General features: G+C 41.6%; 3 pseudogenes; 2 read left to right on the forward strand and 1 right to left on the reverse strand.

Moving 5' to 3' along the window:
* Nucleotides 1–16,043: 16,043 nt before the first annotated feature.
* Nucleotides 16,044–18,884, reverse strand: LOC138096588 (metallothionein-1C-like; annotated as a pseudogene).
* Nucleotides 18,868–19,701, forward strand: LOC138074290 (ELL-associated factor 1 pseudogene; annotated as a pseudogene).
* Nucleotides 19,702–54,391: 34,690 nt separating this feature from the next.
* On the forward strand, nucleotides 54,392–55,329 carry LOC138072967 (olfactory receptor 4F3/4F16/4F29-like; annotated as a pseudogene).
* The last annotated feature ends 9,351 nt before the right edge of the window (nucleotides 55,330–64,680 follow it).

The following is a 64,680-nucleotide window of genomic DNA, read 5'->3' on the forward strand; positions in this document are numbered from 1 at the left end:
TTCCATGGACAGAGGAGCCTGGTTGGCTACCATCCCTGGGATCGCAAAGAGTTGGACATGACTGAGTGACTTCACTTCACGCCATTACATAGAAGAATATCTTTGGCATTTATGCAGATACCATTGCTATCTGAGCAACCAGCCTTGGTGTTATATGTGCATTAATCCTTCCTTAAACTAATGTTATAAATTTGAATTGCTGGAGTGAGACTGGTTCAGAATAAAGTAAACAGTCTTAAATTTGGCATCACCAATAGTTACTGCTGTCCAGTCACTCCTTTGCTTGAGGCACAATACCCCCACTGTTCCTCATGTCCCCCTGTTTACTGTTAGCTGCTCCTGCAGCCACTCCCTTCTATTAATACCATCCTAAGCTTGCCAGTTTTCTGGTGATAACCAAAAAGTTCTGTTTCCTGGCTTCTTTTTCACTTAGAAATACCATTTAAATTTTGATGAAATATCTAAGAACTAGCAACGATTAATGGGAGAGAATTAGGTTAGGTACTATATGAGGCAGTAGTGGAATGTGTGAAGAGGCAAAGCAAAGCAAAGCATGCATTCAATATTATCATATCCATTAGGCCTAGCACAGTGTCTGATGGAAAGTACTTTGTAATTATTACTGTTGGCTAAATGCATAGTAGTATTTATTGCTTTTTCGTGCCAGAGTTTGAAAAATTCTCTTGTGGCTTACAATCAGAAGACATAAAATATAATATAAATTACCAAAGAATTAGAGGTGTAGGAATCAAGATGGCAGAATAGGAGGACATGGAACTCGCCTCCCCCCACAAACACGTAAAAAATCCATCTGTATGGGGAACAGTTCTCACTGAAAACTAACTGGGGACTAGCAGAAAGCTTGCTTGCTTCCATAGCAGAGTGGGGGAATCCCTTGGTGGTCCAGCGGTTAGAACTGTCTGTTTTCACTGCCGAGGTCTGGGTTCAATCTTTGGTCCGGAAACTAAGACCCACAAGCCACACAATGCAGCCAAAACAAAAATAAACAATACCAACAAAGCAGGGGGGAAAAGGCAGATCGAAAACCATGTGGCTGGCCGACTGGTTTCAATGACCACCCTGGCACATCCTGCAACCTGAACCAAGTGAACGCTCCAGCACCGTTTGCCTTGCATTGCAGCTCTACACTGGAGTGAGGGTTCGCATAACCAAGGAAAAACCCTGGCCATGAGGTGCCGTGGTGGCTCAAATCCTAAGCAGAGTCTGAACAGGGAGGGCCAGCCAGAGTTGGTAACTGCACGGCAGCCCATCAGAAGCAGACCATGTCTCTGATGGTGGCTAGACCGTCACTGCCTTGTCCCACTCTCCATGAACACCCACACTGGCCCCTCTTACTCCAACACTGCTCCCCTCTGAGGCTGAGGGTGCTGTCGTTGGGAGGAAGCAGAACAGACACTTAAATAGAACAGAGCCAGGTGGGACCAGACCCTCAGGATTTCAGCTCCAGAAACTTGGGAGCTGACCCCGCCCCGATAGGGTAGTGACAGCCACTGAACAGAGGGGCAGAACCACTTCCCACCTGGCTCAGACCCTAGCCCTTCCATCGCCAGCCCCACCTTCTACCAAGGTGATAGCTGCCAGCATACCCTGAGGAAAGATGTGACCTCAAGTCCAGCTCCCTCACCAAAGCCACTGGGCACAGACTGTATAGAGAAGCTCCTGTATAAGGACCCCCTTCAAGACGAACAGTTAACTGTTTCACCTAATTTCATAGAGTCAGAGAAAGATAAAAAAAAGATGAGAATAGGGAGGGCAAGGGAATGAATGATGGAGTTCAAAGGATTTTTCGGGCAATGAAACTACTCTGTATGATACTAAGATGGTAGATACATGTTATTATAAAAAGATTAAAAAAAGGTACATGCTCAAAAAAAAAAAAAGAGAAAACAAGAAATTTTTTTTGATTGAAAGAGCAAGAGAAAAGCCTTGAAAAAATAAACTAATTAAACAAATGAATGATTTACTAACTAAAGAATTCAAAGCATTAATGATAAGAATTCTAACTGAATCGGAGAAAAGAATAAATAAGCACAGCAAGAATTTTAATAAGGATCTAGAAAATGTTAAAAAGAACCAGTGAGAGCTGAATATGAAAACTGAACTGAACTGAAACACACTAGAAGGAATAAATAGGAGACTAGGTGATACAGAAGAATACATAAGTGATTTGGAAGATAGAATAATGGAAACCAGAATAGCAGAAAGAAACACAAAAAACAGGGAAGAATTTAAATGACCCTTGGAAACACGTCAAGGATATCAATATCTGTATGGGACCCAGAAGGAGAAAAGAGAGACAGAATGGGGTCGAAAATTTATTCAATGACATTAGGACTGAAAACTTCCCAAGCCTAAGGAAGAAAACAGATATGCAGGTATAGGAAGCACAGTAGTAGCAGTAGTAGTTAAGCCACCGACTCTTCGTGACCCCATGGACTGCAGCCTACCAGGCTCCTCCTTCCTCCATGGGATTTTCCAGGCAGGAGTACTGGAGTGGGTCGCCATTTCCTTCTCCAGAGGATCTTCCCAACCTAGGAACTGAACCCGGGTCTCTTTCATAGCAGGCAGATTCTTTATCGACTGAGCTATAGGGGAAACACTATAGGAAGCACGGCTGCTGCTGCTGCTGCTAAGTCGCTGCAGTCGTGTTGGACTCTGTGTGACCCCATAGACGGCAGCCCTGGGATCCAGTCCCTGGGATTCAAGTGAAAAGTGAAAGTGAAGTCGCTCAGTCGTGGTGACTCTTCGTGACCCCATGGACTGCAGCCTACCAGACTCCTCCTATCGGTTGCATTCTCCGAAAGGAAGCTCAGAGGGTCGCAAACAAAATGAAAACAAACAGACGCATCCCAAGACATATCATAATCAAAATGGCAAAAGTTAAAGACAGAGAATCCTAAAGGCAGCAAGAGAAAAACCAAAGAGTCATACATAAGGGAATCCCATAAGACTAAGCAGAACCTTTGCAGAGCAAGAGGGTCACCTCATATACCTGCCAGAATGGCCACCATCAAAAAATCTACAAATAAATTCTGGAGTGGGTGTAGAGAAAAGGGAACCCTAGTATACTGTTGGTGGTATTGTAAAATGGTGCAGCCACTATGGAAAACAATCTGGAGCTTCCTCAAAAAACGAACAGTAGAACTACCATGCTGCTGCTGCTGCTAAGTCACTTCAGTCGCATCAGACTCTGTGTGACCCCATAGACGGCAGCCCACCAGGCTCCCCCATCCCTGGGATTCTCCAGGCAAGAGTACTGGAGTGGGTTGCCATTGCCTTCTCCGAGAACTACCATACGATAGAGCAATTCCACTGCTGGGTATACATCGGAAGACAATGAAAACTCAAATCTTTTTGCTTTCATTTTTAAAACTAATTTATTTTTCATTGAAGCATAGTTGATTTACAATGTTTATTAGTTTCTGATGTACAGCAAAATGATTCAGTTACATATGTTCTTCATTCTCTACTGAGGGACATTTTAGCTACTTCCAGGTTTTGGTTTTATAAATAAAGTTATTATGAACATTCACATACATGTTTTTGTGTTGACATAAATTTTCACTCCTCTGGGATAGATGCCTAGGAGTGTGATTGCTGGTGGGGTTGTATATTTAGCTTTATAAGAAGCTGCCTAACTGTGGCTGTCCATTTTACATTTGCACAAGCAATGTGCAAGAGATCCAGTTGTTCCACATGTCCTCATTAGCCTTTGGTCTTGTCCCTATATTTTATTTTAGCTCTTCTAGTAGATGTGTGGTCATATCTTATTTTGGTCTAAATTTGCATTTCTCTAATGACTAGTCATGGTGAACATCTTTTCTGTTGTTGGTTTTTAATCTTTCATCAAAGACTTCTTTCTTCTGAACCATGATAACTGATTGAGACCACATGTTCATTTTTAAGCTTGGTCCTAATGAAAATCCCTCCTCTCTTTACTCTCCGTGGGAGGTGGTTATTTTTCATAAAAGTCTTTGTACCCCTCTTTGCTCCAACACTGCCTGGGGTGAACACTAATAAGGCTATTAACGACAAATTATTTTCTGAATAGAAGCCCTGTGTTTGGAGACATTGCCTCCAGGTGACAAACATTGTTACAGTGAAGGCATTAGTTGGTACATGTTCTGAATACATTATCTCTAGATGTTTTTGATTCTAACTAGATTTCATTTTTTGTTGTTTTGTTCAGTTGCCAAGTCGTGTCCAACTCTTCGAGACCCCATGGACTGTGGCATGCCAGGTTTCTCTGCTCCCCATCATCTCCTGGGGTCTGCCCAAGTTCATGTCCAGAGGTTATTTTATGCTGTAGGGCACAAATCGGCCTCAGTAAGAAGCTCTGTGATAGTACTTGGGAGTTAATCTTTAGAATGAGACCAGTATACATTTAATTCCTGGTTTTGCCATTTCTGAACTTGGTGATTTTGGGCAAGTTATTTAAACTCTCTAAGCATTAGTTTTCTCATACAGAAGAGGTGGATAATAATGGCAATTACCTCATAGGATTTTTCTGAAGATTATCTGTTTTACTCATCTATGGTTGTATTACATGTCATCCCAAAGCTTAGTCCAACAGGAATTATTTATTTTTCATGACTCTGTGGCTTGACTGGTGCTATAGATTGAATGTTTGTGTTCCTTCCTGTGTTGCAGCCCCAGCCTTCAGTGTGCCAGTATTAGGCAGTGGGGAATTTGGGAGGTGATAATGGCACCCACTCCAGTACTTTTGCCTGGGAAATTCCATGAACAGAGGAGCCTCGTAGGCTACAGTCCATGGGGTTGCTAAAAGTCGGACACGACTGAGCGACTTCACTTTCACTTTTCACTTTCATGTGTTGGAGAAGGAAATGGCAACCCACTCCAGTGTTCTTGCCTGGAGAATCCCAGGGACGGGGGAGCCTGGTGGGCTGCCGTCTATGGGGTCGCAGAGTCGGACATGACTGATGCAACTTAGCAGCAGCAGCAGTAGTTTATAAGGGTAAAGCCTTCATGAATGGGATTAGCATCCTTAGAAAAGAGACCCTGGTGAGCTCTCTTGCCCCTTGCATTATGTGAGGACACAATGAGAAGAATGCTGAATATGATCCAGGTTCAGGCTTTTACTAGACGTCAAATCTCGATCTTGGGCTTTCAGTTCAGTTCAGTTCAGTCGCTCAGTTGTGTCGGACTCTTTGAGACCCCATGAATCGCAGCACGCCAGGCCTCCCTGTCCATCACCAACTCCGGGAGTTCACTCAGACTCACGTCCATCGAGTCGGTGATGCCATCCAGCCATCTCATCCTCTGTCGTCCCCTTCTCCTGCCCCCGATCCCTCCCAGCATCAGAGTCTTTTCCAATGAGTCAACTCTTTGCATGAGGTGGCCAAAGTACTGGAGTTTCAGCTTTAGCATCATTCCTTCCAAAGAAATCCCAGAGCTGATCTCCTTCAGAATGGACTGGTTGGATCTCCTTGCAGGCCAAGAGACTCTCAAAAGTCTTCTCCAACACCACAGTTCAAAAGCATCAATTCTTCAGTGCTCAGCTTTCTTCACAGTCCAACTCTAACATCCATACATGACCACTGAAAAACCATAGCCTTGACTAGATGGACGTTTGTTGGTAAAGTGTGTCTCTGCTTTTGAATATACTGCCTAGGTTGGTCATAACTTTTTTCCCAAGGAGTAAGCATCTTTTAATTTCATGGCTGCAGTCACCATCTGCAGTGATTTTGGAGCCCAAAAAAATAAAGTCTGACACTGTTTCCCCATCTATTTCCCATGAAGTGATGGGACCAGATGCCATGATCTTCGTTTTCTGAATGTTGAGCTTTAAGCCAACTTTTTCACTCTCCTCTTTCACTTTCATCAAGAGGCTTTTTAGTTCCTCTTCACTTTCTGCCATAAGGGTGGTGTCATCTGCATATGTGAGGTTAGTGATATTTCTCCCAGCAATCTTGATTCCAGCTTGTGTTTCTTCCAGCCCAGCGTTTCTCATGATGTACTCTGCATAGAAGTTAAATAAGCAGGGTGACAATATACAGCCTCGATGTACTCCTTTTCCTATTTGGAACCAGTCTGTTGTTCCATGTCCAATAGTAACTGTTGCTTTCTGACCTGCATACAGGTTTCTCAAGAGGCAGGTCAGGTGGCCTGGTATTCCCATGTCTTTCAGAATTTTCCACAGTTTATTGTGATCCACACAGTCAAAGGCTTTGGCATAGTCAATAAAGCAGAAATAGATGTTTTTCTGGAACTCTCTTGCTTTTTCCATGATCCAGCGGATGTTGGCAATTTGATCTCTGGTTCCTCTGCCTTTTCTAAAACCAGCTTGAACATCTGAGAGTTCACGGTTCATGTATTGCTGAAGCCTGGCTTGGAGAATTTTGAGCATTATTTTACTAGTGTGTGAGATGAGTGCAATTGTGCGGTAGTTTGAGCATTCTCTGGCATTGCCTTTCTTCGGGACTGGAAGGAAAACTGACCTTTTCCAGTCCTGTGATCACTGCTGAGTTTTCCAAATTTGCTGGCATCTTGAGCGCAGCACTTTCACAGCATCATCTTCCAGGATTTGAAAGAGCTCCACTGGAATGCCATCACCTCCACTAGCTTTGTTCGTAGCGATGCTTTCTAAGTCCCACTTGACTTCACATTCCAGAATGTCTGGCTCTAGGTGAGTGATCATATCATCATGATTATCTTGGTCATGAAGATCTTTTTTGTAGAGTTCTTCTGTGTATTCTTGCCACCTCTTCTTAATATCTTCTGCTTCTGTGAGGTCCATACCATTTCTGTCCTTTATCGAGCCCATTTTTGCATGAAATGTTCCCTTGGTAACTCTAATTTTCTTGAAGAGATCTCTAGTCTTTCCCATTCTGTTGTTTTCCTCTATTTCTTTGCACTGATCACTGAGGAAGTCTTTCTTATCTGTCCTTGCTATTCTTTGGAACTCTGCATTCAGATGCTTATATCTTTCCTTTTCTCCTTTGCTTTTCACAGCTATTTGTAAGACCTCCCCAGACAGCCATTTTGCTTTTTTGCCTTTCTTTCCCATGGGGAGGGTCTTGATCCCTGTCTCCTGTACAATGTCATGAACCTCATTCCATAGTTCATCAGGCACTCTATCTATCAGATCTAGGACCTTAAATCTATTTCTCACTTCCACTGTATAAGCATAAGGGATTTGATTTAGGTCATACCTGAATGGTCTAGTGGTTTTCCCTACTTTCTTCAACTTAAGCCTAAATTTGGCAATAAGGAGTTCATGATCTGAGCCACAGTCAGCTTCTGGTCTTGTTTTTGTTGACTGTATAGAGCTTCTCCATCTTTGGCTGCAAAGAATATAATCAACCTGATTTTGGTGTTGACCATCTGGTGATGTCCATGTGTAGAGTCTTCTCTTGTGTTGTTGGAAGAGGCTGTTTGCTATGACCAGTGCATTTTCTTGGCAAAACTCTATTAGTCTTTGCCTTGCTTTATTCTGTATTCCAAGGCCAAATTGGCCTGTTACTCCAGGTGTTTCTTGACTTCCTACTTTTGCATTCCAGTCCCCTCTAATGAAAAGGACATCTTTTTTGGGTGTTAGTTCTAAAAGGTCTTGTAGGTCTTCATAGGACCATTCACTTCAGCTTCTTCAGCATTACTGGTTGGGGCATAGACTTGGATTACTGTGATATTGAGTGGTTTGCCTTGGAAATGAACAGAGATCATTCTGTCGTTTTTGAGATTGCATCCAAGTACTGCATTTCAGACTCTTCTGTTGACCATGATGGCTACTCCATTTCTTCTGAGAGATTCCTGCCTGCAGTAGTAGATACAATGGTCATCTGAGTTAAATTCACCCATTCCAGTCCATTTTAGTTCACGGATTCCCAGAATGTTGATGTTCACTCTTGCCATCTCCTATTTGACTACTTCCAATATGCCTTGATTCATGGACCTGGCATTCCAGGTTCCTATGCAATATTGCTCTTTATAGCATCGAATCTTACTTCTATCACCATTCACATCCAAAACTGGGTGTTGTTTTTGCTTTGGCTCCATCCCTTCATTCTTTCTGGAGTTATTTCTCCACTAATCTCCAGTAGCATATTGGGCACCTACTGACCTGGGGAGTTCCTCTTTCAGTGTCCTATCATTTTGCCTTTCATATTGTTCATGGGGTTCACAAGGCAAGAATACTGAAGTGGTTTGCCATTCCCTTCTCCAGTGGACCACATTCTGTCAGACCTCTCCACCATGACCCGCCCGTCTTGAGTGGCCTCACAGGGCATGGCTTAGTTTCATTGAGTTAGACAAGGCTGTGGTCCTAGTGTGATTAGACTGACTAGTTTTCTATGAGTATGGTTTCAGTGTGTCTGCCCTCTGATGCCCTCTTGCAACACCTACCATCTTACTTGGGTTTCTCTTACTTTAAGTGTGGGGTATCTCTTCATGGCTGCTCCAGCAAAGTGCAGCCGCTGCTCCTTACCTTGGACGAGGGTTATCTCCTCACCGCCGCCCCTCCTGACCTTTAACGTGGAATGGTTCCTCTAGGCCCTCCTGCACCCACGCAGCCACCACTCTTTGGGCTTACCAGTCCCACAAACTGTTGTGTCTCTTTAGACATTATTTCTATGACACATTTTTCCTTTTTAAAGGTCTAGGCCAAGCATTTTGTAAAATTCTCAGGTTCTTGATTTGTTCATTTCTTCATGATGCCACATCATTTGTTTTTCTCTCCCCTGTATTTCTTATACACTTCGTTGGGAGGTTTAGAGGCTTGGTTATATTCATTTTAACAGTTTTGACAAGAATATATTATAGTTAATATTGTGTATTTGATATTGCGTCACCTAAGGAAACAGTAATGTCAGGTTGTTCCAGTGATAGTGAGAGTTAAGACGGTGAATACCAGATCACATATTTTCATCTTTATAATCAGTAACTAATCAGTAGTTTTAGACCAGTTAGTTATTGCTGCATAACAAACCATTTCAAAATTTAGTGGCCTAAAACAAGCGATTATTTAGCTCATGATTCTGGGGATTCGAAATTTGAGTTTGGAAAGCAGTTCTCCTGGTTTCAGTTGGACTTCTTCGTTTATCTGTGGTCAGCTGTGGTTTGGCCAGGTGGCCCTGCTCCTGGGTGTTGATGCTCTGTTGCCAGTGGCACCTTAAGTCTCTCAGTAGGCTAGGCTGGATTATTCTCATGGCACTGGTAGGGATCCAACAAAGCAAGTGGATATATGTGAGGACTAGGCTAGGAACTGACATACTGTCACTTCCTCCACAATCCGTAGATCAAAACAAATCACAAGTCCAGCTGAGATGCATGAAAGTGAAAATGTTAGTCGTTCAGTTGTGAGCAACTCTTTGCAACCCCATGGACTGTATATAGTCCACCAGGCTCCTCTGTCCATGGAATTCTCCAGGCAAGAATACTGGAGTGGGTAGCCATTCCCTTCTCCAGGGGATGTTCCCAGCTCAGGGATGGAACCTGTGTCTCCAGCATTTCAGGCAGATTCTTTATTGTCTAAGCCATCAGGACTCAGTTGAGATGTATAGGATAGGGAAAATAGATTCCATCTCTTTTTAGGAGACCATCAAAGTCACATTGCAAGAGGTTTGGTTACAGAAGAACTGGGACCATTTTTTAACATCCACTGATGATTCCCACCTGTATCAGTTAACAAATTGTGACAAAAGAGTGATTTCTTAATAATTTCTTCTGTATTTTCTCTCTAGCATTCATCTTTAAAAAGTCTTCCTTTATTTTCCTTTTCTGTCACTTTTGAGCATTATTATAGATAACATTTAAATCATTATGTAAAAAACATATATTCATAAAAATTCAAGCAATGCAGAAACACCTAAAGTAGGAAGTGAAAACCTTCTGTAGTCCTACTTTCTAGAGGAACCCATTGTTACAATTTTGTACACATTCTTTCATATGTATATATAAATTTGTATATGTATGAGAAACAACGGAGAAGGCAATGGCAACCCACTCCAGTACTCTTGCCTGGAAAATCCCATGGACAGAGGAGCCTGGTAGGCTGCAGTCCATGGGGTCGCTAGGAGTCGGACATGACTGAGCGAATTCACTTTCAATTTTCACTTTCATGCATTGGAGAAGGAAATGGCAACCCACTCCAGTGTTCTTGCCTGAAGAATCCCAGGGACGGGGGAGCCTGGTGGGCTGCCGTCTATGGGGTCGCACAGAGTCGGACACGAGTGAAGCGACTTAGCAGCAGCAGCAGCAGCATGAGAAACAAAAATGAGATCTTTACACAAAACTCAAGATTTCAGATATTTTTGAAATATCAAAATAAGCATATTAAATTAATTAAACTACTAATTAAAAACAACAAAGTGGCAAAACACTTTCCTCAAAACTTTTTTTTCTTCCTACATTCTTTGTTTTTCTTAGGAAGGTGGATTGTAAATCCACCAATCACCCCTTCTACATCCAATTAGCCACTTAAGTCCTATTTGAATCCTGTTAACTGTCCTTGGATTACATCTTCAACTTGGCCCCCTAGCTACTCCTCAATTTGCTGACTCTTGTCATCCCCAACTTCACCTCCTGCTGCTCGATCTTTCTTCCTCAGTCATGTCAGATTTCTTTCAGTTTCTTGAACTCACCACACTCTTAATGCCTCCTAGACTTTGAACATGTGGTTCCATCTCCTGAAACACCCCCTGCTTACCTTCCCTGCAGCCCATCCATGCCTGACTACATCTTATTCATTTTTAGTTTAGATACTACTTTTTCAGGGAGACCTTCTTTCACTCACAAACTGATTTATATTTTCCTGTTTTGTTTCCTACAGTACTTGAAATTAATGTTTTCATGCATGGTCAGATTATAAGCATCAAAGGGTACAGTAACTGTGTCTCCACTGTCCACTGTGGTATCCTCAGGGCTGGCACAGCATTTGGCACATCATAAGTGCTGAATAGGCTTCAGTGGTAAAGAATCCGCTTGCAATGCAAGAGTCGTAGGAAAAGCAGGTTCAATCCCTGGGTCCAGAAGATCTCCTGGAGGAGGTCGTGGCAACCCACTCCAGTATTCTTGCCTGAAGAGGCCCAAGGACAGATAAGCCTGGTGGGCTACTGTCCACAGGGTTACAAAGAGTTGGATATGATCAAAGCAACTTCATATGCATGCAGGTACTGAAAATATGCTTATTTAATGAAAGAAAATAGAATGGTATTCTGAAATATTAGGAACTGATACTGAGTAGCGCCCTATGGAGCTCCTGGACACAAAAGCCTTTTTTCTGTGTCCCCCAATTCTTTGTTTATAGGAAACTGCCTACATTCAGCCTCCATGACATTTGCTGAGTTCAACTGGCAGATTCAAACAGTTGTTAATTCGAGACGGAAGAGGATGCAAGATCAGGGAGAAACAAACTGTTAAGAGGAGTAATAGTGCAACCCTGGGGCAAGGTCATAGTTCCCTATCAAGGGATGCACACAACAGTCTTTGAGCTGTTTTGTAAATACAAAACCTCCACCACTTGGGAGGAGTTACTGGCTAACTACAGTATGTTCCCCAAGCATGGTGACCTCAGATTGGTTGGAACCAGAAGGTTGATGATGCTGACTCCTACTTAACCTCATCACCAATCAATCAGAGGAATGTCTATGAACTGATCACACCCTCTTTGAACCATTACTATAAAATTTCTAACTACCCTCTTCAAATGGGGACACAGTTGTGAGAGCATTGGGCCACTGTGTTCCCCTTGCCTGGCAAAGCAATAAAGCTATTCTTTTGTACTTTTCTCAAAACTCTGTCTCTGAGATTTAATTTGATTTTGGGGTGCAGAGGCTGGATTTTGCTTCATAATCAGTGTCACAATCCTATTTCCAACCGTTTCCCTCCTCCCTAACCTTTCAGTTTCTGCACCTGTCAGTGCTCTGCCTAGATCCTCTTGGATCCTTGATAAAACTGTGCTTTTTATTAGCCAACACCTGCACCTCTCTTAGGAGTACTATCCTTGGGTGATTAGAATTGCTTTTTTTGAGGTATAACTGACAAAAATCCTACATACTTAGGATATACAAATGGTAATTTTTAATTTTAATTTAAACAACAGTTCAGAAATACATAGAAATTATTCTTTTTGTTGTTGTTGTTCACAATTAAACAACATGATTTTGATAGGGACAGAGTGGGATAATCAAATAGTTAGCTCAGAAATCCCATTAGAGGATTATAGATAAGAGAGGGAATTTTAGGGGGCCTTGGGGAACCACAGTAAGTTAATAATCACTTAAGAAAGCAAGTTTTTTAAACGACGAAACCAAGCAGACTTGCTTAGCAACAAACCATGAAGCACAAGCATGAGACATGCTCCCAACCATAAAACAATGGAGGCATGAGACCCTCATCCCACCCGATGGGCTCAGTAAGTTAATGACCCTAGGACATGCTCTCTGCTCACATAAAAAATAATTTACGGAAAGATGACATTTCAAAGTAAAGACCTTCATTGTACCGAGATTTGAAATAATTTTTCCATAGGCCATGACAGTCCTGGCTTAATAATGTAGGAATAAGAAAACTCCCCTGCCCAACCTGGTGGAGGAGCTGATGGCGGAAGTATGATATCTACTCAAGAATGAGGAAGAAGATGGTCTTTCTCCCTTCTCTACTCTTCCTTTGATTATAAAAATGTAACCCACTATGTACTCCGGACAGTGCAATGCTCACCTCCCCACCTGTAAGCCTCATAAGCGTCCTATTCTAATAAATCACTTCTTATCTATTACTTTGCATCTCACTGAATTCTTTCTGTGCTGAGACATAAAGGACTGAAGCTCCCTGAAGCCCCCCTGAAATGCCACCTGGTAGTTTCAATTTGATATGCATATATATTGTGCAATGATTACCACAATCAAGTTAATTAACATCCATAGCCTCACAAAGTTAGCCTTTTTTTTTTCATGGTGAGTTAAGATCTACTTAAGATCTCCTTTCTTAGAAAACATCAAGTACATGGTACAGTGTTATTAACTGCAGTCACCAAGATGTATGTTATATCTCTGGAATGCAATCATTTTATAAGTGAAAATCTGTACCCTTTGACCAACATCTCCCCACCTCCCCCAGCTCCCAATTTCTGGCAACCACTGTTCTATTGTCTAATTCTGTGAGTTCTGTTTTTTAGATTCCATATGTGAGACCATCAAGTATTTGTCTTTCTGTGTCTGGCTTATTTCACTTAGTATAACTTCTGGGTATATAGCCAAAGGAAATGAAATAATTATTAGAGCTGCTTTGCTTAGGGAAAGGCAAAAGGAATTGACCTGGAGTTTACATTCCTCCTACACCAACTCACCCAGTCCTCAACTGCTGCAGAAGTATGAAAACCCCACTCCTTTGACTCCAAGTTGGGATAAACTCTAAACTCTGAGCAAGAATCTACATTCCAGAGGTCTCCTGCAAATCTGGCTGAAGTCCAGACTTTGCATGGGATCTCACCCTTTTCTGTCTTTCTTCCCTCCCTTTCCAGCTGCCTTACTAGTTTCTCTTGGGAGGGTTTTACTCCTACCTTTATTTCTTTTCAAGAAATCAGGAAATATTTTTCCCATGAGCCACTTCTAAATTTAATTTTTAATAAAGCTATAATTGACACATAGCATTGTTTTCATTTTAGATGTTCAACATAATGAGTTTTTAAAATTGAGGCATAATTGACATACAACATTATATTAATTTCAGGTGTGCAACATGATTTGGTTTGTATAGGTGTGAAATCATCATTACAGTAAGTCTAGTTAACATCCTTCACCTCAGTCCAGTTCAGTCACTCAGTCATGTCTGACTCTGCGACGCTATGGACTGCAGCATGCCAGGCTTTCCTGTCCATCACCAACTCCTGGAGCTTACTCAAACTCATGTCCTTTGAGTTGGTGATGCCATCCAGCCATCTCATCCTTTGTCGTCCCCTTCTCCTCCTGCCCCCAATCCCTCCCAGCATCAGAGTCTTTTCCAATGAGTCAACTCTTCACATGAGGTGGCCAAAGTACTGGAGTTTCAGCTTTAGCATCAGCCCTTCCAATGAACACCCAGGACTGATCTCCTTTAGAATGGACTGGTTGGATCTCCTTGCAGTCCAAGGGACTCTCAAGAGTCTTCTCCAACACCACAGTTCAAAAGCATCAATTCTTTGGCGCTCAGCTTTCTTCACAGTCCAACTCTCACATCCATATATGACTACTAGAAAAACCATAGGTTTAACTAGATGGACCTTTGTTGGCAGAGTAATGTCTCTGCTTTTTACTGTGCTGTCTAGGTTGGTCATAACTTGTTTTCCAAAGAGCAAGTGTCTTTGAATTTCATGGCTGCAGTCACCATTTGCAGTGATTTTGGAGTCCAAAAAAGTAAAGTCTCTCGCTGTTTTGATATTTTTTTCTCCATCTATTTGCGATGAAGTGATGGGACCGGATGCAATGATCTTCATTTTCTGAATATTGAGTTTTAAGCCAACTTTTTCACTCTCCTCTTTCAATTTCATCAAGAAGCTCTTTAGTTCTTCTTCACTTTCTGCCATATGGGTGGTATCATCTGCATATCTGAGGTTATAGATATTTCTCCAGGCAAACTTAATTCCAGCCTGTGCTTCATCCAGCCCAGCATTTCTCATGATGTACTCTGCATGTAAGTTAAATAAGCAAGGTGACAATATACAGCCTTGACATACTCCTTTCCCGATTTGGAACCAGTCTGTTGTCCCATGTCCAATTCTAACTGTTGCTTCTTGACCTGCATGCCGGTTTCTCAGGAGGCAGGTAAGGTGGTCTGGTATTCTCATCTCTTGAAGAATTTTCCACAGTTGTGACCCACACAGTCAAAGGCTTTGGCATAGTTAATAAAGCAAAAGTAGGTATTTCTTTTTATCCATACTCTCTCTCTCTCTTTTTTTGATAATCCAATGGATGTTGGCAATTCCTTCACCTCACATAGTTATGATTTTGTGTGTGCGTGAGAAAACTTTTTTTTTTTCCTACTTTTTGGTTACTATTGGCATGTGAGATCTTAATTCCCCAACCAGGGATTGAAACTGAACCCCCTGCAATGGAAGTGTGGTGTTATTAAGAAATCATGTGGGCTGCCGGGAAAGTCCCTGATTAAAGTTTTAAGATCTACTCTCAGCAACTTGCAAATGCTAAAGATGATTAATTAATTGTTAACTCTAGCCACCATGTTGTACTTTATATCCCCAGGACCTATTTATCTTATAACTGGAAATTTGTGCATTTTGACCACCCTTATCAATTTTCCAACCCTCCTACCCCCTGCCTCTGGAAACCACCAATCTATTCTCTGTATCTATGATTATTTTTTTTTAGATTTCATATACAAGTGAAATATACAGTATATTTTTTTCTCATTCTGACAAATCACTTTGCATAATGCCCTCAGGGTCCATCCATGTTGTTGCAAATGGCAAGATTTCCTTCCTCTTAAATGATTTCATAACATTTGATTGTACACATACATATAACATTTTTGTAATTAAAATAATTTTTTTAAAATTTATTTGGTTGCACCAGGTCTTACTTGAGGCACATGGGTGGCATGCAACATCTTCAGTCGTGGCATGCAGAATCTAGTTCCCTGAGCAGGGATTGAACTCAGGCCTTCAACACTAGAGGCATGGAGTCAGCCCCTGGACCATCATAGAAGCCCCTATACCACATTTTTTAAATCCATGCACCTGTTGATAAATATTTAGGTTGTTTCTATATCTTAGATATTGTAAACAATGCTGCAATGAATATGGAATACAGACATCTTTTCAAGATAAGTAATTTCATTTCCTTCAGATAACTATCCAAAAGTGGAACTGCTGGATCATATGATAGTTTTACTTACAAAAAAAAATGTTGTTTTTGAGGTCAACAACTTTACTGGAAATCACATGTCTCATAGAAAAAGGAAATGTAGCACCAGGTCAGATTATGTGGAAACAACAACAACAACAACAACAATATATATATATATAAATTTGTCATGGTTGCTCTACTGACAACTGGGGCAGGCTCTGCCAGGTATTAGGTGCAGCAGTTGCACTTGTCCGAGGCCCCTTTGCAGATGCAGCCCTGGGCACACTCGGCACAGCCCACAGGGCAGTAGGAGCAGCAGCTCTTCTTGCAGCAGGGGCATCTGCAGACCTTGCAGGTGCAGGAGCCAGCACAGCTGCAGGAGCCGCCAGTGGCGGCAGGAGCAGTTGGGGTCCAACTGGAAGAAAGGCAAGGTCCGAGGTCCAAAGCAAGTGTAGAAGCACATCCCCTGGTCCAGTGGGAGGTGTACTTTAAAATTTTTGAGGAAACTCCACACTGCGTTTTTTTCTTTATAGTGGTTGCACCAATTTACATTCCTATCAACAGTGCACAGGGTTCTCTTTTATCCATATCCATACTCTCATCAACACTGGAGTACATTTTCTTAATAAATCATCTGAATACGAAGTTTTGTCTCAGTCTGCTGCTTCTGACTCAGGGCACTTGACCTTCCTTTGACTTCTTCCTTCCTTCCTGCTTTCATCCAGGTCTCTCTTCAGCTACCATCCTCTCTTTGAGGCTTTCCTGAACCCTAATATAAAATAGTATCCCTCTGCTCTTTCCGTCCTAATCTTGTTGCCTTCCATCTCAGTAACTTGCTCTGTTTCTCTTTCATAGCACTAAGGACTCTCTGAATTACATACTTATCTTTATGTTTTGACTATTTCCCTGGTGGCTGCTTCATGAGGGCAGGAACTTTGTCTTTTTTGTTATTGTTGCTCTGGAACACAGCCCCTAGTGGCACTCAATAAAAATCACTTAAATGAATTATTACTCTTTACTAGAGCAGGGAAATGTAATAGTAGAAATTTGGGATCAAAAGAACAAGATAAAAATTCTAGTGTTAAAATTTATATTTTCCTGAAAATTTTATATAATCTTTAGAACTTTTCATATTTCTTGGTTTTCTCTTTTTTCATTTTGCAACTATTTTTCAGAAATAAATATTTTAATTAGTGTTGTATGGCCTTCTTATAGGAACCTCAAGTTCTTCCTGAGAACTTAACACCATTTTGGATGGTACAAATGAAAATAATTTGCACCAAAAAGAAGAATGGAATGATAGTTGTAGTCCTTATTTTCTGCAAGTTAGCTCTATAATCTCGGCCATCATACCCTTTTTGTGAAATGACTGGGTTGGGCTGGACCAACTGTTCTCAAACTTTTGTATGCCAGGTAGATGAAAATTTCCTGAACCAACCTAAGAATTTTTAATTCAGGAGGTCTGGGGTGGCCCTCAGCAATCTTCTATAAACATATTGAAAAATAAAATATTGCCTGCCATATCAGTAACACTGTATAATTGTAAGGGATTTGATTTAGGTCATACCTGAATGGTCTAGCAGTTTTCCCTACTTTCTTCAATTTGAGTCTGAATTTGATAATAAGGAGTTCATGATCTGAGCCACAGTCAGCTTCTGGTCTTGTTTTTGTTGACTGTATAGAGCTTCTCCATCGTTGGCTGCAAAGAATATAATCAATCTGATTTTGGTGTTGACCATCTGGTGATGTCCATGTGTAGAGTCTTCTCTTGTGTTGTTGGAAGAGGGTGTTTGCTATGACCAGTGCATTTTCTTGGCAAAACTCTATTAGTCTTTGCTCTGCTTCATTCCGCATTCCAAGGCCAAATTTGCCTGTTACTCCAGGTGTTTCTTGACTTCCTACTTTTGCATTCCAGTTCCCTATAATGAAAAGGACATCTTTTTTTGCCTGTTAGTTCTAAAAGATCTTGTAGGTCTTCATAGGACCATTCAACTTCAGCTTCTTCAGCAATACTGGTTGAGGCATAGACTTGGATTACTGTGATATTGAGTGGTTTGCCTTGGAGATGAACAGAGATCATTCTGTCATTTTTGAGATTGCATCCAAGTACTGCATTTCAGACTCTTTTGTTGACCATGATGGCTACTCCATTTCTTCTGAGGGATTCCTGCCTGCAGTAGTAGATATAATGGTCATCTGAGTTAAATTCACCCATTCCAGTCCACTTTAGTTCGCTGATTCCTAGAATGTAGATGTTCACTCTTGCCATCTCTTGTCTCCAACATCCGCTGGATCATGGAAAAAGCAAGAGAATTCCAGAAAAACATCGATTTCTGCTTTATTGACTATGCCAAAGCCTTTGACTGTGTGCATCACAATAAACTGTGGAAAATTCTGAAAGACATGGGAATACCAGACCACCTGACTTGCCTCTTGAGAAATCTGTATGCAGGTCAGGAAGCAACAGTTAGAACTGGACATGGAACAACAGACTGATTCCAAATAGGAAAAGGAGTACGTCAAGGCTGTATATTGTCACCCTGCTTATTTAACTTCTATGCAGAGTACATCATGAGAAACGCTGGACTGGAAGAAGCACAAGCTGGAATCAAGATTGCCGGGAGAAATATCACTAACCTCACATATGCAGATGACACCACCCTTATGGCAGAAAGTGAAGAGGAACTAGAAAGCCTCTTGATGAAAGTGAAAGAGGAGAGTGAAAAAGTTGGCTTAAAGCTCAACATTCAGAAAACGAAGATCATGGCATCCGGTCCCATCACTTCATGGGTAATAGATGGGGAAACAGTGGAAACAGTGTCAGACTTTATTTTTTTGGGCTCCAAAATCACTGCAGATGGTGATTGCAGCCAAGAAATTAAAAGACGCTTACTCCTTGGAAGAAAAGTTATGGTTTCCGGCCTGCGCGGGTGGGCGCCGGCTCGGCTGCCCGCGCGCCCCCGAGCGCTGTCCCGGGAGCGCGGCTCCCCCGGACGCCGGCGCCGGCGGCTCGGGCCGGGGCCGCGCCAGGAGGGCGCCCGGGCGGGCGCGAGGCCCGTGCGGGGCCATGAACGGGACGGCCAACCCGCTGCTGGACCGCGAGGAGCACTGCCTGCGGCTCGGGGAGAGCTTCGAGAAGCGGCCGCGGGCCTCCTTCCACACCATCCGCTATGACTTTAAGCCGGCGTCTATAGACACTTCCTGTGAAGGAGAGCTCCAGGTCGGCAAAGGAGATGAAGTCACAATTACGCTGCCACATATCCCCGGATCCACACCACCGATGACTGTGTTCAAGGGGAACAAGCGGCCTTACCAGAAGGACTGTGTGCTGATCATCAATCACGACACTGGAGAGTATGTGCTGGAAAAGCTCAGCAGCAGCATCCAGGTCAAGAAGACGCGAGCTGAGGGGAGCAGTAAAATCCAAGCCCGAATGGAGCAGCAGCCCCCTCGACCCCCACAGCCGTCCCAGCCGCCGCCGCCGCCTCCGCCTCCACCTGTGCCGTTCAGAGCGCCAACGAAGCCTCCGGCTGGACCTAAAACCTCTCCCTTAAAAGATAACCCCTCACCTGAACCTCAGCTAGATGACATCAAAAGAGAACTGAGGGCCGAGGTGGACATCATTGAGCAGATGAGCAGCAGCAGCGGGAGCAGCTCCTCGGACTCGGAGAGCTCGTCGGGGAGTGACGACGACAGCTCCAGCAGCGGCGGCGAGGACAGCGGCCCTGCGTCGCCCCCGCCGCCCGCGCCCCCGCAGCCCTACGGCGGCCGGCCGGCCGTGGCCAACGGGACCGGAGCCGCGCGGCCGCCAGGAAGCACGCAGCTCATGAGCACCCTCAGAAATGACTTGCAGTTGAGCGAGTCTGGCAGTGACAGTGATGACTAGAGCCGGATCTTTTGAAATCAACTTTTTGGTGCACAGATCTGCCGCGAGAACAGGCTGCTTTAGCGTGCAGTCCACGCTGAGAGGAAAATGTGGGGATCGTGACTCTAGGAGGAATTGGAAGCTCTGAAGCACTCAGATGTGCATGTCTTTAACTTAGTGGTGATGGGTGATTTTCTCACGTAATTTTTGAACAATCTCAACGTTTCAAAGTTTTAAGTAGATCTATAGCAGAACTAACAGAATTGTATCTCTTTTTGGTTAACACTGTTAATGGAAACCAGACAAATGTGCCCTGGTCTAGGTTCCTCAAAGGCCACTTCTGGCCAGTGCTTCAGTGTCAAACCTTCGCAGCCACCAACGTGGCCAAATGGTTTGCCCCAGTGAAAGGAGGGGTAGGGGGAGAGGGCAGCCTCAAACCCCAGCCCAGACGCATGTTCCAGCCACTTCCAGCTATGGACCTGCGGTGGTGAGGAGGTTCTGCCTGACCCAGCCTGGCAGGCCTGTGTGGAAACAGACTTCAGGAAGGGGTACGAGAGCCTCCGTGGGGGGGCCTGGAGTCGTGGCTCAGCCCCATGCCTACAGATGAGGAAGGGACGTGCGTGGCTGGCGTGGGGCCAGTGTCTTGCCCCAGGCCAGGCCTTCCCACTGCTGCCCCTAAATCTCTTACTGGAACCAGAGAGTCTTGTCCGTGGGCCTGTGTAAGAGCTGTGTTGTGCATCAGAGCTTTTCCTGGATTCCAAAAGATAGAAGTGTGGACTCCTTCTGTCCAGTTTCGATCCACACAGTCCCTGAATACATCAGTCCCTTGTGAGTGGGGTGGGGAGCAGAGGGAGCCAGGAGCCATGGTCCTGATGCCCACGACTCGCTTAAACTGGGGCTTCCAGCTCCGCATGGGTCCGTAACGCGGGCTGCTTTCGGAGGCTGCCAGCGGGGACGAACAGGAGGGCTGAGGTGAGGAGGCCTCTGGGCAGATGGGCCGGCAGCTGCTCTCCAGACTGCGGTCTGGGTGGGAGGCATGCAGTGTGCAACGAGCAGGTGTTGGCAGGGCTCCCCAGTTCTTGCTTTTGCACCGCTGTTGGTGCTTGAGTCCCAAGCTGGCTCGTTTTTTATACACAGCCAGAAGAAAGTCACGGGATTGCCTTCTGCGGTGTGCCATTTCCAGATGAATCCGTTATGGGGGGAAACCGGTCACTAGGAAGCGTTCCCTACACAGTGGATGTGTGATAAGTCTTCCCACAGTCAGTGCGTTAGTGTGGAGTGGCCCGCTTCTGTCATTTGAATGATTACGTCCCGAGAAATGTCTGTTGGCTTCGATTCAGCCGTATTGAGAACGTGAAGACTGACCTTTCTCCCGCCGGTGACCTCTCCCTCCTTGGCTAGTGGAAGGAAGCAGTCTGGACCCAGGAAGAAGCTGGGTGATTGGTGGCAGGGGCTTTGAGTTGAGCCTCACGAAGTCACCTGTGTCCCCTGCACGGTGGCCCCAGTAAGCTGGAGCGGGGGCCGGGCAGCCGCCAGCTGCGCTAAGGGCTCACGCCAGCGCCTGTGCTGGGTCCTCCGCCCGTCATGCAGCTTCGTGGAGTTCATGGCAGGTAGGAACTTACTCACAATGAATTGGTGGTTCTTAATTTCTTGATGATGACAGCTCAGGGAAGCTGAAGGTCGAGGTTGTGTGTTAGTCACTCACTCATGTCCAACTCTTTGTGACCCCATGGACCGGAACCCGCCAGGCTCCTCTGTCCATAGGATTCTCCAGCAAGAACACTGGAGTGGGTTGCCATTTCCTTCTCCAGGGGATCTTCCTGAGTGAGGAATTGAAGCCAGGTCTCCTGCACTGCAGGGGGATGCCTTCCTGGCTGAGCTGCCAGGGAAGCCCGAAGGTGATGGCTGGGAGACGTGAATTGTTTCTGGATGTGGGAATTGTTTCACCGCTCTTCACTTGCTCAGGCTGGGACGGGCACCAGGAACTTGGACTAAAGATAGATCTATTTAAGTCTCTCTCCCTCTTTTCCTCCCCTCAGAGGCTTGATGTGCGTGGCCAGCCTGGGGTCTGGGCCTGTCTGGGGTCTGCTGGTGCGTCGGCAGTGCCTGCCGGTGGCCTGTCGGGGGTGGGCTCTGCATGCAGCCCCCGCCCCATCCCCGCATGCCGGCCCTACAGGCCTGTCACAGCAGCTGGCCCAGCCCCAGTTCTGTTCTCCGCACAAGTCTCTGCCGGTTGCCTCTGCACGCCCTCCAGCTTTGCCCCGCAGAGTAAGGAATCCTTTCTTTTTGGAAATGAAGCCTCCAGCCTCACAGACTCCCCCTCACAAATGCCCTCCTGCCAGCCAAGCTGGACCTGTTCTTCCTGCCTCTGTGCCTTGTCAGCCACCTGCCCTGGCCCCGCTCACGGGGCTCTGGGTGCCACCAGCCCACACGGACCTTCCCCTTGCTCAAGTGCTGGTTGGTGCAGGCCCCGGGCGGGCCCTGTGGTTCTCTTCTCTCTTCCCTGGAGCTCGCGGGAGCAGACTGGAGAGGCTCACGGCCTGGTGGGAAGAGGGCACAGAACCGCGGGGACACTCCCGGCCTCCGGAGACAGCTGGAGACTGTCCGACTGAAGCGTTAAAACGGCCTTTCCTTTGTTCTGTGTACCATCTGTCACTGGGTGCAGTGAAGTGTGAAGACTTAAGTCTGAAGCATCTGAGGAGCCATGGCAAGCAAGCCGCCGTACGGGCGTGATTCGGGGAAACAAACTAGAGATGTGTCAGGACGCCACTCATTAACTCTTTTATTTCTGTAGCAGAATCATTTTTTTAAAGTGTAGTTTTAATGTGTATGTGTTTCAGTGGTGGGAAAACTTGAAAATTCCAAGATCCTTATTACTTCCGTATTTGAGAGGCTGGTTAAGTAGGGTGTGTGGGGGGGTGTGCATGTGATGTATTTATTACACTATCTGAAAGGATAATTGTGTCTCATGTGGCTCTGCACTAGGTACAGCCACAGTGTATGTTTCCATTTGGTGAGAAAGGTAGGATCCATAAAACTCAGGCCTTAACCGGTAGGTTGGACGACAAGACCAATTGAAATGTCATGAAATGTCTTTGTTGCTCCTGTTATTTCTGTCTTGAATTCATTGTCTCGTTCTTTAATGATTATTAAAATCTTGTGCCTGAAAGTTTTATTTTGCTTAATTATGAAGTAGACATGCATGTTTATATTTATGCAAAATATTTGCTGTAAAGTTTTTTTTTGGTTTACTCTTTTTAAAAAAAATCACTATATTTAAGTAAAAAATGAAGGTCAGCAAAAAAAAAAAAAAAAAAAAAAAAAAAAAAAAAAAAAAAAGAAAAGTTATGACCAACCTAGATAGCACAATCAAAAGCAGAGACATTACTTTGCCGACTAAGGTCCATCTAGTCAAGGCTATGGTTTTTCCAGTAGTCATGTATGGATGTGAGAGTTGGACTGTGAAGAAGGCTGAGCACCGAAGAATTGATGCTTTTGAACTGTGGTGTTGGAGAAGACTCTTGAGAGTCCCTTGGACTGCAGGGAGATCCAACCAGTCCATTCTGAAGGAGGTCAGCCCTGGGATTTCCTTGGAAGGAATGATGCTAAAGCTGAAACTCCAGTACTTTGGCCACCTCATGTGAAGACTTGACTCATTGGAAAAGACTCTGATGCTGGGAGGGATTGGGTGCAGGAGGAGAAGGGGATGACAGAGGATGAGATGGCTGGATGGCATCACTGACTCAATGGACGTGAATCTGGGTGAACTCCGGGAGCTGGTGATGGACAGGGAGGCCTGGCGTGTTGCGATTCATGGGGTCTCAAAGAGTCGGACACGACTGAGCAACTGAACTGAACTGAACTGATTGTAGCCACTGATCAGTGATTGTGGCCACCAGCTGTGGTAAGCTAGCGAGCCCTGAAGGTACTCAGGCAGGAGACAAAGAACAGATTGCAGCCACTGTCCATGGCAAGCCCTGAGGAAACTCGAGATATGAAAACACAGGCCCCTGGCCCCAGAGAGCTGAGGTGCACTTCAAAGGAATGATTTCATTATCTAGACTCTTGTATCTTCCCATGCATAGAAAAGCACCAAATTCCTTAACTTGACATATTTGGTTGTCTTTAATTAACAATAATCTTTTGATGTTCAAACTTCTGCCTTTCTTGCAAAACTCCTATATATCCTGGCTTCCGCTCACCTCTTTGGAATAATTCTCTCAGGGTTATTTGAGATGCTGCCTCCTGGGCTTGAAGTCCTAAAAATTCCTGTCAAGCATAACATAACTTTCAACTTTAACGTTGCGCATAATTGTTTAGTGTACAATACCAAAGCCAGGTGACTTAGAAAGTGTCTGTAAACCACACTTTTAGAAAAAACTGGGTAAGATATTCATTTATTATGACCATCATTCCACAAACATTTATTGAGCATCTACTATGTGCTCTGCTCTGTGTTCTAGAGCCTGTGGATATAGCCATGAACAAAATAAACCAATTTATAGTCATCTGGAGCTTCATTCAAAAGTCTGTGCATGAGTGTGTGTGTGTCTGTAGACCCTAACTTTGCTCACTCTCTCCTTGATCCCTGCTCCCAGTGGCCACAAGGGCTTGCTGGGTGGGGGCAGCCACCAAAGAGGGGGAGCAAGTCTGTGAATCTAAATGTCTTGGGCCAATTGGGAAGAGGGGGAGACAGCCGGATGGTGTCCAAAGAGGAACAGTAGTGAAAAATCTCAACATGGAAAATGCCTGGGATGAGAATGAAGGAGGGGACCAGGCCTCTGTGCAGAGTAGAAAGGAATCATGTCATTTAGGAGCAGGGCCAGGCCAGAAGCCTGAAGCAGTTCAAGCTGGGGTAGGACTAGATGACTTGTCCCTGGTTTTGACAGGCCATATCCAGCAGGCATAGTGATCACAATAAAGAGGGAGAGGATGTGGACAAGTACATAGGGCAGATGAAGGAAATCAGGAAAAAGATTAGGGAGCAGCAATGGTACAGTTTTCAAGACAGTCATCATGACTTCTGCCTTCTACCTAAGAATGCTAACTTTCCCCCTCAGGTTATAATGAGGCTTCTGCTCTACAAGTTTGTAGCTCTGTGATCAACCAGACCACCTGACCTGCCTCTTGAGAAATCTGTATGCAGGTCAGGAAGCAACAATTAGAACTGGACATGAAGCAGACTGGTTCCAAATAGGAAAAGGAGTACGTCAAGGCTGTATATTGTCCCCGTGCTTATTTAACTTCTATGCAGAGTACATCATGAGAAACGCTGAGCTGGATGAAGCGCAAGCTGGAATCAAGATTGCTGGGAGAAATATAAATAACCTCAGATATGCAGATGACACCACCCGCATGGCAGAAAGTGAAGAGGAACTAAAGCGTCTCTTGATGAAAGTGAAAGAGGAGAGTGAAAAAGTTGGCTTAAAGCTCAACATTCAGAAAACAAAGATCATGGCAAAGATCTTTGCCAAAGATCACTTCATGGTAAATAGATGGGGAAACAGTGGAAATAGTGACAGACTTTGTTTTTTTGCGCTCCCAGATCACTGCAGATGGTGACTGCAGCCATGAAATTATTTTTATTTATTTATTTTTATCTTAATTGGAGGCTAATTACTTTATGATATTGTGGTGGTTTTTGCCATACGTTCACATGAATCAGCCACGGGTGTACATGTGTTCTCCATCCAGACCCTCCCTCCTACCTCCCTCCCCATCCCATCTCTCAGGGTCATCCCAGTGCACCAGCCCTGAGCACCCTGCCTCATCCATCGAATCTGGACCTGCAATCTATTTCACCTAGGATAATATACAAGTTTCAACGCTATTCTTTCAAATCATCTCAGCCTCGCCTTCTCCCACAGAGTCCAAAGTCTGTTATTTACATCTGTGTCTCTTTTGCTGTCTCGCATATAGGGTCATCGTTACCATCTTTCTAAATTCCATATATATGTACGATATTATACTGCATTGATGTTTTTCTTTCTGGCTTACTTCGCTCTGTATAAAAGGCTCCAGTTTCATCTGTCTCATTAGAACTGATTCAAATGTATTCTTTTCAATAGCTGAGCAATGTTCCATTGTGTATATGTACCATATCTTTCTTATCTATTCGTCTGCCAATGGATATCTAGGTTGCTTCCATGTCCTGGCTATTGTAAACAGTGCCACAGTGAACACTGAGGTACATGTGTCTCTTTCAATTCTGGTTTCCTCAGTGTGTATGCCCAGCAGTGGGATTGCTGGGTCGTATGGCAGTTCTATTCCAGCTTTTTAAGGAATCTCCACACTGTTCTCCACAGTGGCTGTATTAGTTTGCATTCCCACCAACAGTGTAAGAGGGTTCCTTTTTCTCTGCACCCTCTCCAGCATTTATTGTTTGTAGGCTTTTTGATAGCAGACATTCTGACCTGTGTGAGGTGGTACCTCATTGTGGTTTTGATTTGCATTTCTCTGATAATGAGTGATGTTGAGCATCTTTTCATGTGTTTGTTAGCCATCTGTATGTCTTCTTTGGATAAATGTCTGTTTAGTTCTTTGGCCCATTGTTTGATTGGGTCTCTTATTTTTCTGGAATTGAACTGCAGGAGTTGCTTGTATATTTTTGAGATTAACCCTTTGTCAGTTGCTTCATTTGCTATTACTTTCTCCCATTCTGAAGGCTGTCTTTTCACCTTGCTGATAGTTTCCTTTGTTATGCAGAAGCTTTTAAGTTTAATTAGGTCCCATTTGTTTATTTTTGCTTTTATTTCCAATATTCTGGGTGGTGAGTCATAAAGGATCCTGCTGTGATTTATGTCAGAGAGTGTTTTCCCTATGTTTTCCTCTAGGAATTTTATGGTTTCTGGTCTTACATTTGGATCTTTAATCTATTTTGAATTTATTTTTGTGTATGGTGTTAAAAAGTGTTCTAGTTTCATTCTTTTACAAGTGGTTGATCAGTTTTCCCAGCACCACTTGTGAAAGAGATTGTCTTTTCTCCACTGTATATTCTTGCCTCCTTTGTCAAAGATAAGGTAAAGAGAGGTATGTGGATTTATCTCTGGGCTTTCTGTTTTGTTCCATTGATCTACGTTTCTGTCTTTGTGCCAGTAACATACTGTCTTGATGACTATTGCTATGTAGTATAGCCTGAAGTCAGGCAGGTTGATTCCTCCAGTTCCATTCTTCTTTTTCAGGATTGTTTTGGCTATTTGAGGTTTTTTTTTTTTCTTTTTTTTGGTAATTCCATACAAATTGTGAAATTATTTGTTCTAATTCTCTGAAAAATACCGTTGGTAGCTTGATAGGGATTGCATTGAATCTATAGATTGCTTTGGTAGTACACTCATTTTCACTATATTGATTCTTCTGATCCACAAACATGATATATTTCTCCATCTGTTTGTGTCATATTTGATTTCTTTCATCAGTGTTTTATAGTTTTCTATATGTAGGTCTTCTGTTTCTTTAGGTAGCTTTATTCCCAGTATTTTATTCTTTTCATTGCAATGGTGAATGGGATTGTTTCCTTAATTTCTCTTTGGGTTTTCTCATTGTTTGTATATAGGAATGCAAGGGATTTTTCTGTGTTGATTTTATATTCTGAAACTTTACTGTATTCATTAATTAGCTCTAGTAATTTTCTGGTGGAGTCTTTAGGGTTTTCTATGTAGAGGATCATGTCATCTGCACACAGTGAGAGTTTTACTTCTTCTTTTCCAATCTGGATTCCTTTTACTTCTTTTTCTGCTCTGATTGCTATGGCCAAAACTTCCAAAACTATGCTGAATAGTAGTGGTGAGAGTGGGCATCCCTCTCTTGTTCCTGACTTTAGGGGAAATGCTTTCTATTTTTCACTATTGAGGATGTTTGCTGTGGGTTTATCATATATGATTTTTATTATGTTGAGGTATGTTCCTTCTATGCTTGCTTTCTGAAGGGTTTTTTTTTTTAAATCATAAATGGATGTTGAATTTTGTCAAAGGCTTTCTCTGCATCTATTGAGATAATCATATGATTTTAATCTTTTAATTTGTTAATGTGGTGTATCACATTGATTGATTTGCGAATATTGAAGAATCCTTGCATCTCTGGGATAAAGCCCACTTGGTCATGGTGTATGATCTTTTTAATATATTGGTGGATTCTGTTTGCTAGAATTTTGTTAAGGATTTTTGTATCTATGTTCATCATTGATATTGGCCTGTAGTTTTCTTTTTTTGTGGCATCTTTGTTTGGTTTTAGTATTAGGATTATGATAGCCTCATAGAATGAGTTTGGAAGTTTACCTTCCTCTGCAATTTTCTGGAAGAGTTTGAGTAGGATAGATGTTAGCCCTTCTCTAAATTTTTGGTAGAATTCAACTGTGAAGCCATGTGATCCTGGGCTTTTGTTTGTTGGAAGATTTCTGATTATGGTTTCAGGATCTGTGCTTGTGATGGGTCTGTTAAGATTTTCTATTTCTTCCTGGCTCAGTTTTGGAAAGTTATACTTTTCTAAGCATTTATCCATTTCTTCCAAGTTGTCCATTTTATTGGCATATAGTTGCTGATCAGTTCAGTTCAGTTCAGTTCAGTTCAGTTCAGTCGCTCAGTCGTGTCTGACTCTTTGCGACCCCATGAATCGCAGCACGCCAGGCCTCCCTGTCCATCACCAGCTCCCGGAGTTCACTCAGACTCATGTCCATTGAGTCAGTGATGCCATCCAGCCATCTCATCCTCTGTCGTCCCTTTCTCCTCCTGCGCCCAATCCCTCCCAGCATCAGAGTCTTTTCCAATGAGTCAACTCTTCTCATGAGGTGGCCAAAGTACTGGAGTTTCAGCTTTAGCATCATTCCCTCCAAAGAAATCCCAGGGCTGATCTCCTTCAGAATGGACTGGTTGGATCTCCTTGCAGTCCAAGGGACTCTCAAGAGTCTTCTCCAATACCACAGTTCAAAAGCATCAATTCTTCGGTGCTCAGCTTTCTTCATAGTCCAACTCTCACATCCATACATGGCCACAGGAAAAACTATAGCCTTGACTAGATGGACCTTTGTTGGCAAAGTAATGTCTCTGCTGACAGTAGTCTCTTATGATCCTTTGTATTTCTGTGTTGTCTGTTGTGATTTCTCCATTTTCATTTCTAATTTTGTTGATTTGATTCTTCTCCCTTTGTTTCTTGATGAGTCTGGCTAATGGTTGGTCTATTTTATTTATCTTCTTGAAGAACCAGCATTTAGCTTTGTTTATTTTTGCTATGTTCTCTTTTGCATTTACTTCTGCCCTAATTTTTGTGATTTCTTTCCTTCTACTAGCCCTGGGGTTCTTAATTTCTTTCTTTTTTAGTTGTTTTAGGTGTAGAGTTAGGTTATTGATTTCTCTCCTGTTTCTTGAGATAGGCTTGTATGAACCCCTTAGCACTGCTTTTACTGAATCTCATAGGTTTTGGGTTGTTGTTTTCATTCTCATTCATCTTTATGCATATTTTGATTTCTTCTGTGATTTGTTGGTTATTCAGAAGTGTATTGTTTAGCTTCCATATGTTTGTATTTTTCATAGTTTTTTTTTTTCCTGTAGTTGACATCTAATCTTACCACATTATCATCAGAAAAGATGCTTGAGATGATTTTGATTGTTTTGAATTTACCAAGGCTAGATTTATGGCCCAGGATGTGTTCTATCCTGGAGAAGGTTGCATGTGCAGTTGAGAAAAAGGTGAAATTCATTGCTTTAGGGTGAAATGTCCTATAGATATCAATTAGGTCTAACTGGTCCATTTTATCATTAAAATTTGTGTTTCCTTGCTAATTTTCTGTTTAGTTGATCTATCCATAGGTGTGAGTGGGGTATTAAAGTCTCCCGCTGTTATTGTGTTATGTTAATTTCCCCTTTCATATTTGTTAGCATTTGGCTTACATATTACAGTGCTCCTATGTTGGGTGCATATATATTTATAATTGCCATATCTTCTTCTCAGATTGATCCTTTGATCAGTATATAGTGTCCTTCTTTATCTCTTTTCACTGCCTTTATATCAAAGCCTATTTTATCTGATATAAGTATTGCTACTCCTGCTTTCTTATGGTCGCCAATTGTGTGAAATATCTTTTTCCATCCCTTCACTTTCAGTCTGTATGTGTCCCTAGGTTTGAGGTCGGTCTCTTGTAGACAGCATATATAGGGGTCTTGTTTTTTTATCCATTCAGCCGGTCTTTGTCTTTTGCTTGGGGAATTCAACCCATTTACATTTAAAGTAATTATTGATAAGAATAATCCCAATTGCCATTTACTTTGTTGCCATAATCCTTTTCTGTGTTTCCTGTCTAGAGAAGATCCTTTAGCATTTGTTGGAGAGCTGGTTTGGTGGTGCTGAATTCTCTCAGCTTTTGCTTATCTGTAAAGCTTTTGATTTTTCCTTCATATTTGAATGAGATCCTTGCTGGGTACAGTAATCTGGGTTGTAGGTTTTTCTCATTCATCACTTTAAGTATGACCTGCCATTCCTTTCTGGCCTAAAGGGTTTCTATTGAAAGATCAGATTTTATCCTTATGGGGATCCCCTTGTGGGTTAATTGTTGTTTTTCCCTTGCTGGTTTTAATATTTGTTCTTTGTGTTTGATCTTTGTTAATTTGATTAATATGTGTCTTGGGGTGTTTCACCTTGGGTTTATCCTGTTTGGGACTCTCTGGGTTTCTTGGATTTGGGCGGCTATTTCCTTCCTCATTTTAGGGAAGTTTTCAACTATTATCTCCTCAAGGATTTTCTCATGGTCTTTCTTTTTGTCTTCTTCTTCTGTGACTCCTATGACTTGAATGTTGGGGTGTTTGACATTGTCCCAGAGGTCTCTGAGGTTATCCTCATTTAATTCTTTTTCTCCTCTCTGTTTCATTTATTTCCACCTTTCTATCTTACACCTCACTTGTCCTATCTTCTGCCTCAGTTATTCTACTGTTGCTTCTCTCCAGAGTGCTTTTGATCTCAGCTATTGCATTATTCATTATATATTGACTCTTTTTTATTTCTTCTAGGTCCTTGTTAAACTTTTCTTGCATCTTCTCAATCCTTGTCTCCAGACTATTTATCTGTAACTCCATTTTGTTCTCAAAATTTTGGATCATTTTTACTATCATTATTCTGAATTCTTTTTCAGTTTGACTCCCTATCTCCTCCTCTTTTGCTTGGTTTAGTGGGGTTTTATCCTGTTCCTTTACCTGCTGCATATTTCTCTGCCTTTTCATCTTGTTTAGGTTACTGTGTTTGGGTGGCCTTTTTGTATGCTGGAAGTTTGTGGTTCCTCTTTATTGTGGAGGCTCCTCCCTGTGGGTGGGGTTGGACGAGTGGCTTGTCACGGTTTCCTGGTTAGGGAAGCTTGAGTTGGTGTTCTGGTGGGTGGAGCTGGATCTCTTCTCTCTGGAGTGCAGTGAAGTGTCCAGTAGTGAGTTATGAGGTGTCTCTGGGTTTGGTGTGACTTTTGGCCACCTGTATTTTTGTGCTCAGGGTTATGTTCCTGCTTTATTGGAGAATTAGGTTGGTATGTCTGGCTCTGAAACTTGTTGGCTCTTGGGTGGAGCTTGGTTTCAGTGTAGGTATGGAGGCTTTTGGATGAGCTTCTGTTGATTAATGGTCCCTGGAGTCAGATTTCTGGTGATCTCAAGTTTTGGTTTTAGGCCTCCTGCCTCTGGCTTTCAGTCTTATTCTTCTAGTAGCGTCAAGACTTCTCCTTCCATACTGCATGGATGACAAAACATCTAGGTTAAGGTGAAAAGATTCTCCACAGTGAGGGACACCCAGAGAGGTTCACAGAGTTACATGAAGAAGAGAAGAGGGAGGAGGGAGATAGAGCTGACCAGGAGGAGAAGAAGGGGAGTCAAAAGGGGAGAGAGCAGTCTAGGCAGTAATCAATTTCCTATTTGCTCTCCACAGTCCGGAACACTCAGAGAGGTTCATGGAGTTCCATAGAGAAGAGAAAAGGGAGGAAGGAGATAGAGGTGACCAGGAGAAGAGGAGGGGGAGTCAAAAGAAGAGAGACCAATCTAGCCTGTAATCAGTTCCCTAAGTTTTCTCCACAGCCTGGAACACCCAAAGACACAAAGACACAAAAACAAAGAGTTAAGTAGAGAAGAGAAGGGGGAGGGAAGAGATAGAGGTGACCTGGGGGAGAAAAATGAGAGTCAAAAGGGGAGAGAGCAATAAAATGGGTCCTGAAGATTGGATTCCTAAAAGTACAAAATTGATAACAAATACCAAAAAGCAAAGTTTAAAAATCCAGAGTAGAGGTTAGACATTCAAAAATACAATATTAAAAAAAAACAAAGTCACAAAAGTTATATAAAAAATATGAAATTTCCTTTAAAAATAGGGTCCTTTTTTTTCAAGGTAATAGTAGGTTTTAAAAATGAAAATGAAAGGATTAATAAAGAACTTAAAAATTAAAAAAATTAAAAAAATTAAAAAATGATAACTGTAAAATATATCTAGGAATTTCTCTGGAGATGTTGAGGACAGTGTGTGGTTAGTTCATTTTCAGATAGTTCCTTGTTCCACCTTTTACTTCTTCTCAAGGTCTATAGGTCCCTTCCAATGTAGTCAGTGTTAACTACAGGGTTTTAATCTGTTGCACCTGTCACTTCCAGAGCTGTTCCCTCTTCTTTGTTTATTTTGGCTTCCTCTGTTTGCAAGCCTCTTCAGTATCTAACTTCCACCCTGACACAAGGGGGCAAAGGTGGTTATTTATTTAGGCTCACTTGTTCAATTGTGCCGTGGGGAGGGAGGAACCCTGCATACAATTATCACTTGCGTATGTGCGGAGTGCTCACAGTGTCTGGGTCACACTGGATTTGCCCCCCGTCATGGCATTTGAGTTTCCTGGTCTACACTGCTTAGGCCTCAGGTTGGTCTGCAGGGAACTGTCTGAGGCGGCCCTGGGTTGCATGCGCTTCCCAGATCTATGCTGCTCAGGTTCAGGTTCTTGGGTACTCCACAAAGGGACAGACTCAGTTGGGCCTGCATTTTGTGCTCTTCCCAGGCCCGAGCAGCTCAGGCGACCAGGTGCTTGGCGAGCGCACACTCCCTAGGTGAGGTGCGTCTTATCACCTCCCGTCCCAGCCACTTGGTTTCCTGGGTGCGCAGCTGCGTCTCAGGAGTGCCGTGTGTCTCTTCTGGAGAGCTGATCTCTGACTGCGACCTTCCTGATGGATGTCAACCGTCCAGGATCCCACGAAGACTTGGTTAGCAACTGAGAGCCTGCTCTCAGTTTGGTAGGGGATGCCGTCTCTGGGGCCGAGTTTGCCCCTTTCCTTCCAGCTCTGGCTGGCACCTGCCTGCCTCCCTGCCTCTGGCGGGGGATGGCCCGGTCCGCTGCCTGATAACTCTACTCTGGTATTCGCTCAGTCCTTTGTTATGTGGTTGGGCCGGGCAGTGCCTTCAGTTCAGTTCAGTTCAATTCAGTCGCTCAGTTGTGTGAGACTATTTGCGACCGCATGAATCACAGCACGCCAGGCCTCCCTGTCCATCACCAACTCCCAGAGTTCACTCAGACTCACGTCCATCAAGTCAGTGATGCCATCCAGCCATCTCATCCTCTGTCGTCCCTTTCTCCTCCTGCCCCCAATCCCTCCCAGGATCAGAGTCTTTTCCAATGAGTCAACTCTTCGCATGAAGTGGCCAAAGTACTGGAGTTTCAGCTTTAGCATCATTCATTCCAAAGAAATCCCAGGGCTGATCTCCTTCAGAATGGACTGGTTGGATCTCCTTGCAGTCCAGCACCACAGTTCAAAAGCATCAATTCTTCGGCGCTCAGCCTCCTTCACAGTCCAACTCTAACATCCATACATGATCATAGGAAAAACCATAGCCTTGACTAGACGGACCTTAGTTGGCAAAGTAATGTCTCTGGTTTTGAATATACTGCCTAGGTTGGTCATAACTTTTCTTCCAAGGAGTAAGCGTCTTTTAACTTCATGGCTGCAGTCACCATCTGCAGTGATTTTGGAGCCCCCAAAATAAAGTCTGACACTGTTTCCACTGTTTCCCCATTATTTCCCATGAAGTGATGGGACTGGATGCCATGATCTTCGTTTTCTGAATGTTAAGGTCTAAGGCAACTTTTTCACTCTCCTCTTTCACTTTCATCAAGAGGCTTTTTAGTTCCTCTTCACTTTCTGCCATAAGGGTGGTGTCACCTGCATATCTGAGGTGATTGATATTTCTCCCGGCAATCTTGATTCCAGCTTGTGTTTCTTCCAGACCAGCGTTTCTCATGATGTACTCTGCATAGAAGTTAAATAAGCAGAGTGACAATATATAGCCTTGATGTACTCCTTTTCCTATTTGGAACCAGTCTGTTGTTCCATGTCCAGTTCTAACTGTTGCTTCCTGACCTGCATACAGATTTCTCAAGAGGCAGGTCAAGTGGTCTGGTATTCCCATCTCTCAGAATTTTCCACAGTTTATTGTGATCCACACAGTCAAAGGCTTTGGCATAGTCAATAAAGCAGAAATAGATGTTTTTCTGGAGCTCTCTTGCTTTTTCCATGACCCAGCGGATGTTGGCAATTTGATCTCTGGTTCCTCTGCCTTTTCTAAAACCAGCTTGAACATCTGAGAGTTCACGGTTCATGTATTGCTGAAGCCTGGCTTGGAGAATTTTGAGCATTACTTTACTAGCATGTGAGATGAGTGCAATTGTGTGGTAGTCTGAGCATTCTTTGGCATTGACTTTCTTTGGGATTGGAATGAAAACTGACCTTTTCCAGTCCTGTGGCCACTGCTGAGTTTTCCAAATTTGCTGGCATCTTGAGTGCAGCACTTTCACAGCATCATCTTTCAGGATTTGAAGCAGCTCAACTGGAATTCCATCACCTCCACTAGCTTGGTTCGTAGCAATGCTTTCCAAGGCCCACTTGACTTCACATTCCAGGATGTCTGACTCTAGATGAGTGATCACACCATCATGATTATCTGGTCATGAAGATCTTTTTTGTACAGTCCTTCTGTGTATTCTTGCCACCTCTTCTTAATATCTTCTGCTTCTGTTAGGTTCAGACCATTTCTGTCCTTTATTGAGCCCATCTTTGCATGAAATGGTCCCTTGGTAACTCTAATTTTCTTGAAGAGATCTCTAGTCTTTCCCATTCTGTTCTTTTTCTCTATTTCTTTGCATTGATCACTGAAGAAGGCTTTCTTATCTCTTCTTGCTATTCTCTGGAATTCTGCATTCAGATGCTTATATCTATCCTTTTCTCCTTTGCTTTTCGCCTCTCTTCTTTTCACAGCTATTTGTAAGGCCTCCCCAGACAGCCATTTTGCTTTTTTGCATTTCTTTTCCATGGGGAGGGTCTTGATCCTTGTCTTCTGTACAATGTCACGAACCTCCATCCATCGTTCATCAGGCACTCTATCTATCAGATCTAGGCCCTTAAATCTATTTCTCACTTCCACTGTATAATCATAAGGAATTTGATTTAGGTCATACCTGAATGGTCTAGCGGTTTTCCCTACTTTCTTCATTTGAGTCTGAATTTGGCAATAAGGAGTTCATGATCTGAGCCACAGTCCACTCGTGGTCTTGTTTTTGTTGACTGTATAGAGCTTCTCCATCTTTGGCTGCAAAGGATATAATCAATCTGATTTCAGTGTTGACCATCTGGTGATGTCCATGTGTAGAGTCTTCTCTTGTGTTGTTGGAAGAGGGTGTTTGCTATGGCCAGTGCATTTTCTTGGCAAAACTCTATTAGCCTTTGCCCAGCTTCATTCCGCATTTCAAGGCCAAATTTGCCTGTTACCTCACATGTTTCTTGACTTCCTACTTTTGCATTCCAGTCCCCAGTAATGAAAAGGACATCTTTTTTGGGTGTTAGTTCTAAAAGGTCTTGTAGGTCTTCATAGGACCGTTCAACTTCAGCTTCTTCAGCATTACTGGTTGGGGCATAGACTTGGATAACTGATATATTGAATGGTTTGCCTTGGAGACGAACAGAGTCATTCTGTCGTTTTTGAGATTGCATCCAAGTCCATTTTGGACTCTTTTGTTGACCATGATGGCTACTCCATTTCTTCTCAGGGATTCCTGCCCACAGTAGTAGATATAATGGTCATCTGAGTTAAATTCACCCATTCCAGTCCATTTTAGTTCGCTGATTCCTAGAATGTCGACGTTCACTCTTGCCATCTCCTGTTTGACCAGTTCCAATTTGCCTTGATTCATGGACCTGACATTCCAGGTTCCTATGTAATATTGCTCTTTACAGCATCGGACCTTGCTTCTATCACGTCACATCCACAGCTGGGTATTGTTTTTGCTTGGCTTCATCCCATCATTCTTTCTGGAGTTATTTCTCCACTGATCTCCAGTAGCATATTGGGCACGTACTGACCTATTGAGTTCCTCTTTCAGTATCCTATCATTTTGCCTTTTCATACTGTTCATGGGGTTCACAAGGCAAGAATACTGAAGTGGTTTGCCATTTCTTCTCCAGTGGACCACATTCTGTCAGACCTCTCCACCATGACCCACCCGTCTTGGGTTGCCCCACGGGCATGGCTTAGTTTCATTGAATTAGACAAGGCTGTGGTCCTAGTGTGATTAGATTGACTAGTTTTCTGTGATTATGGTTTCAGTGTGTCTGCCCTCTGATTCCCTCTTGCAACACCTACCATCTTGCTTGGGTTTCTCTTACCTTGGGCGTGGGGTATCTCTTCATGGCTGCTCCAGCAAAGTGCAGCAGCTGCTCCTTACCTTGGATGAGGAGTATCTCCTAACCTAAGGCTAGGTTAGGGCTTTCTGCGGGAAATTTCTCTCTCTCTCTTTTTTTCCCCTCTCTGGCTATCCCACGGTTTGGATTGCTATCTCATGTTAGCTCCCTCAGATTGCCTCAGGGGATTCAGGCCCAGTCCTTACCCTAAAAATGCAGCCCCCACCTCTCTCTTCAGCCCCTGCTTGCTGGTGGAGGAGGCGAGCGTCTGGGCTACTTCTCCATTAGGAGTTGTAGTTGGACCCGTAATCTGTGGGTTTTATTTATTAATTTTTTCCTCCCAGTTATGTTGCCCTCTGAGATTCCAAAACTCCCCACAGACCCGCCGGTGAGAGGGTCTCCTGGTGTTTGGAAACCGCTTTTAAGACTCCCTTCCTGGGACAGTTCTCTGTCCCTAACTCTTTTGTCTCTATTTTTATCTTTTATATTTTGTCCTACCTCCTTTTGAAGACAATGGGCTGCCTTTCTGGGTGCCTGGTGTCCTCTGCCAGCGTTCAGAAGTTGTTCTGTGGTATTTGCTCAGCGTTAAAATGATCTTTTCATGAATTTCTGGGGGAGAAAGTGGTCTCCCTGTCCTATTCCTCCACCATCTTAGGGCTGCCTCCAGCCATGAAATTAAAAGACGCTTACTCCTTGGAAGAAAAGTTATGACCAACCTAGACAGCATATTAAAAAGCAGGAACGTTACTTTGTCAACAAAGGTCTGCCTAGTCAAAGCTATGGTTTTTCCCATAGTCATGTATGGATGTGAGAGTTGGACTATAAAGAAAGCTGAGTGCTGAAGAATTGATGCTTTTGAACTGTGGTGTTGGAGACTTTTGAGAGTCCCTTGGACTGCAAGGAGATCGAACCAGTCAATCGTAAAGGAGATCAGTCCTGAATGTTCATTGGAAGGACTGATGCTGAAGCTGAAACGCCAATATTTTGGCCACCTGAAGGCAGGAGGAGAAGGGGACCACAGAGGATAATATGGTTGGATGGCATCACCAACTCAATGGACATGAGTTTGAATAAGCTCCGGCAGTTGGTGATGGATTGGGAGGCCTGGCATGCTGCAGTCCATGGGGTCACAAAGAGTTTGACACAACTGAGCAGCTGAACTGAACTGATCCTTTTCTGTAAAACTTTTGGTGTTTCTACTTACTAGTTTTTAACTGATTATTGTTGTGTCTCAGTGTTAAACTTTCTGTCCATCAGTTACAGGAAAAAATATTCTTTTCATAGTATGAAATTAGAGTTCAGTTCAGTTGCTCAGTTGTGTCTGACTCTTTGCAGCATGCCAGGACCACAGCATGCCAGGCCTCCCTGTCCATCACCAACTCCCAGAGTTTATTCAAACTCATGTCCATTGAATTGGTGATGTCATCCAACCATCTCATCCCTTGTTGTCCCCATCTCCTCCAGCCTTCAATCTTTCCCAGCATCCAGGTCTTTTCAAATGGGTCAGCTCTTCGCATCAGGTGGCCAAAGTATTGGAGTTTCAGCTTCAACATCAGTCCTTCCAATGAACACCCAGGACTGATCTCCTTTAGGATTAACTGGTTCAATCTCCTTGAAGTCCAAGGACTATCAAGAGTCTTCTCCAACACCACAGTTCAAAAGCATCAATTCTTTGGCACTCAGCCTTTTTTATAGTCCAACTCTCACATCCATACATAACTATTGGAAAACAGTAGCCTTGACTAGACGGACCTTTGTTGGCAAAGTAATGTCTCTGCTTTTTATTTTTTATTTTATTTTATTTTTTTGCATTGACAGCCGAGTTTATTGAAGTTTCACACTATTAAAGGCCTCTCTGTGGACTGGCTTAACCAGCGAGGTGATTATCAATTTATCACCAGTCAAAACACAGATTCCTTCATGTACAGTGTCTGTGGCATAATCATGTACCTTTAATCCAATCAAACTGGCACAAGCCTACTAGAGTGATTCTTGTAAGACGGACAAAACATCAGTTAGGAGCTTCTCTAATGAAATTATGCCTAAATTCATTGTTTGATAGGACATTTTTCCAAAATCGTAGATTAAGAATTCACCACTCCCAAAGGAAATAAAGTCCAAGCTAGAGAGGCAGAATAGGGAGAATATTCAGTTCAGTCCAGTTCAGTTCAGTTGCTCAGTCGTGTCAACTCTTTGTGACCCCATGAATCGCAGCACGCCAGGCCTCCCTGTCCATCACTAACACCTGGAGTTCACTCAAACTCATGACCGTCGTGTCTCTGCTTTTTAATATGCTGTCTAGGTTGGTCATAACTTTTCTTCCAAGGAGTAAGCGTGTTTTAATTTCATGGCTGCAGTCACCACCTGCAGTGATTTTGGAGCCCCCCCAAAACAAAGTCTGCCACTGTTTCCACTCTTTCCCCATCTATTTCCCATGAAGTGATGGGACCAGATGCCATGATCTTTGTGTTCTGAATGTTGAGGTTTAAGCCAACTTTTTAAGTCTCCTCTTTCACTTTCATCAAGAGGCTCTTTAGTTCTTCACTTTCTGCCGTAAGGGTGGTGTCATCTGCATATCTGAGGTTACTGATATTTCTCCTGGCAATCTTGATTCCAGCTTGTGTTTCATCCAGGCCAGGGTTTCTCTTGATATACTCTGCATATAAGTTAAATAAGCACGGTGACAATATACAGCCTTGATGTACTACTTTCCCGATTTGGAAGCAGTCTGTTGTTTCATGTCCAGTTCTAACTGTTGCTTCCTGACCTGCATACAGATTTCTCAAGAGGCAGGTCAGGTGGTCTGCTATTCCCATCTCTTGAAGAATTTCCCATAGTTTATTGTGATCCACACAGTCAAAGGCTTTGGCATAGTCAATGAAGCAGAAATAGATGTTTTTCTGGAACTCTCTTACTTTTTCGATAATCCAGCGGATGTTGGCAATTTGATCTCTGGTTCCTCTGCCTTTTCTAAAACCAACTTGAACATGAGGTAGTTCATGGTTCATGTATTGCTGAAGCCTGGCTTGGAGAATTTTGAGCATTACTTTACTAGCATGTGAGATGAGTGCTATTGTGTGGTAGTTTGAGCATTCCTTGGCATTGCCTTGAAATTAGTGAAGCAGTTTAATAAGCAAAACAAACAAATAAAACCTCTGTGTGTGTTTGTGTGTACATGTGCAAGTGTATAACAAGAGACACAAACAAAACAACCCTTAAAAAATACCTAGCGTCAGATGAAGCTAAGTGCTAAAGAGAAAATTGAAGTAAGTTTGAGGCTAGAGGACTTCCCTGGTGGCTCAGACGGTAAAGTGTCTGTCTACAATGCAGGAGACCCGGGTTCAATCCCTGGATTGGGAAGATCCCCTGGAGAAGGAAATGGCAATCCACTCCAGTACTATTGCTTGGAAAATCTCATGGACGGAGGAGCCTGGTAGGCTACAGTCCACGGGGTCGCAAAGAGTGAGGACTGATGGTGATTGGGCTGTAACCACCAAGACTCACTGAGTTGGTAATATTTGAGAACATGGAGTGAAAGATGAAACTGTCTAGGAGAAAGGCATTCCAAAGAGAGAAAGGGCTCTGAGGAGGGGCCTGGTTGGTATACTGGCGGATGGGCAAGGAGTGGAGTGATGGGAGATGTTGTGGGGGCATCCTGAGAGTTCAGATCACACAGCGCCTTGTAGGTCTTCTTATAGTCTTAGGTTTTACTCTGAGCAGAATCGGAGACTAATGGAGGGAAAGAGACATGGCTTATTCTACTCTTTAAAAGATGCATTCCCCAGGACTTCCCTGGTGGTCCAGTGATTATGACTTCACCTTCCAATGCAGGAGGTACAGATTCGATCTTTGGTCAGGGAGCCAAGATCTCATGTGCCTCATGGCCAAAATGCCAAAACATAGAACAGATGTAGTGTTGTAACAAATTCAATAAAGACTTTAAAAATGATCCACACACACACACACACAAATCTTAAAAACACTTTTCTCTCTTCAAGGATGGAAATAGGCATCTGCTAAGAACTTTTTATGAATAAGGTAATTTAATCATCACAACAAAAAGAATGAGCATTCTATCATCACTAGTTTTCTATGTTGGTTAAAAAAAAATCCATTTTATTTGGTTCTCTGTCTTTCCTTCTTTTCCTGTTTATGTAGCTTACTCATTCTTAACAATTTACAATTTCCTGACCTTTTTTTTTGGGGGGGAAGGGGTGTGGTAGAATAGGAGGGAGGAAGGCCAATCCTTCTTGCTTCCTGACATTTCCTTCCTCATGGATGGATATATGTTTACCCAGCGCTGTGGCAGTGGGAATGTTGTATCATAACAGATTTGTAGACAGAGAAGGTGGACATTACCTCAGTCAGTATTCACTCCTCTCAGTTCCTATAGGCACTAAGTTTTTTAGGAACAGGCTAACACTTGGGAAGGTCTGTGGTGGTTTAGCACTGTTTGAACTCTTAGCAGTGGATCTAATTTGGGGTTCAGTATTCAGAACATGTAGCTCTCATACTTCTGTACCTGGGCTGACACCAGCTTATCAATATCAAAAGTGAAGCCTGGCCTTCAACCACCTTATTTCTTATCTCGATCTTTATTGATCACAAGGTAGAAAAGAGCCCTAATTCTTGGGTCATCTCAAGCCCTAGCAGTACTCTTTTGAGCTCTTCTCTTAGTTCTTAGAACAGTTTTATTGAGGTTTTATTGCAAGATAAAAAACTTTGCTGGCTGGTCATTCACAAAAATTACAGTAGGTGGCAGACACACTCTATCAAAATCAATATCTGCTGCAGTTCTACTAAGGAACTAGTCAATTTTTGCAATGTCCCATTGCAAAAGGCTGTATATTTTCACCCTGCTTATTTAACATATGCAGAGTACATCATGAGAAATGCTGGACTGGATGAAGCACAAGCTGGAATCAAGATTGCCAGCAGAAATATCAATAACCTCAGATATACAGATGACACCACCCTTATGGCAGAAAGTGAAGAAGAACTAAAGAGCCTCTTGATGAAAGCGAAAGAGGAGAGTGAAAAAGTTGGCTTAAAGCTCAACATTCAGAAAACTAAGATTGTGGCATCTGGTCCCATGGCATCTGATCTGGTCCCATCATTTCATGGCAAATAGATGGGGAAACAATGAAAATAGTGACAGATTTTTTTTTGGGGGGCTCCAAAATCACTGCAGATGGTGATTGCAGCCATGAAATTAAAAGACTCTTGCTCCTTGGAAGGAAAGTTATGACCAACGTAGACAGCATATTAAAAAGCAGAGACAACAAAGGTCCATCTAGTTAAAGTTATGATTTTTCCAGTAGTCATGTCTGATTTGAGAGCTGGACTATAAACAAAGCTGAGCACCAAAGAATTGATGCTTCTGAACTGTGGTGTTGGAGAAGACTCTTAAGAGTCCCTTGGACTGCAAGGAGATCCAACCAGTCCATCCTAAAGGAAATCAGACCTGAATATTCATTGGAAGGACTGATGTTGAAGCTGATCCCATATTTTGGCCACCTGATGTGAAGTGACTCATTTGAAAGGACTCTGATGCTGGGAAAGATTGAATGTGGAAGGAGAAGGGGACGACAAAGGATGGCATGGTTGGATGGCATCACCGACTCAATGGACATGAGTTTGAGTAAACTCTGGGAGTTGGTGATGGACAGGGAGGCCTGGTGTGCTGCAGTCTATGGGGTTGCAAAGAGTCGGACACTACTGAGCAACTGAACTGAACTCTTTGTTCAGACTGTTAGAACAAAACCATAGACTGGGTGACTTCTGAACAATAGAAATTCATTTCTTGCAGTTCTTGGGGCTGGAAGTCAAGTCCAGGGTGCCAGCACTGCTGAGTTCAGGTGAGGACCCTCTTCTGGGTTGCAGATACCTGGCTTCTCATTGTATCCTCATATGGTGGAAAGGCAGTAAGAAAGTTCTCTGGTCTTTTCTTATAAGGGCACTAGACTCATTTATTAGAGCTCCACCATCGTGACCTAATCAACCCCAAAGGCTTCATATCTAAATAACATCACATAGGGATTTCAACATATGAAATCTGCATTTAAGGATTTAAGGGTATGTGTTAAGAGCAAACTTACCCTGTGCAGCTTCAGAGAGCAGATCCGATGCCGGGCGGCAGGTACTTATATCTCTTCATAGCAGGAGTTTTCTAACATTAGAGCAAACACAGAATGGAGCAGTTGGTGAAATAGTGAGCACCCGTGCCTGGAGAAAGAGTCTATGTCTTTTGATTGCTTTGTTAAATAACATAATCATCATCATCAACAACCTCCTGCTGTTTGCCTAGCACTGATGTTCACTCTGGGTTTACATCTGGGCGCTGCTATTTGGAGCAGCACCACTAGGTGGGGCTGGTGGACAGACTTGGCACCTAGGCGTCACCAGATATGTAACATAAGGCAAATTGCTTAACTTCTCTGTGACTCAGGTTCCTCATAGATAAAGGAGGAGAGTTATGGAATTTATCTCATGAAGTTATTGTGAGGGTTTCATAAGCTGATCTTCAGTTCAGTTCAGTTCAGTCGCTCAGTCGTGTCCGACTCTTGGCGACCCCATGAATCACAGCACACCAGGCCTCCCTGTCCGTTACCAACTCCCGGAGTTCACCCAAACTCGTGTGCATCGAGTCGGTGATGCCATCCAGCCATCTCATCCTCTGCCGTCCCCTTCTCCTCCTGCCCTCAGTCCCTCCCAGCATCGGTGTCTTTTCCAATGAGTCAACTCTTCGCATGAGGTGGCCAAAGTATTAGGGTTTCAGCCTCAGTCAGCATCAGTCCTTCCAATGAACACCCAGGACTGATCTCCTTTAGGATGGACTGGTTGGATCTCCTTGCAGTCCAAGGGACTCTCAAGAGTCTTCTCCAACACCACAGTTCAAAAGGATCAATTCCCTGGCGCTCAGCTGTCTTCACAGTCCAACTCTCACATCCATACATGACCACTGGAAAAACCGTAGCCTTGACTAGACGGGCCTTTGTTGGCAAAGTAATATCTATGCTTTTTAATATGCTATCTGGGTTGGTCATAACTTTCCTTTCAAGGAGTAAGCATCTTTTAATTTCATGGCTGCAATCACCATCTGCAGTGATTTTGGAACCCCCCCAAAATAAAGTCTGTCAATGTTTCCACTGTTTCCCCATCTATTTCCCATGAAGTGATGGGACCAGATGCCATGATCTTTGTTTTCTGAGTGTTGAGCTTTAAGCCAACTTTTTCACTCTCCTCTTTCACTTTCATCAAGAGGCTTTTTAGTTCCTCTTCACTTTCTGCCATAAGGGTGGTGTCATCTGCATATCTGAGGTTATTGATATTTCTTCTAGCAATCTTGATTCCAGCTTGTGCTTCTTTCAGCCCAGCGTTTCTCATGATGTACTCTGCATAGAAGTTAAATAAGCAGGGTGACAATATACAGCCTTGACGTACTCCTTTTCCTATTTGGAACCAGTTTGTTGTTCCATGTCCAATTCTAACTGTTGCTTCCTGATCTGCATACAGGTTTCTCAGGAGGCAGGTCAGGTGGTCTGGTATTCCCATCTCTTTCAGAATTTTCCACAGTTTATTGTGATCCACACAGTCAAAGGCTTTGGCATAGTCAATAAAGCTGATCTTAGTGGACTCTAAAATTATTTGGAAAATGAGCTATTATTTTTCAATTTGTAATTGTTGCTGTTATGGACTGCAGGTTTGTATCCCCCCTTCCAGATTTCCCTGGTGGCTCAGAGGGTAAAAGCATCTGCCTGCAATGTGGGAGACCAGGGTTTGATCCCTGGGTCAGGAAGATCCCCCTGGAGAAGGAAATGGCAAGCCACTCCAGTACTCTTGCCTGGAAAATCCCATGGATGGACAGAGAAGCCTGGTAGGCTACAGTCCATGGGGTTGCAAAGAGTTGGACATGACTGAGCTACTTCACTTTCCCTGATTCATCTGTTGAATCCCTCCCACTCCATGTGATCACCAATGTGATGGTATTAGGAGGTGGGACCTTCGGGAAGGTGGTTAAGTCCTGAAGGTGAAACCTTCATGAATGGGAGTGGTAACCTTATTAAAGAGACTCTAGAGAGCACTCCTCTTCTTTCCCCATGTGAGGACATAGAAAGAAGAAGGACATCTGTCAACCAGAAAGTAGGTTCTCACCAGACACCAAATCTGCTGGTGTACTGCTGCTGGAGTTCTGGACTCCAGATCTGTGAGAAATGTTTGTTGCTTAAGTCACCTGATCTATGATAATAAAAGTAAAATAAAAATAAAATAAAAAATAGATCTTTTTCATGTTCCAATAAACTTTTATTTATGGACAATGATACTTGAATTACATATCATAATAGATTTTTTTTATGTTCCAATAAAGTTTTTATGGACAATGATACTTGAATTTCATATCATTTCACATGGCATGCAATATTGGTCTTTGATATTTTTCCCCTTCAAACTTAAAAATGCAGAAAGGGTTATATATATATCATATAGCAGGTTGGCTTTCGGCCATGTGCCATAGTTTGCTGACCTCTGCTCCAAAATAATACTTCAAAAATCCAGTCACTTCAAAATTTCAAGTCATTACTTCCCAGAGATTTGAAGTGATTATTCATATATTCACCAGTAACTTCTTTTATATCAGCTGGTTTCCACTTTGTCTGAACTAAGACAGTCACTATAGCACTTGTAAAATAAAAATATGTGTTTTCATATTTCCAAGACAACATTACTTTTTTTGTAATTTAGGGATGAATCCTGCTAGTTTTATCCCAGGGTCATAGTGTTTTTTGAATGTCCATAGAAGATGGAGTTGTTGAAAGTATCTTTTATTTTTTGAAATAGTCAAAAGCTATTTAGAGCCAAGTCTTTTAAATTAGAAAAGCTATTACATTGGGTTTTTAATGTGTGGTAGGATAATTTTTGGAAATATTCACTTGCATTGTGCCATGTATTTATTTCTGATCTTCCAATCCAAGTGCACAGCCAGGGCCTTTTAGAAATTCCTTGCTTCAGATATTTATTGTAGACTATAAATACAAATTTTGATGTCAATAAATCTTTTCTGATTTTGATAGAGCATAACTTTCATTCAGTTTAAGTCCTGAAGGGGTAAGAAAGAGAAGAATAAATGAACAGAGAGAGAAAAGCAAAAGATACCAGGAAACCTGGAAAAGGATAAGAGTCACTAGGATTTGTGCTTATTAGAGTCCCAGGCATTGGGACTCATAGCTTTGCTTCTGACTCCACTGCTCAAATTGTGCACGATAGAGGTGAGATGCTGAACCAGAAGGGACCACAGTCTATTGGTACAAAGGGCTTCTACAGCAATCTAGGTAGATGACCGAGAAACTCTCTCATGCTTCAGCACTGAAGGGACACAGGATCTTGGCACAGCTTGGGAACTGGGAATCCAAATAGTGGATGGAATGGCATTTCTCCAGCAGCCTGGCAGAATGGGGCTCAAAGTCAGATTTCAGATGATTGAAAGAAAATAAGGCAACACAGTATTTCTTCTATCCCTGAACTTGTGGACCAAGAGTCATACCTGCTACAAATATTTTTTGGCTAAATATAAATGTATGTCTCTAAAATAACCATATTTACTTTTCCAGCTCTGATGTTTTAATTAAAAATTTTTTTTTTGGCTGTGCAATGTGGCATGTGGGATCTTAGTTTTCTGACCAGGGGCTGAACTCACGCTCCCTGCATTAGAAGTGCAGAGTCTTAACTACTGGACTGTCCTGGAAGTCCCTATTTACCCTAGGGACTTTCTAGAGTAGATTAGCTTCCCATTTAGGTCACCATAGAGCATTGAATAGAGTTCTCTGGGCTATACAAAAGGTTCTACTCAGTTACCTATTCCATATATAGTATCAGTAGTGTATATATGTCAATTCCAATCTCCCAATTCATCCCACCCCCTCCTTGGTATCCATACATTTGTTCTCTGTCTGTGTCACTATTTCTGCTGTCTAATTCTATAAGTAAGATCATCTATACTAATTTTTCTTGACTTCCTACTTGGGGTAACAGGCAAATCTGGCTTTGGAATACGGAATGAAGCAGGGCAAAGGCTAATAGAGTTTTGCCAAGAGAACACACTGGCCATAGCAAACACCCTCTTCCAACAACACAAGAGAAGACTCTACACATGGACATCACCAGATGGTCAACACTGAAATCAGATTGATTATATTCTTTGCAGCCAAAGATGGAGAAGCTCTATACAGTCAGCAAAAACAAGACTGGGAGCTGACTGTGGCTCAGATCATGAACTCCTTATTGCCAAATTCAGACTTAAATTGAAGAAAGTAGGGAAAACCACTAGACCATTCAGGTATGACCTAAATCAAATAAGTGAGAAATAGATTTAAGGGCCTAGATCTGATAGATTAGAGTGCCTGATGAACTATGGATGGAGGTTCGTGACATTGTACAGGAGACAGGGATCAAGACCATTCCCATGGAAAAGAAATGCTAAAAAGCAAAATGGTTATCTGGGGAGGCCTTACAAATAGCTGTGAAAAGAAGAGAAGCTAAAAGCAAAGGAGAAAAGGAAATATATAAGCATCTGAATGCAGAGTTCCAAAGAATAGCAAGGAGAGATAAGAAAGCCTTCTTCAGCGATCAGTGCAAAGAAATAGAGGAAAACAACCGAATGGGAAAGACTAGATATCTCTTCAAGAAAATTAGAGATACCAAGGAAACATTTCATGCAAAGATGGGCTTGATAATGGACAGAAGCTATTAAGAAGAGGTGACAAAATACAGAAGAACTGTACAAAAAAAAGATCTTCATGACCAAGATAATCACGATGGTGGGATCACTCACCTAGAGCCAGACATCCTGGAATGTGAAGTCAAGTGGGCCTTGGAAAGCATCACTATGAACAAAGCTAGTGGAGGTGATGGCATTCCAGTTGAGCTATTTCAAATCCTGGAAGATGATGCTGTGAAAGTGCTGCACTCAAGATGCCAGCAAATTTGGAAAACTCAGCAGTGGCCACAGGACTGGAAAAGGTCAGTTTTCATTCCAGTCCCGAAGAAAGGCAATGCCAGAGAATGCTCAAACTACCGCACAATTGCACTCATCTCACATGCTAGTAAAGTAATGCTCAAAATTCTCCAAGCCAGGCTTCAGCAATACGTGAACCGTGAACTCCCTGATGTTCAAGCTGGTTTTAGAAAAGGCAGAGGAACCAGAGATTAAATTGCCAACATCCTCTGGGTCATAGAAAAAGCTAGAGAGTTGCAGAAAGACATCTATTTCTGCTTTATTGACTATTCCAAATCCTTTGACTGTGTGGATCACAATAAACTGTGGAAAATTCTGAAAGAGATGGGAATACCAGACCACCTGACCTGCCTCTTGAGAAACCTATATATATATGCAGGTCAAGAAGCAACAGTTAGAACTGGACATGGAACAACAGATTGGTTCCAAATAGGAAAAGGAGTACGTCAAGGCTGTATATTGTCACCCTGCTTATTTAACTTCTATGCAGAGTACATCATGAGAAACGCTGGGCTGGAAGAAGCACAAGCTGGAATCAAGATTGCCGGGAGAAATATCACTAACCTCACATATGCAGATGACACCACCCTTATGGCAGAAAGTGAAGAAGAAGTAAAAAGCCTCTTGATAAAAGTGAAAGAGGAGGATGAAAAAGTTGGCTTAAAGCTTAACATTCAGAAAACGAAGATCACTTCATGGGAAATAGATGGGGAAACAGTGGAAACAGTGTCAGACTTTATTTTCTTGGGCTCCCAAATCTCTGCAGATGATGACTGCAGCCATGAAATTAAAAGACACTTACTCCTTGGAAGAAAAGTTATGACCAACCTAAGATGGCATATTCAAAAGTAGAGACAATACTTTGCCAACAAATGTTCATTTAGTCAAGGCTATGGTTTTTCCAGTAGTCATGTATGGATGTGAGAGTTGGGCTGTGAAGAAAGCTGAGCACTGAAGAATTGATGCTTTTGAACTATGGTGTTGGAGAAGACTCTTGAGAGTCCCTTGGACTGCAAGGAGATCCAACCAGTCCATTCTAAAGGAGATCAGTCCTGGGTGTTCTTTGGAAGGACTGATGCTAAAGCTGAAACTCCAAAACTTTGGCTACCTCATGCGAAGAGTTGACTCATTGTAAAAGACTCTGATCCTGGGAGGGATTGGGGGCAGGAGGAGAAGGGGACGGCAGAGGATGAGATGGCTGAATGGCATCACCAACTCTATGGACATGAGTTTGAGTGAACTCCGGGAGTTGGTGATGGACAGGGATGCCTGGCGTGCTGCAATTCATGGGATCGCAAAGAGTCGGACACGACTGAGTGACTGAACTGAACTGAACAATAGTAATTTTTCAGATTCCACATATATGCATTAATATACAGTATTTGTTTTCTCTTCCAGGCTTCACTCTGTATGACAGTCTCTAGGTCCATCCACGTCTTTACAAATGGCCCAATTTTGTTTCTTTTTTTTAAAAAAATTGGTGCCTCATGTTATTGACATTGTTATTTTTACATAGCATAAACCTTAATTTGGTAATACATTCTATTTTAAAATATTGATATTATGCACTTTACTGTTTTTTTTAAATGAATGTTTATTAAATGTTCAGTTTAAGCAATTTTCCTTTGATTTGAAATGCAGAAGTTAGCCAAAATAACATCTCTTCCCACCCCAAAATAGATATACATATTTTAGATTGTAGTATAATTGCTTTACAATGTGTTAGTTTCTGCTGTACAACAACAGGAATCAGCTCTAAGTATACATGTTTCCCCTCCCTCTCGAGTCTCTCTCCCACCACACCTCACTCTCACCCTCTTTTAGTCATCACAGAGCACTGGACCGAGCTCCCTGGGCTACACCACAGCTTCCCACCACCTGTCGATTTTGCACATGGCGGTGTGTATATGTTGGTGCTACACAACTCTCTTTGCTGCACCCTCTCCTTCCCCTCATCATGTCCGCAAGTTTGTCCTCTAGGTCTGTGTCTCTGTTCCTGCTCTGCAAATAGAATCATCAGTACCATAGATTTTTCTACATTCCGTATAAGTGTGTTGACATAGGATACCTGTTCTTCTCTTCCTGACTTGCTTCACTCTGTATGACAGACTCTAGGTTCACTACAAATGACTCAGTTTCACCCCTTTTTGTGGCTGATTAATATTCCATTGTATATATGTACCTTATCTTTTTTATCCATACCTCTGTTGATGGACTTTCAGAAATATTTGCATTTCTCTAATAATAAGTGATATTGAGCATCTTTTCATGTATTTGTTGGCCCTCTGTATAGTTTTTTTGCAGAAATGCCTATTTAGTTCTTCCACCCATTTATTGACTGCATTTTTTTTTTTTTTTTTTGGCTATGGAGTTGCAGGAGTTGTTTGTATATTTTCACAAATAGTATCTTGTTTTTCTTCATTTGCAAATATTTTCTTCAATTCTGAGGGTTATCTTTTTGTTTTGTTTATGGTTTCCTTTGCTGTGCAAAAGCTTTTACATTTAATTAGGTCCCATTTGTTTATTTTTGTTTTTATTTTCATTACTCTAGGAAGTGGATTGAAAAAGATCTTGCTCTGATCTATGTCAAAGAGTCTTCTTCTGTCTACATTTTCCTTTAAGAGTTTTATAGTATCTGGCATTTAGATCTTTAACCCACTTTGTGTTCATTTTTAAAATTTTATTATTTAAAAAATTAAAATTTTTTTTGTGTATTTATTTAATTGCCTCAGGTCCTAGTTGTGATGCACAGACTCTCTAGTTGAGGCTCATGGGATTAGTTGCCCAAAGCATTTGGGATCTTAGTTTCCCGACCAGACACCAAACCCTTGTCCCCTGTACTGCAAGGCAGATTCTCATCCACTGGACAACCAGGGAAGTCTCCATGAGTTGATTTTTGTGTAGAGTGTTCGGGAGTGTTCTAATTTCATTCTTTTACATGTAGCTGTCCAGTCTGCCCAGCACCACTTGTTATAGAGATTGTCTTTTCTCCATTGTATATTCTTGCCTCCTTTGTCATAGAGTAGGTGGCTATAGATGCATGGGTTAATCTCTGGGCTTTTTATCCTGTTTCACTGGTTTGTATTTCTGCTTTTGTGCCAGTATCATACTGTTTGGATTACTGTAGCTTTGTCTGAAGTCAGGGGCCCAGATTTCTCTAGCTCCATTCTTCTTTCTCAAGATTTCTTTCACTATTTGGTTCTTTTGTGTTTCCATAAAAAATGTAGAGTTTTTTTGTTCTAATTCTGTGAAAAATACCCTTGATAATTTGATAGGGATGTGCTGGATCTAGAGATTGTTTTGGGTACTGCAATTATTTTTTCATAATGTTGATTCTTCCAATCCAAGAACATGGTATATTTCTACATCTGTTTGTGTCATCTTTGATTTCTTTTATCATCTTATAGTTTTCTGAGTACAAGTCTTTTGCTTCCTTGAAAGTGTGAAAGTGTTAGTTGCTCAGTTGTGTACGACCCTTTGCGAGCCCATGAACTGTAGCCCGTCAGGCTCCTCTGCCCATGGAATTCTCCAGGCAAGAAAACTGGAGTGGGTTGCCATCTCCTTCTCCAGGGAATCTTCCCAACCCAGGGATCAAACCTTGGACTCTTGCATTTCAGGTGGATTCTTTACCATCTGAGACACCAGAGAAGCCCTCAGGTAGATTTATTACAAGGTATTTTATTCTTTTAGATGCAATGATAAATGGGATTGTTTCCTTAATCTCTCTTCCGGATTTTTCATTGCTTGTGTATAGAAATGTAAGAGATTTCTGTGTTCTAGTATTGTATCTTGTAACTTTACCAAATTCATTGATGAGTTCCAGTAGTTTTCTGTGTTTTCTTTTTTCAACTTCCCCAAATGCATGTATCTAGGAAATAAATTGTGTGTGTTTGTGACTGTCTTATAATAATATATGCATACGTGAGAATAAAAATGGTTTTCACTAAAAACTACTTAAAAGATATTTTCATAATTTTTGGTGGGGTAGGGGGCGGGGAATCTGCATGCAACATGTGGGATGGGATCTTAGTTCCCTGACCAGAGATCGACCCCATGCCCTCTCCAGTGAAAGCAGGAATTCTTAACCACTAGAATCTGCCAGAGATGGCCCAATATTTTCATAAATTTTAGGACTTACCTTCACCTCAAGTCCTGGGTTAGGAAAATAATCTGATAAAACCTGTATATTCATGAGGGATCTCTTCCCCTAGGTGACTCATTAACTGCCTCCTCCTGTTGCTCTGGGAAAATCAGTCTTATTCTCTGAGACCATTCTCCACACAGATTAAAGTCATATTGGCCTTCCATGTTCTATTTGGTACCACTTTTTACTAGCCTTTGTATTATTAATTAGCTACCTCTTTTCTACTTTGGGGAAATTTCAATAGTTCCATATGCCAGATGTGATTTTTCTGAAGATGCAGCTATTTTAGGTCTGCTAGAGATCAGGACACCACTGACCGACTTCATTTTCACTTTTCACTTTTATGCATTGAAGAAGGAAATGGCAACCCACTCCAGTGTTCTTGCCTGGAGAATCCCAGGGACGGGGGAGCCTGGTGGGCTGCCATCTAAGGGGTCGCACAGAGTTGGACACGACTGAAGCAACTTAGCAGCAGCAGCAACAGAGATTAGGTGGGTGAGAAGAATCAGCAGAACAAATTCATTTAGATTGCTATGTTTTGTCAACTAAGATATTTCCTGGTAACTAAATCATCACTAGAGATTTCAAACTGTGATTTAGTTGTGGTGTGGAAGAAAACATCCAGAAGAGAAAGAGTTGGGAACAGTAGTTGAGTCAGTGTTGCCAGGCATGAAAAAATACTTGGCAGGGAGACTACCTTGGTCTTTAAATGGGGACAAAGAAGGTGCCTGGACAAAAATGATATATATTTTTTTAAACTTGAAGTGAGAAGAAAAATTTATTGTTCTTAGGTTGGTTAATCCTACAACTCTTGATCAGTGTTTAATGTAACATCAGATAGCATTGATTCATTGAGTTCCTCCACTCTACTCAAGTTCAAGGATAAGAACTATGATGTGAGAGAGTCAGGCATGATTTGGAGGCACACAGGATACATATGGGATGTTTATGTTTAGCTCTTGATTCAGATTAGTTTGGTGATAAACATACATTCCAGAGTTGGTAGCAGCATTGGCCCTGGTTGCTCAAGACCGCTTCTACATAGACCAGGCAAATAAAAGTATGCAATTAGGCTGTATTTGCCAAAGAAGCAGGGATTGCATGCTTTTTCCTTCTACACTGACCATTTAATCAGTTATTATAATAAATGACTGATGAGAAAAATTTTAAAGTGACTGCTGAGATTGAATATTCTAATTTTTTGAATCGAACCCCAGTCTTCCTGAAATATTAGAGAAACTTGATATCTGGGTTATCTGCACATCCATTTTTTTCATTCAACAAAAAACATTTCTTAAGCTTCTGTTATGTTTCCAGCATTGTCTGGGGAGCTGGGAGTAGAGAGAAAAAGAAACCATTTCACTCTCCCATGAGCTCACAGCCTGGCACTGGGAGAAAAACTCAGAAATAGCAAGTTATATTGCATCACTGTGCACTTGGAACAGTAATAGGTGAGTGGTGGAAGGTAAGGAAGTGTGGAATATTTTTTAGGAAAATATTGCTTTAGGAAAGAAGTAGAAGAATAGGGAAAACTTTAGTTTCAAATTGAGGATCTGCTATCTCTATCCATGAGGTTTTCTGTCAAATATTTTCTGAGAAGGAAAATTCAGACCCATTCTTAGTGATATTAGTTTTTCCATCTAAAATCTTTCACTGGGCATGTGGTTAGGGCTCTTTGGAACATCCAAGATGTAAGCTAATTTTAAATTCCTTTTCTGTGTTTTTCCATTTAGGCCTGTGAGTCTCTAGTCTCAGAATTTGAGGGAAGTTTCTATAGCATTCCTTTTTCTTTCCTCTTTCTATTCTACATGATTCTTTCATCATTCTGTTTTTCTCTATTTCTTACTCTTTTGCTTAATTTTCTTGTTTCCTTTATTTATCATTAAAGCTTTTTTTTCTTCCTATCCCTCACCATCTTTCAATTTCTTCTCTTTGTATGTTTCCTTTATTTTCATCTTCTAAATGATCTTACATTAAACAATTAAGTTGAAATTGCAAAGGAATTAATTAAAATTAATTCAACAAGCACATACTGATTTTCTAGAACTGACTGTTCTGCCCTCTGAAACTGTCCAAGGAACTATCATGATGGAGATGAAAATACAGAAATCTCCACCTTTTAGTGCTTGTAAACAGAGGAAATAGGTCACGCACATGTAACTACACCAAAGGGTGAAAGGTGCTATGATAAATACAAAGTGCTGCCGGAAATGAAGGGAAGAAGATTTCTTTTCTAGCTAGGAGAACTGGGGAGGTTTCATGAGGGGCATTTAAACTGGGCTGTGAAAAATGAACATTTCAAGACACATGAGGCAGGTTTTTATTTGAGTAATATCCAGTTGCGTGCATGCGTATACACAATGTTTTGGCCATCATAAATAACACTTCTATGAGGACTGTGGTGCATGTATCTTTTTGAATTAGTTTTCTACAGATATACACCCAGGAGTGAGGTTGCTGGATCATATGATCACTCTATTTTTAGTTTTCTAAGGAACCTCCACAAAGCTTTCCATAGTGGCTGCACAAACAGTGTAGGAGAGTTCCCTTTTCTCCACACTCCATCCAGCATTTGTTGTTTGTGCAGTCTTTAGTTCTTGATTGTGGGTTCCGGTTCATTTTTGCTCTTCCCCATTTTATATCCATCTTCCTTTCCTCATTGCCTGTCCTGTGGACTTCAAACTACAGCATTAGATGCAAGGACAATAGACTGGTAGAGACTGCTGAATCAGCTTCTGCACGGTCAGTAAGATCAAGTCACTGTCACAAATCTTTTGGTATATTACCTCCTGGTGGTTCTGCTTCTCCATTGGAACCCTGAGTAATATGGCCAGTAATCCAAATTTCTTATTTTTCCTATTTTTTCAGGCAAATTTGGAGCCCAAAGTGACTGAGACCATGGGGGGAGGAAATCATTCGGTGGTGTCTGAGATTGTGTTGGTGGGCCTCACCAGTTCTTTGGAGATGCAACTTGTCCTCTTTCTAATTTTCTCTGTGTTGTATGTAACAAGTATTTTAGGAAACCTCCTCATTGTTCTCACAGTGACCTCTGACTCCCATTTACGCTCCCCTATGTACTTCCTGCTAGCCAACCTCTCCTTTATTGACATGTGGGTTTCCTCCATTACAGCTCCCAAGATGATATCTGATCTTTTCAAAGAGAGAAAAGTAATCTCTTTCCAAGGATGCATTGCTCAGATGTTCTTCGTTCATGTTATTGGAGGAACCGAGATGGTTCTGCTCATTGCCATGGCCTTTGACCGTTATGTCGCTATATGTAGGCCTCTCCATTACCTGCTCATCATGAACTTCAGAACTTGTATTTCACTCTTGGTTGCTGCCTGGACCATTGGGATCATCCACTCACTCATCCAGATTCTATTTGTCATAAATCTACCATTCTGTGGCCCCAATAAAGTGGACAGTTTTACTGTGATCTTCCTCGATTTATTAGGCTTGCCTGCACAGATACTTACACACTGGAGCTTGTGGTTACTGCCAATAGTGGTTTCATCTCCCTGGGAACATTTTTCATTCTGATTACGTCCTATATCTTCATCTTGGTCACTGTTTGGCAACGTTCCTCAGGTGACTTGTCCAAGGCCCTCTCTACACTATCAGCTCACATCGCAGTGGTGGTCTTATTTTTCGGCCCATGTATTTTTGTGTATTCGTGGCCATTTCCCACAGTACCAGTGGATAAATTCCTTGCTATTTTTGATGTAGTTATTACTCCATTTCTGAATCCTGCCATCTACAGTTTGAGGAACAAAGAGATGAAGGTGGCAATGAGGAGGATATTCAGTCAGATGTTTAGTTTCAGGAAGCTGTTTTAAGTGATTTTGATATCAATAAAGATGAACAACCCTACTATTCCCTGCTGACACCACAGACATGAATCAACGAAACATAGTACCATGGATGCTTTACTTACTAGTTGAATTACCAATGTCCAGAATTTTCTTAATGTGATTTCTGCCCATAACCAAGAAAGATATGGTATTCTTTCTTGTGCAATGTGACAGAATAACAGTATTAACGCAGGACTATTTCCACATTTTCTTGTGTCTCCTCGATAAAAATGAATTTGGACTGGTCTCTTTTATTTCTTTTCCCCTCTGGATTCTGAGGAGGATCCTCACTTGTCAGATAGAGTTTTGGATTTTGTGATACAGAATCTGAAGAACAGTGCTTTGGAAATATGACAAAATTTGAAATTATTCAGGATAGTTTTTTTTTTTGAAGTTCAGTAGTGAGATGTGTGTGTAGTAAGTAATCTAGTAAGTAAAGCATCCATGGTGTTGTGTTTCAGCTGTAATGTGTGAAAAAACAGATGAAAGGTAAAAAGGGGATTTTAAAGAGTTATTTTTGGCTATCTCTTCCCTTCAATATGATATTGCCCTTCAATAAAATAAAAAAGTTAAAGTTATTCTGAATTATTTTTGAGTTAAAAAAAAATCACAATATCAGCCTAAAATCGGATCCCTGGGGTATGGCTTCATAAGCATTTCAGCTAATGCACACAGTAAGTATGAATTAAGCCTTGTAACTACTACCGTTTTTCCAAAATCTTTGTTCCTGTATCATCTGGGGATTTGAACAATGGAGATCAGGTAATGGGCAAAGACAATGACCCAGTTAGTGCTAATCCTTGCCTTAATTATATTGAAGTCACCTATAATTCCTCAGAGTTGTTGTGCTCAGTTGTTTAAGTCATGTCCAGCTCTTTGCAACCCCATGGACTGTAGCTTTCCAGGCATCTTGCATTTTCCAGGCAAGAATATTGGAGTGGGTTGCCACTTGTTTCTCCAGGGGATCTTCTCGACCCAGGGATCAAACCCAATTGGCAGGCAGATTCTTTACTACTGAGCCACCAGAGGAGGCCTCCTCAGAGTTAGGTAACTGTTTTCTTTTCAGTGACATGGTTACAAGTGCAGACTCCTGAGCCAGACTGTATGAATTCAAAACTTAGCTTTGATTTTTCAATAATGCATGAATTGTTTAACCTCTTTATCCCTAAATTCTGTTATCTGTAAAATGAATCATCTGGAATTTCTATTTGACTGCTATTGACTTACAAAAATAGCAGTTCCTTATGGCTAAAGATACTTTCATACATTTCATACTTATAAGGTGATAAGGATTAACTAAATTAATACTTGCAAAGTGCTTAAAGCAATTCCTGGCCTATAGCATTATATACATGCATGTTCAATAAAATAAAATAAAACATTAAAACCACTTCTCAGTTTTGACAAACTTCTTCCTTGTTATTAGAGATTATTTCTTTCCTTTCCAGCTCCATTTTCATCAGTCATTGGTCAAGAAATTGTTCTTTTTCTAAAAGGAGTATTTTAAATTATTGAATTCCTTAGATAAAGAGACCTCAAAATGCCACAGTTCAATTTTCATTCTACACTTTTTCTCTTCAAATTGCATTCTTTTTTAAATTTATTTTTTAAAAATTGAAGTATCGTGTGGCTAGTGGTAAAGAATCTACCTGCTAATGCAGGAGATGTGAGAGACACAGGTTTGACCCCTGGGTCATGAAAATCCCCTGGAGTAGGAAATGGCACTCCAGTATTGTTGCCTGGAAAATTCCATGGGCAGAGGAGCCTGGTGAGCTAGAAGTACATGGGGCTGCAAAGAGTCATCCATGACGGAGCACACTGTGCCTATGGTGTAATTATAATGCGTTAATTACTGCTGTACAGCAAAGTGATTCAGTTATACATGCATGTACATTCTTTTTCACATTCTTTTCCATTATAGTTTTCACAGGTATTGAATATAGTTCCCTGTGCTATACAAGTAAGACCTTGTTGTTTACCCATTCTATGCATACCAGTTTACATCTACTAACCCCAAACTCCCATTCTTGCCCTCTCCCACCCGCCTCCCCCTTGGCAACCCCCAGTCTATTCTCTATGTCCCTGATTTTGTTTCTGTTTCATAGACAGGTTCGTTTTAGACTTCACGTATAAGTGATATCATATGGTATTTCTCTTTGTCTTTCTGATTTACTTCACTTAGTGTGATAATCTCTAGTCGCATATATGTTGCTGCAAATGCACTACTTTGCTATTTTTTTTATGACTGAGTTGTATTCCATTGTATACATGTACCACATATATATATATATTTTTTTATCCAGGCCTCTGTCTATGGACATTTAGGTTGTTTACCTGTCTTGGCTATTGTGAATCAGTCAGTTCAGTCATTCAGTTGTGTCCGACTCTTTGTGACCTCATGGACTGCAGCATGCCAGGCTTCCCTGCCCATTAGCAACTCCTGGAGCTTGCTCAAACTCGTGTCTATCTCGTGCTGTTATGAACATAGAAGTGCATGCACCCTGTTGAATTATAGTTTTGTCTGCGTATATGCCTAGGAGTGGGATTGCTGGATCATAAGATAATTCTATTTTCAGTTTTCTAAGAAAACTCTACTATTTTCCACAGTGGCTGCACCAAGTTACATTCCCACCAACTGTGTAGGAGGGTTCCCTTTTCTCCATACTCTGTCCAGCATTTGTTACATGTAGACTTTTTAACGATGGCCATTCTGAGCAATGTGAGGTAGTACCTTATTGTAGTTTTGACTTGCATTTCTCTAATAATTAGTGATGCTGAGATCTTTTCATGTGCCTATTGGACATTTGTGCTTATTCTTTGGAGAAATGTCTCTTTAGGTCTTCTGCTTATTTTTTTTTTTTTGTTTGGGTTGTTAATTTTTTTCTTGCTGTCTAGTTGTATGAGCTGTTTGTATATTTTGGAAATTAAGCCCTTGTTGGTTGCATTGTTTGCAATTATTTCCTCCCTTTCTGTAGTTTGTCTTTTCCTTTGTTTAAGATTTCCTTTGTTGTGCAGAAGCTTGTAAATTTGACTAGGCACCTTTGTTTCAGTTCAGTTCAGTTCAATTGCTCTGTTGTGTCCGACTCTTTGTGACCCCATGGACTGTAGCACGCCGGGCTTCCCTGTCTATCACCTACTCCCGAAGCTTGCTCAAACTAATGTCCACTGAGTCAGTGATGCCACCCAACCATCTCATTCTCCGTCATCCCCTTCTCTTCCTGCCTTTGATCTTTCCCAGCATAGGGGTCTTTTTCCAATGAGTCAGTTCTTCGCATCAGATGGCCAGAGTATTGAAGCTTCAGCTTCAGCTTTAGTCCTTCCAATGATCATTCAGGACTGATTTCCTTTAGGATTGACTGGTTTGATCTCCTTGCATTTCAAGGGACTCTAAGAGTCTTCTCCAACACCATAGTTCAAAAGCATCAATTCTTCGGCGCTCAACTTTCTTTATAGTCCAACTCTCACATCCATACATGACTACTGGAGAAACCATAGCTTTGACTAGATGGGTCTTTGTTGGCAAAGTAATGTCTCTGCTTTTTAATATGCTGTCTAGGTTGGTCATAGCTTTTCTTCCACTCTTTTAATTTCATGGCTGCAGTCACCATCTGCAGTGATTTTGGAGCTCCCCAAAATTAAGTCTGTCACTGTTTCCCCAACTATTTGCTTATTGGGCATTTATGGATATTTTTTGGAGAAATGTCTCTTTAGGTCTTCTGTTCATTTTTTGGTTTGAGTTGCTCACTTTTTTCTTGTTGTCTAGTGATGGAACTGGATGCCACGATCTTAGTTTTCTGAATGCTGAGTTTTAAGCCAACTTTTTCACTCTCTTCTTTGTTTATTTTCATTTTTATTTGTATTGTCTTGGGAGACTGACCTAAGAAAACATTGGTATGATATATGTCAGAAAATATTTTGCCTGTGTTTTCTTCTAGGAGTTTTATGGTATCATGTCTATGTTTAAGTTTTTAAGCCATTAGTTGCATTCTTCTATGCTCTTCAATAGTTTTATGAAGCTTGTCTTGTTATCTATGGTTCTTTTTTAAGATTGGGAACCCTCCTACACTGTTGGTGGGAATGCAAACTAGTACAGCCACTATGGAGAACAGTGTGGAGATTCCTTAAAAAATTGCAAATAGAACTACCTTATGACCCAGCAATCCCACTGCTGGGCATACACACCGAGGAAACCAGAATCGAAAGAGACACATGTACCCCAATGTTCATCACAGCACTGTTTATAATAGCCAGGACATGGAAACAACCTAGATGTCCATCAGCAGATGAATGGATAAGAAAGCTGTGGTACATATACACAATGGAGTATTACTCAGCCGTTAAAAAGAATTCATTTGAATCAGTTCTGATGAGATGGATGAAACTGGAGCCGATTATACAGAGTGAAGTAAGCCAGAAAGAAAAACACCAGTACAGTATACTAACACATATATATGGAATTTAGAAAGATGGCAATGATGACCCTGTATGCAAGACAGGAAGAAAGACACAGCTGTGTATAACGGACTTTTGGACTCAGAGGGAGAGGGAGAGGGTGGGATGATTTTGGAGAATGGCATTCTATCATGTATACTATCATGTAAGAATTGAATCGCCAGTCCATGTCTGACGCAGGATACAGCTTACTTGGGTAGGTGCATGGGGATGACCCACTGAGATGTTATGGGGAGGGAGGGGAGGGGGGTTCATGTTTGGGAACACGTGTAAGAATTAAAGATTTTAAAATTTAAAAAAAAATTAAAAAATTAATAAAAAAATAAAAAATAAAAATAAAAATAAAATTAAAAAAAAATTTTAAAATTGAAGTATAGTTGATGTACAACATATGCTACAATATTATATGTTACATAATATAATGAGACAATTTTTAAAAATTTGCTTATTTTTAATTGAAGGATATAATTCACATTAAAAAATTTTTATTTTTATTTAAAAAATTTTTATTTTTACTTTATTTTACTTTACAATACTGTATTGGTTTTGCCATACATTGACATGAATCCGCCATGGGTGTACATGAGTTCCCAATCCTGAACCCCCCTCTCACCTCCCTCCCCATAGTTTTTGATGTGGACCATTTTTAAAGCTTTTATTGAATTTGTTGCAATATTGTTTCTGATATATTTTATTATTATTATTATTTTTTGCCACAAGGCATGTGGGATCTTAGCTCTGTGACCAGGGATCAAACTTGCACCCCCTGCTTTGGAAGGTGAAATCTTAACCCCTGGACCACCAGGGCCATCCTGATTCACAATTTTTAAAGGTTATGTTTGATTTATAGTTATTATAAAATATTGGCTATATTCCTCGTGTTATATAATATATCCTTGCAGCTTATTTTATACATAATAGTTTGTAACTCTTAATCCCCTTTTCCTATACAGCTCCTTCCCCTTTCCTCTTTTTACTGGTAACCACTAGTTTGTTCTCTATATCTGTGATTCTGCTTTTTTTTTGGTCATATGCATTAGTTTGTTATAATTTTTGGATTCCACATATAAGTGATATAATTCAGTATTTGTCTCACTCTGTATGACATTTCACTTAGCATAATGCCCTAAAAGTCCATCCATGTTGTTGCAAATAGCATTATTTCATTCATTTTCATGGTGGAGTTATATTTCACTGTATATATATAATGTATATATATACAACATCCTCTTTATTATCTATGGTGCTTTTTTAAAACTTGATTTATTTTTTATTGAAAGATAATTGCTTTACAGAATTTTGCTCTTTTCTGTCACACCTCAACACAAATCAGCCATAGGTATACATATATCCCCTCACTTTTGAAACTCCCTCCCATGTCCCTCCCCATCCCACCCCTCTAGGTTGATACAGAGCCCCTTTTTGAGTTTCCTGAGCCATACAGAAAATTCCCATTGGCTATCTATTTTACATATGGTAATGTAAGTTTCCATATTACTCTATCCATATATCTCACCTTCTCCTCCCCTCTCCCCATGTCCATAAATCTATTCTCTATGTCTGTTTCTCCATTTTTGCCCTGTAAATAAATTCTTCAGTACCATTTTTCTAGATTCCGTATATATGTGTTAGAATGTGGTATTTATCTTTTCTTTCTGACTCACTTCACTCTGTATAATAGGTTCCAAGTTCATCCACCTTATTAGAACTGACTCAAATGCATTACTTCATATGGTTGAGTAATATTCCACTGTGTATATGTACCACAACTTCTTTATCCATTCATCTGCTGATGGACATCTAGGTTGCTTCCATGCTCTAGCTATTGTAAATAGTGTTACAATAAACAATGGGACACATGTGTCTCCTTCAATTTTGGTTTCTTCAAGGTATATGCCTAGGAGTGGGATTGCTGGGTCATATGGTGGTTTTATTCCTAGTTTTTTAAGGAATCTTCACACTGTCTTCCATAGTGGCTGTATCAATTTACATTCCCATCAACAGTGCAAGATCATTCCTTTTTCTCCACACTCTCTCCAGCATTTATTGTTTGTAGACTTTTTGAAGAGAGCCCTTCTGACCCATGTGAGGTGATATCTCATTGTAGTTTTGATTTGCATTTCTCTAATAATGAGCAATGTTGAGCATCTTTTCACATGTTTGTAAGCCATCTGTATGTCTTTGGAGAGATGTCTGTTTAGGTCTTTTCCCCACGTTTTGATTGGGTTGTTTTTCTGGCATTGAGTTGTATGAGCTGCTTGTATATTTTGGAAATAAATCCTTTGTCAGTTGTTTCATTTGCTATTATTTTCTCCCATTCTGAGGGTTGTCCTTTCACTTTACTTATAGTTTCCTTGGCTGTGCAAAAGCTTTTAAGTTTAATCAGGCCACACTTGTTTACTTTTGTTTTTATTTCCATTACTCTAGGAGATGGGCCATAGAGGATCTTGCTTTGATTTATATCATCGAGTGTTCTCCCTATGTTTTCCTCTAATAGCTTTATAGTTTCTGGTCTCACATTTAGGTCTTTAATCAATTTTGAGTTTATCTTTGTGTATGGTGTTGGGAAGTGTTCTAATTTCATTCTTTTACATGTAGCTGTCCAGTTTTCTCAGCACCATTTATTGAAGAGGCTGTCTTTGCCTCATTGTGTATTCTTGCCCCCTTTGTCAAAAATAAGGTACCATAGGTGCATGGGTTTATTTCTGGGTTTTCTATCTTGTTCCATGTCTATACTTCAGTTTTTGTGCCAGTACTATAATGTCTCGCTGACTGTAGCTTTATAGTATAATCTGAAGTCAGGAAGGTTTATTCTTCCAGCTCCATTCTTCTTTCTCAAGAGTTCTTTGGCTATTCGGGGGTCTATGAATTGTGAAATTTTTTGTTCTAGTTCGGTGAAAAATGCCATTGCTAATTTCATAGGGATTGCATTGAATCTGTAGATTGCATTTGGTAGTATAGACATTATCACAATATTGGTTATTCCTATCCAGGAACATGTAATATCTCTTTGTTTATGTCATCTTTGATGTCTTTCATTAGTGTCTTATGATTTTCTGTGTACAGTTCTTTTGTCTCCTTAGGTAAGCTTATTCCTAGATATTTAATTTTTTTTGTTTCAGTGGTTAATGGAACTGATTCCTTAATTTCTTTTTCTGATTTTTCATTGTTACAGTATAGAAATACAAGTGATTTCTGTGTATTGATTTTGTATCCTGCAACTTTGCTAACTTCACTGATTAGCTCTAGTAATTTCCTGATACTATCTTTAGGGGTTTCTATATACAGTATCATGTCATCTGCACACAGGGAGAGATTTACTTCTTCTTTTCCAATCTGGATTCCTTTTATTTCTTTTTCTTCTCTGATTGCTGTAGCTAGGACTTCCAGAACTATGTTGAGTAATAGTAGTGAAAGTGGACACCCTTGTCTGGTTCCTGATCTTAGGGGGAATGCTTTCAGTTTTTCACCATTGAGAATAATGTTTGCTGTAGGCTTATCATATATGGCCTTTACTATGTTGAGGTATGTTCCTTATATGCCCTCTATGGTGCTTTTTAATGTGCTAGAAGAAGTTAACAAGCAGATTTGGTTATGAGGAAAATTACATAAATAGAAATTTAATTAATCAAAAAAGATACTGAATGCTCACTATATTCTTTTTTAAACAAACTTCATTTTGTATTGGGGTATAGCTGATTAACAATGTTGTAATAGTTTCAGGTCAGCAGCCAAGGGACTCAGCCATACATATACATGAATCCATTCTATATTCTAAATGCTGTGCCAGGATCTGTAGAAAACTGTTGGAAGCATAAAAATCAACTGTCGGAAAGGACAGTGGATCTCTGAGGCAAAAATCACTGTGAGCAAGTAAGGGGTGTGGTAAGGTGGGCAGATTCAACAAAAAGGTTTGAGTAGAAGGGATCCATGAATTTGTGAACATTTTGTAAAGGAGTTAGAGGCCATTACAATTGTTCTTCTGAGGTAAGTGCATGCCTTGGAAGAAGGGAAGTTCCAGGAAAGCTCTGGAGTAGATCAATGCCACAGCACGTCAGGGCATGGATATCTCCTCTACCTCATTGTCTAACCAGGGTCCATGAAGATGGAAAAGATTTGACTCTGTCAGCTTCACTGAGTATTTTTACTCTTCTTAGCTAGTTTGGACTTTCTCTTGCTTGAATACACCAGGTTTGTGGTCTGAGACCCATACCCTGGCCCTTTCCTCCACTTGCCTAGAGTTTCACCTAGATAAATGTAGGGTTGGTTCCTGCTCATCATTCAGATATCAGCTTGACTGTCAATGCCAGGAAAAGACATCCTATCTAAGGAAGTTCCCTCTTGCCCTTCTAAAACTCTACTTATTCTTTACCATATGCTTTTTAAAATGTCTTCATATTTTTAAAATCTATTTGAAATATTGCTTTGTTAATTATTTTTGTTTCTATCCATAGGAAAAAAGATTCATAAAATGGAAAGTAAATTTCTTTGTTCTTTGTACCTAGAGGGATGCCTGACTTACAGTAGGAAGTTGATAATATTTGCCTGACCTACAGTAGGAAGTCAATAATTGTTTGTGCATAGAGCAATGGTAAATAAAAGCTGAGAGGGAGAAAGAAACAACTCTTTCTTTCTGAATCACAAGGAATGGAAAAGGATGGGAAAACCTAGTAGATTTAGCACAACCATTAAAATAAATTTTTTCAGAGACACATGTACCCCAGTGTTCATTACAACACTATTTACAATAGCTCAGACAAGGAAGCAACCTACATATCCATCGACAGATGAATGGATTAAAAAGCTGTGGTGCATACATATGATGGAATATTACTCAGCCATAAAATGGAATGAATTTGAGTCAGTTCTAGTGAGGTGGGGGAA

This window comes from Capricornis sumatraensis, chromosome 2 (genome assembly GCF_032405125.1).
Source record: "Capricornis sumatraensis isolate serow.1 chromosome 2, serow.2, whole genome shotgun sequence".
In the NCBI taxonomy this organism is placed as follows: domain Eukaryota; kingdom Metazoa; phylum Chordata; class Mammalia; order Artiodactyla; family Bovidae; genus Capricornis; species Capricornis sumatraensis.